This window comes from Oncorhynchus nerka, linkage group LG28 (assembly GCF_034236695.1).
Source record: "Oncorhynchus nerka isolate Pitt River linkage group LG28, Oner_Uvic_2.0, whole genome shotgun sequence".
In the NCBI taxonomy this organism is placed as follows: domain Eukaryota; kingdom Metazoa; phylum Chordata; class Actinopteri; order Salmoniformes; family Salmonidae; genus Oncorhynchus; species Oncorhynchus nerka.
The window spans coordinates 72,314,165-72,375,112 of NC_088423.1; the positions used below are offsets into that span (position 1 = coordinate 72,314,165).

Genomic DNA, 60,948 nt, shown 5'->3' on the forward strand with positions numbered 1-60,948 from the left:
CGTGGGGCGACGCACAATTGGCCTAGCGTCGTCTGGGTTAAGGAGGGCTTGGTCGGTAGGGATGTCCTTGTCTCATCGCGCACCAGCGACTCCTGTGGCGGGCCGGGCACAGTGCGCGCTAACCAAGGTTGCCAGGTGCACGGTGTACCCTCCGACACATTGGTGCGGCTGGCTTCCGGGTTGGATACGCGCTGTGTTAAGAAGCAGTACGGCTGGTTGGGTTGTGTATCGGAGGACGCATGACTTTCAACCTTCGTCTCTCCTGAGCCCGTAGCGATGAGACAAGATAGTAGCTACTACAACAATTGGATACCACGAAATTGGGGAGAAAAAGGGGTAAAAATTCAACAACAAAAAAACACAAAAAAAAGGAACTAAATCTTTCATGATACCATTAGGTAAGTATTACATAAAACACCAGTAATATTTTCTTAGAAGATTGTACCTATAAAATATCCTGACTATTAGTTAAAGTTATGAGTTGAAGCTAGCTTGATCAGAACTTAAACCCTTGAATCACACAGACATGATTCATAATGCACGTGTAGATAGGGCATTAAAGGCCCAGTGCAGCCAAAATGTGATTTTCCTGTGTTTTATATATATATGTTCACACTGTCATGTTGGAATAATACTGCAAATTATTAATAATACTTTTAGTGTAAGAGCTGTTTGAAAAGGTCGCCTGAAATTTCAGCTTGTTTTGGGAGGGAGTTTTGGCCTGCTTGGTGACATCACCCAGGTGTTAAATTAGATAATAGACCAATAAGAAAGAGAGTTCCAAACCTTTTTGCCAATAACAGCACATTTTCATTTTTCCCCATTCCAGTCAGACCACTCCCAGACAGTACTAGCAAAATACATGCTTGAGAAAATGTATCTCTGCTAAGAAACAATTTGTTTCTTTTTGACCATTTTAATTGAAAGCAATCCCAATTAGGTACTTAATTTTTATCAGAAATGATTTGATATTGAGATCAAAATGGATGCATTGGACCTTTAAGGAGAATTGTCATGCACAGACTCAGACAAGCAATGGGCTGTACTTGTCTATGGGGGACAATACTGGCACTTCAGACATGTTTAAGTCTACCTCAGTGAGAAAATACTGTAATCAACAATATACTGTGCATACATGAGGGACTTAGTCTGTACTGTATGTACTGTACCTTATACAGTGCCTTGCGAAAGTATTCGGCCCCCTTGAACTTTGCGACCTTTTGCCACATTTCAGGCTTCAAACATAAAGATATAAAACTGTATTTTTTTGTGAAGAATCAACAACAAGTGGGACACAATCATGAAGTGGAACGACATTTATTGGATATTTCAAACTTTTTTAACAAATCAAAACTGAAAAAATTGGGCATGCAAAATTATTCAGCCCCCTTAAGTTAATACTTTGTAGCGCCACCTTTTGCTGCGATTACAGCTGTAAGTCGCTTGGGGTACGTCTCTATCAGTTTTGCACATCGAGAGACTGAAATTTTTTCCCATTCCTCCTTGCAAAACAGCTCGAGCTCAGTGAGGTTGGATGGAGAGCATTTGTGAACAGCAGTTTTCAGTTCTTTCCACAGATTCTCGATTGGATTCAGGTCTGGACTTTGACTTGGCCATTCTAACACCTGGATATGTTTATTTTTGAACCATTCCATTGTAGATTTTGCTTTATGTTTTGGATCATTGTCTTGTTGGAAGACAAATCTCCGTCCCAGTCTCAGGTCTTTGCAGACTCCATCAGGTTTTCTTCCAGAATGGTCCTGTATTTGGCTCCATCCATCTTCCCATCAATTTTAACCATCTTCCCTGTCCCTGCTGAAGAAAATCAGGCCCAAACCATGATGCTGCCACCACCATGTTTGACAGTGGGGATGGTGTGTTCAGGGTGATGAGCTGTGTTGCTTTTACGCCAAACATAACGTTTTGCATTGTTGCCAAAAAGTTCAATTTTGGTTTCATCTGACCAGAGCACCTTCTTCCACATGATTGGTGTGTCTCCCAGGTGGCTTGTGGCAAACTTTAAACCACACTTTTTATGGATATCTTTAAGAAATGGCTTTCTTCTTGCCACTCTTCCATAAAGGCCAGATTTGTGCAATATACGACTGATTGTTGTCCTATGGACAGAGTGTCCCACCTCAGCTGTAGATCTCTGCAGTTCATCCAGAGTGATCATGGGCCTCTTGGCTGCATCTCTGATCAGTCTTCTCCTTGTATGAGCTGAAAGTTTAGAGGGACGGCCAGGTCTTGGTAGATTTGCAGTGGTCTGATACTCCTTCCATTTCAATATTATCGCTTGCACAGTGCTCCTTGGGATGTTTAAAGCTTGGGAAATCTTTTTGTATCCAAATCCGGCTTTAAACTTCTTCACAACAGTATCTCGGACCTGCCTGGTGTGTTCCTTGTTCTTCATTATGCTCTCTGCGCTTTTAACGGACCTCTGAGACTATCACAGTGCAGGTGCATTTATACGGAGACTTGATTACACACAGGTGGATTGTATTTATCATCATTAGTCATTTAGGTCAACATTGGATCATTCAGAGATCCTCACTGAACTTCTGGGGAGAGTTTGCTGCACTGAAAGTAAGGGGCTGAATAATTTTGCACGCCCAATTTTTCAGTTTTTGATTTGTTAAAAAAGTTTGAAATATCCAATAAATGTCGTTCCACTTCATGATTGTGTCCCACTTCTTGTTGATTCTTCACAAAAAAATACAGTTTTATATCTTTATGTTTGAAGCCTGAAATGTGGCAAAAGGTCGCAAAGTTCAAGGGGGGCGAATACTTTCGCAAGGCACTGTACATTAGTCTGAATGTGTGTTCCTAAATATAAGGGTGAATTACAATGGTTAATTCAAATGTTACCTTGTATGGCAAATAAAATAAAAGCAGTAATGGTTGACTGACATGGGAGCAACCTTTAGAGACCAGAGAGATGTCCAAAACAGAACATCAAAGCTGTGAGCCTGATGAGACTCCAACCTCTCAGAAGATGGATCCACAGCCCCCTTCAACTGACATTTAATATGTCATGAGAAGACAGTGAAACATATACCCTGTGTGGTTGAGGTCTAACGTAGATCTAAACATATTACTTTCCCCACAGGTAGTTTAAATACAACCCATATCTGGAGTGGAAAACATTGGGTTGCATTTTACGATCCGGTTTGAAAAAAAGGAAGGTAATGGTCCCCACTGCCATTCCAGAGGGTTAGCCCATCATAAAGGCTGCATCAACATCTTAACACAACCTGTTACATAAGAAGCCATGTAAACTTTATCACTCAAAGCCTATCCTCTAAGTAATGGAAACAATACATTTATGCAATGACTTGTATTGAGTACTCTCAGAATTCATGGTGGTGATATAAGGGGAGGATAGCTGTTTCAGAGTAAGGGGTGTTTTTTCTCTGACAGTGAGAGGGGTAAAGGGGCTTGGTGGTTAGTTTTTCCCAGAGGGTTTTATCTGGTGGAGACGTACTGTATAGTGCCTTGAAAAAGTATTCATCTCCCTTGGCGTGTTTCCTACTTTGTTGCATTACAACCTGTAATTTAAATGGATTTTGATTTTGATTTCATGTAATGGGCATACACAAAATAGTCAAAATTGGTGAAGTGAAATGGAAAAAAAAACTTGTTTCAAAAACTTCTGAAAAGAAAACAAACTGAAAAGTGGTGCGTGCATATGTATTCATTCACCAGAGGTGGGACCAAGTCATTGTTTACAAGTCACAAGTCTCAAGTCTTAGCACTCAAGTCCAAAGTCAAGACAGGCAAGTCCGAGTCAAGTCTCAAGTCAAAACTGTCAAGTAATCAAGTCAAGTCTCAAGTCCTAAACAAGTCATAACGTGCTCTTCACCAAATGTAATACCACCAAATGTAATACCAACAAGAGTAATAGTCAGTATATTACATTTACGCAAATCATGAATGCTTTTAAAAATATCTATATATTTATTACTTTCCAAATAAATGTTATATTTCCATGGAAATACATGAGTAGCCATGAGAATGAACATCCCACGGGGCACCATTAAATCCATCATTAAAACATGGAAAGAATATGGCACCACAACAAACCTGCCAAGAGAGGGCCGCCCACCAAAACTCATGGACCAGGCAAGGAGGGCATTAATCAGAGAGGCAACAAAGAGACCAAAGATAACCCTATAGGAGCTACAAAGCTCCACAGCGGAGATTGGAGTATCTGTCCATAGGACCACTTTAAGCCATACACTCCACAAAGCTGGGCTTTACGGAAGAGTGGCCAAAAAAAAGCTATTGTTTAAAGAAAAAAATAAGCAAACACGTTTGGTGTTCGCCAAAAGGCATGTGGGAAACTCCCCAAACATATGGAAGAAGGTACTCTGGTCAGATGAGACTAAAATTGAGCTTTTTGGCCATCAAGCAAAATGCTATGTCTGGCGCAAACCCAACACCTCTCATCACCCCGAGAACACTATCCCCACAGTGAAGCATGGTGGTGGCAGCACCATGCTGTGGGGATGATTTTCATCGGCAGGGACTGGGAAACTGGTCAGAATTGAAGGAATGATGGATGGTGCTAAATACAGGGAAATTCTTGAGGCAACCCTCTTCCAGAGATGTGAGACTAGGACGGAGGTTCACCTTCCAGCAGGAAATGACCCTAAGCATACTGCTAAAGCAACACTCGAGTGGTTTAAGAGGAACATTTAGATGGTATGGAATGGCCTAGTCAAAGCCCAGACCTCAATCCAATTGAGAATCTGTGGTATGAATTAAAGATTGCTGTACACCAGCGGAACCCAACAACTTGAAGGAGCTGGAGCAGTTTTGCCTTGAAGAATGGGCAAAAATCCCAGTGGCTAGATGTGCCAAGCCTATGGAGACATACCCCAAGAGACTTGCAGCTGTAATTGCTACAAAAGGTGGCTCTACAAATTGCCGACTTAGGGGGGTGAATAGTTATGCATGCTCAAGTTTTCAGTTTTTTTGTCTTATTTCTTGTTTGTTTCACAATAAAAAAAAATATTTTGCATCTTCAAAGTGGTAGGCATGTTGTGTAAATCAAATGATACAAACCCACAAAAAAATCTATTTTAATTCCAGGTTGTAATGCAAAAAAATAGGAAAAATGCCAAGGGTGTGAATACTTTCGCAAGTCACTGTTGCTCCCCATTTGAACCACGGTTCAAGGGGGCCCAGCTCAGCTAGCCTGCTAGAGATAGTAGACTTACATGAGGAAAATAGGAAAAACACCACTATATTAAACCGCTGACAACACAAGGACACCTAGAATTTTGGGGGGATTTCTCTGCATCATGAGCGCAGCCACACTTTATGGAAATAGCCCTCGAAACACGAATGCATTTATAAACCAAGGCTGGAGACTAAAAGGTAAGGTTAAAATGTAAATGTTTATTTTATCATCGATTTTGTGAGGGCTGAGGGTACAGTACTTTCTAAGGCCTGGTACCAGTCTGTGGGGGGTATTGTTTCCCAGTCCAGAACCAGTCCCACGTGGAGATACCTGGAACCAGGACTCAAGTGATGAGAGACCATCTGGTAGGCCAGGCTGGGGTCAGGACGGTCCCACCTCTCAGCACCTCTCACAGGCTACATTCTCCTCACCCAAACAGCTGGTCACATTCTCAGCCTCTGGCGCCATCCCAGCTCAGCTCCACTAAAGCACAGAGCTGTTTAAACATACCATAACACTGCCTCAAAGGCTTGTTTACCCCTGCTTAACTTTCCACTATTCCTTCTGCTTCTCTCAGAGCCTCCCAGTAACAACCAATTATATTGCTACAGCACAGACCAGCTTCATTTTTATTTATTTATTTCACCTTTATTTAACCAGGTAGGCTAGTTGAGAACAAGTTCTCATTTGCAACTGCGACCTGGCCAAGATAAAGCATAGCAATTCGACACATACAACAACACAGAGTTACACATGGAATAAACAAAACATACAGTCAATAATACAGTAGAACAAAAGAACACAAAAGGTCTATATACAGTGAGTGCAAATGAGGTAAGATAAGGGAGTTAAGGCAATAAATAGGCCATGGTGGCGAAGTAATTACAATATAGCTGTCACATTCTGACCTTAGTTCTGTTATTATGCCCTGCATGTCCCCAGGCACCCTCATTTGTTGACTTCTGTAATCGAAAAAGCCTTGGTTTCATGCATGTCAACATCAGAAGCCTCCTCCCTAAGTTTGTTTTACTCACTGCTTTAGCACACTCTGCCAACCCTGATGTCCTTGCTGTGTCTGAATCCTGGCTTAGGAAGGCCACCAAAAATTCTGAGATTTCCATACCCAACTATAACATTTTCCGTCAAGATATAACTGCCAAAGGGGGAGGAGTTGCAGTCTACTGCAAAGATAGCCTGCAAAGTAATGTCATACTTTCCAGGTCAATACCCAAACAGTTCGAACTTCTCATTTTAAAAATTAATCTCTCCAGAAATAAGTCTCTCACTGTTGCCGCCTGCTACCGACCCCCCTCAGCTCCCAGCTGTGCCCTGGACACCATTTGTGAACTGATCGCCCCCCATCTAGCTTCAGAGTTCGTTCTGTTAGATGACCTAAACTGGGATATGCTTAACACCCCGGCAGTCTTACAATCTAAGATAGATGCCCTCAATCTCACACAAATCATCAAGGAACCTACCAGGTACAACCCTAAATCTGTAAACAAGGGCACCCTCATAGACATTATCCTGACCAACTGGCCATCCAAATACACCTCCGCTGTCTTCAATCAGGATCTCAGCGATCACTGCCTCATTGCCTGTATGGGTCCGCAGTCAAATGACCACCCCTAATCACTGTCAAACGCTCCCTAAAACACTTCTGCGAGCAGGCCTTTCTAATCGACCTGGCCCGGGTATCCTGGAATGATATTGACCTCATCCCGTCAGTTGAGGATGCCTGGTCATTCTTTAAAAGTAACTTCCTCACCATCTTAGATAAGCATGCTCCATTTAAAAAATGCAGATCTAAGAACAGATATAGCCCCTGGTTCACTCCAGACCTGACTGCCCTCGACCAGCACAAAAACATTCTGTGACGGACTGCAATAGCATCGAATAGTCCCCGCGATATGCAACTGTTCAGGGAAGTCAGGAACCAATACACGCAGTCAGTCAGGAAAGTAAAGGCTAGCTTTTTCAAGCAGAAATTTGCATCCTGTAGCTCTAACTCCAAAAAGTTCTGGGACGCTGTAAAGTCCATGGAGAACAAGAGCACCTCCTCCCAGCTGCCCACTGCACTGAGGCTAGGTAACACGGTCACCACCGATAAATCGATGATAATCGAAAACTCCAACAAGCATTTCTCAACGGCTGGCCATGCCTTCCTCCTGGCTACTCCAACCTCGGCCAGCAGCTACTCGCCCAAGCCTCCCCAGCTTCTTCTTTACCCAAATCCAGATAGCAGATGTTCTGAAAGAGCTGCAAAACCTGGACCCGTACAAATCAGCTGGGCTTGACAATCTGGACCCTCTATTTCTGAAACTATCCGCCGCCATTGTCACAACCTTTATTACCAGCCTGTTCAACCTCTCTTTCATATCGTCTGAGATCCCCAAGGACTGGAAAGCTGCCGCGGTCATCCCCCTCTTCAAAGGGGAGACACTCTGGACCCAAACTGTTACAGACCTACATCCATCCTGCCCTGCCTATCTAAGGTCTTTGAAAGCCAAGTCAACAAACAGATCACTGACCATCTCGAATCCCACTGTACCTTCTCCACTGTGCAATCTGGTTTCCGAGCCGGTCACGGGTGCACCTCAGCCACGCTTAAGGTACTAAACGATATCATAACCGCCATCGACAAAAGACAGTACTGTGCAGCCGTCTTCATCGACCTGGCCAAGGCTTTCGACTCTGTCAATCACCATATTCTTATCGGTAGCCTCGGTTTTTCTAATGACTGCCTTGCCTGGTTCACCAACTACTTTGCAGACAGAGTTCAGTGTGTCAAATCGGAGGGCATGTTGTCCGGTCCTCTGGCAGTCTCTATGGGGGTGCCACAGGGTTCAATTCGCGGGCCGACTCTTTTCTCTGTATATATCAATGATGTTGCTCTTGCTGCGGGCGATTCCCTGATCCACCTCTACGCAGACGACACCATTCTGTATACCTGTGCTATCTAACCTCCAAACGAGCTTCAACACCATACAACACTCCTTCCGTGGCCTCCAACTGCTCTTAAACGCTAGTAAAACCAAATACATGCTTTTCAACGTTCGCTGCCTGCACTCGCACGCCCGACTAGCATCACCACCCTGGATGGTTCCGACCTAGAATATATCTATAAGTACCTATGTTATGGACACTAAACATACAAATATGTATTTTGCAGTTATAGGAAAGGCGAAATCTTATAGTTTGTCATTTTATAATTTGATTATACTATGTTTAGAACGAGACATAGTGGTTAGAGCGTTGGACTTATAACCGAAAGGTTGCAAGATCTGTTCCCCCGAGTTGACAACGTAAAACACTGTCGTTCTACCCCTGAACAAGGCAGTGCACCCACTGTTCCTAGGCCGTCATTGAAAATAAGAATTTGTTCTTAACTGACTTGCCTAGTTAAATTTAAAAACTATATAAGTCTTATTCATACAGTTTTGTTTAATAGGAAATACATAATGTCAAATATTTCATATTTGCATGCTTGTGTCCTCAAAAGTGACTACACCTCAGCAATTTATAACAATTTTAGCAGCAAGGTGAGATGTTAACCTTTCTTGGAGTATGCAGCATCACTAGTCATTGTTTATGACCCTCTAATTATAAATAATTGCTTTTGGGGATTAAGTAGATTACATTTGCGATTACATTTAGTTACTATTAACTGATTTTAACATCCACAGGATCCCATGTTTGATTTGATTATGTAAACCTGTAGAGAAGTGGTTTCCATGAATGAGTCCCGGTTCTCACTATTCAATAAGAGGGCTTCTAGTGACTGTGTGATGTCATTTTTTTGTTCACCTGAGTCAACCAGGTGGCACAGCAGGTTTCTGGTCAGTCACTCTTGGGCACAGATCAAATCAAATCACATTTTATTGTCACATACACATGTTTAGCAGATGTTATTGCTGGTGTAGTGAAATGCTTGTGTTTCTAGCTCCAACGGTGCAGTAATATCTAACAAGTAATATCAATTCAACAATTTCACAATACACACAAATCTGAAATGGATGACTTTTAAATTAATCTATCCCCATGTTCATCTATTCTTCAACATGGAATCACTGCTGGGTGACAAGTGTGTTTTCAAAATCAACATGGATTTATGATTTCTACTAGACATTTCAGTGTTCCAAAGCTGGCACCAGTGAGTCCCTGCTCATTGGTTAAACTATGTATCCACAGGCGACCATGTTTGATCACTGGGCTGTGAATCTTCAGCACACTCTTCCCAGCATGGAAGTGCGTCACTGAAAAAATAAACTTGGGGGCTGTTTCAGTGTGATAAAACATAACAATTTATCGCTTAGTCCTCATCCTTATATACAGTGAGCTACAAAAGTATTGGGACAGTGACATATTTTTGAGGGGTGGCTCTGTACTCCATCACTTTAGATTTGAAATTATAGAATGACTATGTTAAAGTGCAAACTGTCCGCTTTAATTTGAGGGTATATTCATCCATATTGAGTGAACAGTTTAGAAATTACAGCACTTTTTGTACATAGTCCTCCCATTTTAGGGGAGCAACAGTATAGGGACAAATTCACTTATACGTTTATTAAAGTAGTGAAAAGTTTAGCATTTGGTCCCATACTCATAGCACGCAAGGACTACATCAAGCTTGTGACTACACATTCATTGGATGCATTTGCTGTTTGTTTTAGTTGAGTTTCAGATTATTTTGTACCCAATGGAAATGAATGATAAATAATGTAGTGTCATTTTGGAGGTACTTTTTTTATTGTAAATAAGAATATAATATGTCTATAAACACTTCTACATTAATGTGGATGCTACCATGATTACGGATTATGAATTATTATGAATAACACATAAAGACACATAAATATCGTACCCCAAGACATGCTAACCTCTCACCATTTTGAGGGGGGTATTTGTGTGTCTGTAACTGTAACTTTCTCACTCATCATTATTCACAGTTCATTCCGTATTATCCATAATCATGGTAGTATCCACATGAATGTAGAAGTGTTTAGAAACATATTCTATTCTTTATTTACAATAAAAAACAGTCCCGATACTTTTGGAGCTCACTGTACGTCTCTAGCTTGTTTTGTGGTTCCAGTCAGAACAGTCTGTCTAACTAAGTAGTATGCAGCATCGCCACAGATTCCCCATCAGCCCTGTGAAAGACACTCTTTGTTTCTCTGCTCTGAGTGGCTTCGCTTTGTGCCAGTATTCTACTCCACTCCCCAGGGGGACTTAAGTCAACTAATCAATGAGAGCTGTTTTTATACTGAAACAATAGAAGAGACTGAATCAAACACAAATAACTGAGGGATGAGTCAATCAAACAACAAAGTGTAATTGTGTTAGTTTGCAGTCGTTTGGAAGCATTTCAAATGTTACATTATGATTTGTATTGTGTAAGACAACTTGCTAGAAGTCCTTCACAGTTCAAACCTTCACAGGAACATTTGCTACAGTGTATTCACCACCTTAAGGGTAATACCAGAGTGTGTGTATGTTGGTAGGCTTGTGTTTATCGTGTCTTCGCCTGTTCAGTAGGTCATGGCAGGTTGAATAAACTGGAGAGAAATGAAGATGGATTATACACAGTACAGTATGAAATGTAGAATATGTTCACTGATGTCTCTGGCTCATGTAACTGTATTGTCAGATGTGACCCACATTGCAGTGTTGGAGATGGCTGCCACACCATGTTGTGTGCCAGTGATTACTTTCACAGATTGCAGGTGATTTACTGCCTCCACTCTACACCCCAGAGCCCTCAGGGGCTACCCCAGGTTTCCTCCGCTCATGTTATTCAGGGGCCCCTGACACCTCAACCCCCACAGCAGTGAGGAGTGAGAAGGTTGGGTGAATGTGACCCTGTGGGGCTAACCCCTAATCTCGAACCCTAGCTTCATGTCCACACCCCGGCTCAACCACGGCTCAACCCCAACCCTAACCCTAGATTCATGTCCACACCCCGGCTCAACCCCAACCCTAACCCTAGCTTCATGTCCACACCCCGGCTCAACCCCAACCCTAACCCTAGCTTCATGTCCACACCCCGGCTCAACCCCAACCCTAACCCTAGCTTCATGTCCACACCCCGGCTCAACCCCAACCCTAACCCTAACTTCATGTCCACACCCCGGCTCAACCCCAACCCTAACCCTAGCTTCATGTCCACACCCCGACTCAACCCCAACCCTAACTTCATGTCCACACCCCAGCTCAACCCCAACCCTAACCCTAGCTTCATGTCTCCGAGTTGGGCATCTCCGGCGCGGCCCACGCTTGGATTGCGTCCTACCTGACACGTCGCTCCTACCAGGTGGCGTGGCGAGAATCTGTCTCCTCACCACGTGCTCTCACCACTGGTGTCCCCCAGGGCTCTGTTCTAGGCCCTCTCCTATTCTCGCTATACACCAAGTCACTTGGCTCTGTCATAACCTCACATGGTCTCTCCTATCATTGCTATGCAGACGACACACAATTAATCTTCTCCTTTCCCCCTTCTGATGACCAGGTGGCGAATCGCATCTCTGCATGTCTGGCAGACATATCTGTAACAATACAGAGGCGGATGCAAGATGCAAGCAACGATGGTTTAATGAATATAGGTTACAGCAGCAACAGGACAGACAGACTGTACTCAGACGGAATCCGACCCAGGGACTAGGGCACATCCTCCTATGTGAGCGTGCTGAGAAACCCAGGGGAGAGTGTCCGGATGGGTAGGAAGGAGCACAGCAGATAATCCACACAAGGGCGGCGAGAGATGAGTACGGACACACGACACAACCTCAGGGAAGTAACAACGATCTGACAACAAGAAACACTGGTTACATAACATATAAAGGGAAGATAAGTGATTCCAGCTGGCGCAGACAATCAGGCCGAGATTGGGAACCACGCCCACACAAACACGAGAGAGAGAGAGAGAGAGAGAGAGAGAGAGAGAGAGAGAGAGAGAGAGAGAGAGAGAAAAGGAGGCAGTGGATTCATGAACCGTGACAATACCCCCCCCTAGGAACGCCTCTTGGCGTTCCCAGGCGAATTTACCTGTCGATTGAAATCATCGATAAGGGAGTGATCCAGAATGTCCCTAGCAGGTACCCAACTTCTCTCCTCCGGGCCGTAACCCTCCCAGTCCACCAGGTACTGGAATCCGCGTCCCTCCTTCTAGAGTCCAAAATACGATTGACAGAAAAGGTGGGTTCCCCATCAACAAGTCGTGGCGGCGGGGGAACCGGGACCGGTGGGTTAATGCGTGCCTGAAACACAGGTTTTATTTTAGACACATGAAAGGTAGGATGAATTCTCCTATACGCCGGAGGAAGCTGGAGCCGGACCGCCACCGGACTAATGATCCTGGTGACTTTGAACGGGCCGATAAATTTGGGGGCAAGCTTGTTCGAAACGGATCGGAGTGGAATGTTCTTAGTAGAAAGCCACACTCTTTGGCCAACGACGTATACCGGAGGCTTCGACCGGTGGCGATCGGCCTTAGTCTTGGTGCGCGCCCCACCCAGAGAAGAGTCTCACGGGCTCTGCTCCATGCGTGACGGCACCTCTGGATGAAAGCGTGAGCGGAGGGAACAGACACCTCGGACTCCGTACTGGGAAAGATAGGTGGCTGGTAACCTAAACTACACTCAAACGGAGAGAGACCCGTGGCTGCCACTGGCAACGAATTGTGAGCGTACTCAACCATAGAGAGTTGTTGACTCCAGGAAGAGGGATTCTTAGAAACCAAACATCGCAACACTCTCTCCAAATCTTGGTTGGCCCTCTCCGCTTGACCGTTGCTCTGGGGATGAAACCCTGAAGACAGGCTGACACTCGCTCCCAGTAACCTACAAAACTCTTGCCAAAACTTGGACACAAATTGGGGCCCCCTGTCAGAAACTACGTCCATCGGCAGACCATGTAAGCGAAAGACGTGATCCACGACAGTTACCGCTGTCTCCTTGGCAGATGGTAATTTAGGCAAGGGAATAAAATGAGCCGCCTTCGAGAACCGGTCCACCGGTCAAAACAACTGTCTTGCCCTGGGAGGGCGGGAGGGCGGTAACAAAATCTAGCGCGATGTGGGACCAGGGTCTCGAAGGGACCGACAGCGGTTGGAGTAACCCATCTGGGGGTCGATTAGAAGTCTTCCCAGTGGCACAAACCGAGCAAGCCAAGACAAAACTGTGAATGTCACGAGCCATCAGTGGCCACCAAAAGCGTTGCTTAACCAAAAAGCTAGTGCGACTGACTCCTGGATGACACGCCACGTTGGAGCAATGCCCCCACCGAATAACATCGGACCGACACCCCTCCGGCACAAACAACCGATTAGGCGGGCAACCGGGCGGAGGCGTTACCCCTTCTAAGGCCGTTTTGACCTCGATTCAACCTCCCATGTGAGTGTGGAGACCACTAGGGTCCCGGGTAGGATGCACTCGGGAGTGGATGGGCGTTCGAATGGTCAAAAATGCGAGAAAGGGAATCGGGTTTGACATTCTTGGAACCCGGGCGATCGAGAGAGAGAAGTCAAAACGTCCGAAAGAGTGCCCACCGCGCCTGCCTGGAGTTGAGTCGCTTGGCGGTTCTGATATATTCCAAATTTTTGTGATCGGTCCAAACTATAAAAGGTACCCCCGAACCCTCTAACCAATGGCGCCACTCCTCCAGTGCTAACTTCACTGCCAACAACTCTCTGTTGCCAATGTCGTAGTTATGCGTTCCGCAGGTGATAACCGATGGGAAAGGAACGCGCAAGGGTGCATCTTGTCGTCAGAAGAGGAACGTTGGGAAAGTACCGCACCTACCCCCACCTCTGAAGCGTCCACCTCCACCACGAACTGACGCGAGGGATCGGGAGCTATGAGGATGGGAGCCGAAACAAAGCGGCTCTTGAGTTTGACGAATGCAGCCTCGGGGGAGGTTGGCGGTAAGAGGAGCGACTCGGCTACCACCTGAACGTCACTCTGGGGAGGTTAAGGCAGTGTAAGAGGAGCGAGAACGAGAGAAAATGAGAGAGAGAACTGCCGAGAGAGAGAGAGAAAAAAAAATCAAACGAGAGAGAGAGAGAAGAGTAAGGACAATGCCTGGAGAGAGAGAAAAGGAGGCAGTGGATTCATGAACCGTGACAATATCAGTGTGGATGACGGATCACCACCTCAAGCTGAACCTCGGCAAGACGGAGCTGCTCTTCCTCCCGGGGAAGGACTGCCCGTTCCATGATCTCGCCATCACGGTTGACAACTCCATTGTGTCCTCCTCCCAGAGCGCTAAGAACCTTGGCGTGATCCTGGACAACACCCTGTCGTTCTCAAATAACATCAAGGCGGTGGCCCGTTCCTGTAGGTTCATGCTCTACAACATCCGCAGAGTTCCACGACCCTGCCTCACACAGGAAGCGGCGCAGGTCCTAATCCAGGCACTTGTCATCTCCCGTCTGATTACTGCAACTCGCTGTTGGCTGGGCTCCCTGCCTGTGCCATTAAACCCCTACAACTCATCCAGAACGCCGCAGCCCGTCTGGTGTTCAACCTTCCCAAGTTCTCTCACGTCACCCCGCTCCTCCGCTCTCTCCACTGGCTTCCAGTTGAAGCGGGACTCCGCTACAAGACCATGGTGCTTGCCTACGGAGCTGTGAGGGGAACGGCACCTCAGTACCTCCAGGCTCTGATCAGGCCCCATACACCCAAACAAGGGCACTGCGTTCATCCACCTCTGGCCTGCTCGCCTCCCTACCACTGAGGAAGTACAGTTCCCGCTCAGCCCAGTCAAAACTGTTCGCTGCTCTGGCCCCCCAATGGTGGAACAATCTCCCTCACGACGCCAGGACAGCGGGAGTCAATCACCACCTTCCGGAGACACCTGAAACCCCACCTCTTTAAGGAATACCTAGGATAGGATAAAGTAATCCTTCTCACCCCCCCCCTTAAAATATTTAGATGCACTATTGTAAAGTGGCTGTTCCACTGGATGTCATAAGGTGAATGCACCAATTTGTAAGTCGCTCTGGATAAGAGCGTCTGCTAAATGACTTAAATGTAATGTAAATGTCCACACCCCGGCTCAACCCCAACCCTAACTTCATGTCCACACCCCAGCTCAACCCCAACCCTAGCTTCATGTCCACACCCCGGCTCAACTCCAACCCTAACCCTAGCTTCATGTCCACACCCCGGCTCAACCCCAACCCTAACTTCATGTCCACACCCCAGCTCAACCCCAACCCCAACCCTAGCTTCATGTCCACACCCCAGCTCAACTCCAACCCTAACTCTAGCTTCATGTCCACATCCCGGCTCAACCATAACCATTGCCACAACCCTAACCCTAACCATAGCTTCATGTTCTCACCCAAGCTCAGCCCTAACCCCAGCCACAACCCTAACCCTAGCTTCATGTCCTCAGCCCGGCTCAACCCTAACCCTAACCATAGCTTAATGTCCTCACCCAAGCTCAGCCCTAACCATAGCCCTAACCCTAGCCATAACCCTAAACCTAGCTTCATGTCCTCAGCCCGCCCTAACCCTAGCTAACCCTAACCCTAACCCTAACCTATAGCTTAATGTCCTCACCCAAGCTCAGCCCTAACCATAGCCCTAACCCTAGCCATAACCCTAAACCTAGCTTCATGTCCTCAGCCCGGCTCAACCCTAACCCTAACCATAGTTTCGTGTCCTCACCCAAGCTCAGCACTAACCCTAACCATAACTCTAACCCTAGCTTCATGTCCTCAACCCTCAGTGACTTCTGATATGCTGCCAGGGGATACTGTGTAGATAAGGCAGGGATGCACCATCCTCCTCCAACAATCTGATCACACCTCAAGCACTTGTCAAATGGGTCCTTTCCCTGATCCCTTTCCTGATCTTTATAATATTAGCCAATCCATAAACACCTATGCTAAAGGAAGCGCATTGATTTTTAATATTGATGTATTAGAAATTCAGAAACATCACCCCATAGTGTTGCTAAGCAGCAGGCCAATGAGGCCATGCAAGCATCCTCCCTAACATCACAGCAGTATCAGCCACCTTTGCACATACCTCCATTTGGATCAAAATCCAGTCCTTTATCCTGCATCCTCCCACACCACTAACCCAGTAGACCCCATGTGTCCCTTCAGAGCACATGCTGCATCACTATCAATCCCCCCGGATGGAAAAACACACTCAATTTACCTAGTCTGTCATATTAGTTTAAATCTGGAGTCCTCTTTTTGTTTTGGTGCAGTCTTCTTAACATCCTGGTTCCACCCCCAGTGAGTGCAGGGCATGTGTGCTATGTCAACCTAGTTTGAACAACAACTCCCTAACAGATTCAAATACAGCGATAACTCAACATCCATGGCTCCACAGCCGGAGAACCCAGGTGGATCTCCTCACATGGCCTGGGGAAATACTGTATGATGTATTAGGATATTTTCCTCTACTGCGTTTACATCGATGCTGTCCACAACCTGTACATCTCATTAATGCTGTGTTAATCTTGAGGAGCCTTGAGGTCTGCAGGAATGTTTCCAACATACAGTGTATACCAGCCAAGGGTCAGCAGCCGATAAATGACCGATTAATTTATTACCTTGGACGCAGACACTAATAGCTGTAGGTCACAGTGTCCAAGTGGTTTCCCCAACTCTGGTACTGTGGACTATGAACATGACCATGTTGATCATCTCTCTGTTTGAGTAGAGGGACAGTGTTTTTCATCATGAACTGTAGACTGTTGGACAAGCAGCATGGAGAGTGGTGGACACAGGACACACAACACACAGTCCAGTGGAATGTTACGTTACAGAGGTGTTCAAGGCCCCCAGAAAGGGGATCCATGTTAGTACTGTAGGTCAGCAGTCCTGGCCTGTGAAGCCTCGTTAAATCAAGCCAACAAACCGGAGGTTGATAACAGCCATGCAGCATATCCTGGAAGCCCCGCGGTGCTTCCTCCCGGACACACAGCTATGGCCACTTCCCCCAAAGGACTTCACTACAGTAATTACTGTACTGCCTTCCTCAGAAATGACTTCCAGCCCCCACACAGATGTTGATTAAACGATGTGTGAGGGTGAGATGCAGGAATTGTCCAGCACATCAGAAGGATGGAAAGGAAATGGAGCTGCCAGGCCTTGACTTAGAGACCACAGTTTTAGGAGGATCTGCTGTGTAAATTAAAGGGTTAAGGAGTTGTTTCATGTAATTTGTTCAACATGTCCTCTTTCATTTCGCTCAAATTTCAGGTGGAAACAAGGCAAGCACAAAGTCACTCTGAATTACAGTCTTTGACCGTAGTCTGACCGTAGTTTGACCGTAGTCTGAGACATTGTGGTTGATAATGGCACGCAATAACAGCAGAGAGATCTTCAACCAAAAGTCACTGGAGGTTAAATTCAGCTGCTCACTAGCATACGGTAAATGATTGTAAGGAGTGCAAAGTCCTAGCTACAAGGGACTTCAGCCAGATACCTTGCTTTTAAGATCCCCTCCAACACACACACACACACACACTGAGGTCAGTGCGTAGAACATATCCCCATCAGAGGAGACAGGGCTCTTCTCCAGCAGCTGGTCGATACAGTGTGTTGCTCCTGCTGCTGCTGGTGCAGTGAGGCAGGATAAGGGCTGAGGCTGCATGTTCTCCACTGAAGGCCCTGCTGTTTGTTGTGCATTAGTGGCTGGGTTACAAGACAAGTGAGGCCTATTTGTTTTTCCATCCCCAGTTGCTTCCCACAGCGTGAGTGGACCTGATGTACTGGATTCCCCAGCACTGCCCTGTCCATGTTCCAGTGCAGCCCTGGGACAAATAGTCTTCAGCTCAACAACAAGGACACACACCTGGACTACTACAGTAACCCAACCAAACAGTCTGCAGCACACGGCAAGGTAATCTTAAGCAGAAGCAGGGTGATGGAGAGGAGCAGCTGACTTCCTGAATGGGTGAGCCTGGTGGAGTTGTTATGCCAAGATACAGTCTTCTGGAGATAACAGACACAAATACAGACACACAAACAGCCATTCAGAGCCTCAGCTTCAAAATAGCAGCTTCAACATAGCAGGGAGGAAATGAAAAACGTGTATTGTATGACATTCAAACGGATGTGGTGCGTGCCAAGAGCGTCGAAAGAGCAAACTGGAACAAAACTGCATAAAACTTGGTCCTCTCTCTCTGCACTTTGAGGGTCGTTAAAGGTTGAGTGGAGAGCGACACTCCATCTTCATCATCACTGAGAGTTAAACAGTCATCAGGCTGGCCTATAACAGCTGTTAATCAGCAGACCTAGCTTCTAGCTCCAGCCAGGAATCACCCTTGCCTCTCTCTCTCTCTCTCTCTCTCTCTCTCTCTCTCTCTCTCTCTCTCTCTCTCCCCCACCCCAAGTGATCTCTTGCTGTCTCTGGCTCTCTGTGTGCTCTTCCCCCCCACCCCAAGTGATTAAACACAGCATCTTGCCAGTGTTAGACTGGAGTGTTGTTCAGATGGCTCTGTGCTAACTCAAATCTCAGCATCGGGTCAATGTGTGCTGTGCTAACTCAGTAACACCACATGTCCTTACTAGATCTGTATGTCTTTCTAAATGACAGAATCAGAACGTGCCACTGCTGAAAGAGTGTATCTCAAACTTAGATATTCTTCCAATGGTCCATGAGCCCTCTCTGTATTTCTCAATGGACTACAGTATCAGCATACCATTTGTCTGTACTGTTCTCAATGTGGAAATCTCTGCTGCAAAGTACAAAGAACAAGAAACCTGATGGTGTCCTTACATCTATTGAGTAGCATACTTGTGTCATTACTGTGCTAACTCAAATCTACTGGACTACAGTATCAGCATACCATCTCTGTACTGTGCTAACTCAGATCTACAGGGCTACAGTATCAGCATACCATCTCTGTACTGTCTCTGCTAACTCAGATCTACAGGACTATAGTATCAGCATACCATCTCTGTACTGTGCTAACTCAGATCTACAGGGTATCTACAGTATCAGCATACCATCTCTGTACTGTGCTAACTCAGATCTACAGGACTACAGTATCGGCATACCATCTCTGTACTGTGCTAACTCAGATCTACAGGGCTACAGTATCAGCATACCATCTCTGTACTGTGCTAACTCAGATCAGATCTACAGGAACTATAGGATCAGTATACCATCTCTGTACTGTGCTAACTCAGATCTACAGGACTAGTAGCATACCATCTCTGTATCAGATCATACAGTATCATCTCTGTACTGTGCTAACTCAGATCTACAGGGCTACAGTATCAGCATACCATCTCTGTACTGTGCTAACTCAGTGCTAACTCAGATCTACAGGACTACAGTATCAGCATACCATCTCTGTACTGTGCTAACTCAGATCTACAGGACTATAGTATCAGTATCATACCATCTCTGTACTGTGCTAACTCAAATCTACAGGACTACAGTATCAGCATACCATCTCTGTACTGTGCTAACTCAGATCTACAGGACTATAGTATCAGCATACCATCTCTGTACTGTGCTAACTCAGATCTACAGGACTACAGTATCAGCATACCATCTCTGTACTGTGCTAACTCAGATCTACAGGACTACAGTATCAGCATACCATCTCTGTACTGTGCTAACTCAGATCTACAGGACTACAGTATCAGCATACCATCTCTGTACTGTGCTAACTACAGATCTACAGGGCTACAGTATCAGCATACCATCTCTGTACTGTGCTAACTCAGATCTACAGGGCTCTCTGTACTGTGCTAACAGTATCAGCATACCATCTCTGTACTGTGCTAACTCAAATCTACAGAGTACAGTATCAGCTTACCATCTCTGTACTGTGCTAACTCAGATCTACAGGACTATAGTATCAGCATACCATCTCTGTACTGTGCTAACTCAGATCTACAGGACTATAGTATCAGCATACCATCTCTGTACTGTGCTAACTCAGATCTACAGGACTACAGTATCAGCATACCATCTCTGTACTGTGCTAACTCAGATCTACAGATCTACAGACTATAGTATCGGCATACCATCTCTGTACTGTGCTAACTCAGATCTACAGGACTACAGTATCAGCATACCATCTCTGTACTGTGCTAACTCAGATCTACAGGACTATAGTATCAGCATACCATCTCTGTACTGTGCTAACTCAGATCTACAGGACTACAGTATCAGCATACCATCTCTGTACTGTGCTAACTCAGATCTACAGGACTATAGTATCAGCATACCATCTCTGTACTGTGCGAACTCAGATCTACAGGACTACAGTATCAGCATACCATCTCTGTACTGTGCTAACTCAGATCTACAGGACTACAGTATCAGCATGCCATCTCTGTACTGTGCTAACTCAGATCTACAGGGCTACAGTATCGGCATACCATCTCTGTACTGTGTTAACTCAGATCTACAGGGCTACAGTATCAGCATACCATCTCTGTACTGTGCTAACTCAAATCTACAGAGTACAGTCTCAGCTTACCATCTCTGTACTGTGCTAAATCAGATCTACAGGACTATAGTATCAGCATACCATCTCTGTACTGTGCTAACTCAGATCTACAGGACTACAGTATCAGCATACCATCTCTGTACTGTGCTAACTCAGATCTACAGGGCTACAGTATCAGCATACCATCTCTGTACTGTGCTAACTAGATCCATCTATCAGCATGTACTGTGCTAACTCAGATCTACAGGGCTACAGTATCAGCATACCATCTCTGTACTGTGCTAACTCAGATCTACAGGAGTACAGTATCAGCATACCATCTCTGTACTGTGCTAACTCAGATCTACAGGACTATAGTATCAGCATACCATCTCTGTACTGTGCTAACTCAGATCTACAGGACTATAGTATCAGCATACCATCTCTGTACTGTGCTAACTCAGATCTACAGGACTACAGTATCAGCATACCATATCTGTACTGTGCTAACTCAGATCTACAGGACTATAGTATCAGCATACCATCTCTGTACTGTGCTAACTCAGATCTACAGGACTATAGTATCAGCATACCATCTCTGTACTGTGCTAACTCAGATCTACAGGACTACAGTATCAGCATACCATCTCTGTACTGTGCTAACTCAGATCTACAGGACTACAGTATCAGCATGCCATCTCTGTACTGTGCTAACTCAGATCTACAGGGCTACAGTATCGGCATACCATCTCTGTACTGTGTTAACTCAGATCTACAGGGCTACAGTATCAGCATACCATCTCTGTACTGTGCTAACTCAAATCTACAGAGTACAGTATCAGCTTACCATCTCTGTACTGTGCTAAATCAGATCTACAGGACTATAGTATCAGCATACCATCTCTGTACTGTGCTAACTCAGATCTACAGGACTACAGTATCGGCATACTGTGCTAACTCAGATCTACAGGACTACTATCGTACCATCTCTGTACTGTGCTAACTCAGATCTACAGGACTATAGTATCAGCATACCATCTCTGTACTGTGCTAACTCAGATCTACAGGACTACAGTATCAGCATACCATATCTCTGTACTGTGCTAACTCAGATCTACAGGACTATAGTATCAGCATACCATCTCTGTACTGTGCTAACTCAGATCTACAGGACTACAGTATCAGCATACCATCTCTGTACTGTGCTAACTCAGATCTACAGGACTATAGTATCGGCATACCATCTCTGTACTGTGCTAACTCAAATCTACAGGACTACAGTATCAGCATACCATCTCTGTACTGTGCTAACTCAGATCTACAGGACTATAGTATCAGCATACCATCTCTGTACTGTGCGAACTCAGATCTACAGGACTACAGTATCAGCATACCATCTCTGTACTGTGCTAACTCAGATCTACAGGACTACAGTATCAGCATGCCATCTGTACTGTACTGTGCTAACTCAGATCTACAGGGCTACAGTACCATCTCTGTACTGTGCTAACTCAAATCTACAGGCATACCATCTCTGTACTGTGTTAATTCAGTACTGTGCTAACAGGGCTACAGTATCAGCATACCATCTCTGTACTGTGCTAACTCAAATCTACAGAGTACAGTATCAGCTTACCTGTATCTAACTGTACAGGACTATAGTATCAGCTAATCTCTGTACTCAGATCTACAGGACTATAGTATCAGCATACCATCTCTGTACTGTGCTAACTCAGATCTACAGGACTACAGTATCAGCATACCATCTCTGTACTGTGCTAACTCAACTCAGGACTATCAGCATACCAGGACTACAGTATCAGCATACCATCTCTGTACTGTGCTAACTCAGATCTACAGGACTATAGTATCAGCATACCATCTCTGTACTGTGCTAACTCAGATCTACAGGACTACAGTATCAGCATACCATCTCTGTACTGTGCTAACTCAGATCTACAGGACTACAGTATCAGCATGCCATCTCTGTACTGTGCTAACTCAGATCTACAGGGCTGTGCTAACAGATCTACAGGACTATAGTCAGCATACCATCTCTGTACTGTGCTAACTCAGATCTACAGGGCTACAGTATCAGCATACCATCTCTGTACTGTGCTAACTCAGATCTACAGGACTATAGTATCGGCATACCATCTCTGTACTGTGCTAAGTATCAAATCTCTGTACAACTCAGGACTACAGTATCGGCATACCATCTCTGTACTGTGCTAACTCAGATCTACAGGACTATAGTATCAGCATACCATCTCTGTACTGTGCGAACTCAGATCTACAGGACTACAGTATCAGCATACCATCTCTGTACTGTGCTAACTCAGATCTACAGGACTACAGTATCAGCATGCCATCTCTGTACTGTGCTAACTCAGATCTACAGGGCTACAGTATCGGCATACCATCTCTGTACTGTGTTAACTCAGATCTACAGGGCTACAGTATCAGCATACCATCTCTGTACTGTGCTAACTCAAATCTACAGAGTACAGTATCAGCTTACCATCTCTGTACTGTGCTAAATCAGATCTACAGGACTATAGTATCAGCATACCATCTCTGTACTGTGCTAACTCAGATCTACAGGACTACAGTATCGGCATAGCATCTCTGTACTGTGCTAACTCAGATCTACAGGACTATAGTATCGGCATACCATCTCTGTACTGTGCTAACTCAGATCTACAGGACTACAGTATCAGCATACCATCTCTGTATCTGTACTGTGCTAACTCAGATCTACAGGACTATAGTATCAGCATACCATCTCTGTACTGTGCTAACTCAGATCTACAGGACTACAGTATCAGCATACCATCTCTGTACTGTGCTAACTCAGATCTACAGGACTATAGTATCGGCATACCATCTCTGTACTGTGCTAACTCAAATCTACAGGACTACAGTATCAGCATACCATCTCTGTACTGTGCTAACTCAGATCTACAGGACTATAGTATCAGCATACCATCTCTGTACTGTGCGAACTCAAATCTACAGAGTACAGTATCAGCTTACCATCTCTGTACTGTGCTAAATCAGATCTACAGGACTATAGTATCAGCATACCATCTCTGTACTGTGCTAACTCAGATCTACAGGACTATAGTATCAGCATACCATCTCTGTACTGTGCTAACTCAGATGTACAGTACTATAGTATCAGCATACCATCTCTGTACTGTGCTAACTCAGATGTACAGTACTATAGTATCAGCATACCATCTCTGTGTTCCCTAAGGTTAAGTGATTGTTTGAACTGAGTGGGAATCTGTTCCACCCCATTCCTGCATGTCTGTACCCACCAGAGGCAGACCAAGGCCAGTTCAGATCGTGTCTGTGGTCAGTGAAGTTGTTCCAAAGATAATGGGCCTAACCTGGGTGGCCTAGGTCTCTATTCCATTCCATTCATTCCTGCTGTGGACCTCAGCATTAATGATGGGTTGTTCACCAACGAATCGGCTCTAAGAGCCGGCTCTTGTATGTGAACGTTGGGAGCCGGCTCACATATCAGAAGAGCCAAATCTATTTATACAAATATTTTAAAATTAAGATATGAATAATCTAAATATTTAAATTAATAGAATTAACTCATTCAAAGAAAAATAAAAATGTAATAAAATAATATAGGCCTAAATGCTCAGGCGCATAAATTCGTTCTGACCTTCTGCTCAGACTAACAGCCTCACCTGTTCCTGTCAATCAGACACGCAGTGTCAACCAATGAACTAAAGATGCGTGAGGGAGGGCCGAGCCAACTCACTCACAGTCACACACTTAGCAGCCGATGAGAGAGAGGAAGGACAGCTGTGAAAACAACAGCTGGAAAATTAGTCGGAAGCACAGTAGCATTTGGATGCATTTTAATAATGTAGACAATGTTAGAGCACAGTGTCGAATTCGCCAAAACAAAATCTCATATAAAGCCGGTTCTATGCACAACCTACACCGGCATATATGAACTGTGCACCCAAATGTGAAGCTAGCTGTAGCGGAGCTTTGAGAAACTAGCGGGCCTGCTCCATACGAGGAGATGTATCCACTCAGTCAAGTAGGCCTACTCCGCGACCCACATCAATGCACTTCTATGGACCAGTTTATGCCAAAGTCTATGTCTGTAGCAAAACAAGGCCAAATTGATATTGCATTGGCTAAAATGATTGCCACCAATTTCCATCCATTTTCAATCGTGGAGGACAGAGGTTTTAGAAATTATAGCAATAGTCTAAATCCAATGCACACAATTCCAAGCAGGAAAACCTTTCAAAATCACTTGTTCCACAACTGTATGAGAGCACACAGGCTTCAGTGCTGGAAAGAGTCCAAAAAGCTACTGCAGTTTGCCTTACCACTGACTACTGGACATCAAGGGTAACCACATCTTACATGTCGGTTACATGTCACTTCATTGAAGATTTTTCGATGTCTAGCTGTCTTCTGGACTGCTTTGAGTTCAGCAATAGACACCTCAGAGAACATGGCAGAGGAACTGTTGAGAGTGGCCAGAGAATAGCAGGTATATGGAAAAGTGGTCTGTTGTGTTAGCGACAATGCATCTAATATAACCAAAGCAATGAACATTTTTAAATGGACCCATCATCTATGTCTTGCCCACACAATCAACCGGATTGTAAGAGATGCTCTGAAGGTGATTAAGCCCACAGTGGACAAAGTGAAAGCAGCTGTGGAATACTTCCACAGGAGCACAGTAGGTGCTGAAAAACTAAAGTCTACACAACGCCAGATGGGGATGCCTGAGCTGAGGCCTAAACAAGACTGCACTACAAGGTGGAATTCAACATTTTATATGTTGAAGCGGTTTCTTGAGTCAAAGGATGCCATCATCTCTACTCTGGCCCTTGTCAATGCACCTGTTGATGCTCTGACCCAAGAGGAATGGGAGGTGGTGGAGGAGGCGTGCAGAGTCCTGGAACCCTTTGAGCAGGTCACTGTGGAGATCAGTGGAGAGGTACAGTAAGCAGTTATTACTACATCATTATTTAATCCAGTATTATATATGTATTTGAGCAGTAGATGAGAATGTAGTATCAGTAGACAAAACATGAACCTGAACTAATAAGTTACTGTTCTCTCTTTTCAGCTATGTGACAGCCTCAAAAATGGTAAATTCCTGTGTAAGGGTCTGCAGCGAATCACAGCCAGCCGTCAGAGAGGAGCAGAATGTAACCACAGGACATGTGACGGAGTTGATGGACACCCTATGTTCATCAATGGACAGAAAGTTCCACAGAATGGAATATAATCACGTGCTATCAGAAACCACTGCACTTGACCCCAGGTTTAAGAAGTTAGCCTTCAGTGATGCCAGAGCGATTGATGCCATAGCGATTGGCTCTTCAAAGAATAACCTCAATAGCAGGGAGGGACAGCCCCAGCAGTCAGCTGGCTCAGGCACCAGGGCAACAGGAAGAAGAGGGAGGGACAGCCCCAGCAGTCAGCTGGCTCAGGCACCAGGGCAACAGGAAGAAGAGGGAGGGACAGCCCCAGCAGTCAGCTGGCTCAGGCACCAGGGCAACAGGAAGAAGAGGGAGGGACAGCCCCAGCAGTCAGCTGGCTCAGGCACCAGGGCAACAGGAAGAAGAGGGAGGGACAGCCCCAGCAGTCAGCTGGCTCAGGCACCAGGGCAACAGGAAGAAGAGGGAGGGACAGCCCCAGCAGTCAGCTGGCTCAGGCACCAGGGCATCAGGAAGAAGAGGGAGGGACAAGGCCTCTGTCTACCCACAGCTTACTAAAGTCATGACAGGGAGACTCTGCATAGTGGCAACATCCGTTCCCTCTGAGAGGGTCTTCTCGAAAACGGGACAAATAATTACTGAGAGAAGAAACCACACCAACCCCTCGAAAGTGAGGCAGCTTGCATTTCTGAATGCAAATCTCTCATAAAGGCAAAAGATGGTCAGCATTGCTGTGTGCTGCTGGTTATAACATGGCAGTAAAGAAGAGAGAGAAAACAGGGACCAGTTTAATGTTTTCACTGGGATGCTGCAGTTTTGCACAGTGTTATTTATCTTTCGTTGATATGGTGCAATATTATATTATGCTGTTCAGATTGTATTCATTTTGAATGGTTAGATTTATATGCACTTAGTTTATATACATTGAAAAGTTATACTTTAAATGCAAATGTTTAGTAGCATTTTTTTAATAACAAACACATGCATTTTTAAATAAATTGTGGTTATGGTAGAGTATGATTTCATTTAATAATTTAATTAGAATTGTTTTAACGCCAATCATAGTCAAACTATCGCAAACTGTGTGACTTGAAAAAATACAAACCTTCTTTTTTTTTTAAAGCACAGTTGGGGATCCAAAAGAGCTGGCTCTTTTTGGTGAAATGAGCCAAGCCAGCTCACTGAAAAGAGCAGGAATGCCCATCACTACTCAGCATGCCTGTCATGTCACCTGACTGCTCCAGTCATGTGATCTGGCTCAAGATGTGTTGTTGTATTTGGATTGTTGAGAAATAAGTATTTATGCTAAATTGCTATAGGAACATGTTTCTACTACCTAGGAAAATGTACGTAATATATCCTACTATATCCAGTGTACAAAATAAACTTATATTCTGAAATATGGTGGCTTGCATTACAATGTTCATGTAACATACTGTAGTTAAATATATTCTTCAAATCTAAATTTATTGCGTAATTGTCTTAAATGTAAGTGCAGCACAATGCCTAAATTCTACGAGGACAAAGAGGAGGATGGCAGGGCCTGCTCGGGAATCAGGGAGGACTTCAAGGCATGTCTCTTTCAACATGACTGTGTTGTAAAGGAGGGGAAGATGCCCAGTCAGTGTCTGAAGGAGGGCCACTGTAAGACACTGCAGACCTCTTTCTTCGAGTGCAAGAGGTCCATGTTAGATAACCGGTCCAGATTCAGGGGAAGGAAAGGCTACTGATGGACCAAAGTTGAAAATCTCTGCAATACCCACAGCACTGAAATTATTAATTGTGAATAGTAGCAAAACTAACTTAAAAGGGGTCCAAATGGGGGTTGTATTTTATTATGCTGACTTCACTTGAGCACTTGATTTGAAGTGGTTCTGTAGAGAAAATATATGCTCTTCAAATAGGTATGTTGGACTTATTACCTCCTGAAGTGATGAGTGAGTCTGTGAATAGGCCTCTACCACAATTCAAAGCATAGACACTTGTAAGTGTGTGGAAGAATGCTGGGCTGCTCTTCTGTTTCCATGTTTTGAAATGAGCAAACTTCAAGGAACTCTAAAGCAGGACTGTCAGCTCTCCCCTTGGCTGTTCTGATGATTGACAGACTGCTAAATTGGGCCTCTGTTTTGAACAACTGTGTGTAATAAATGTGTCATTGAACAACAACAAAAATAAAACAAAAAAAGAACCAAAAAAAAAAAAACTTATATTCTAAATATTTCAAACTTTAATTATTTTCAAATTGTGCCAAAAAAATACCCATCCAATGCCTATAAACACCATACAAACTAGACAAACAAACAAAATAACACATCACATATATTTAGAAAGATACATTTACAGCATAGAGAACAGTTGAGAAAAGACAAAATAAAAGTATTTACACTCCATTTCCAAAGCTGTACAAACCATTATCATTTCCCTTAAGATTTCCCAATGTACTACAAACCTAGCGCAGCGACAAGACTGAGGTAGCCTAAAAGAAAAAGTAGAAAGATGAAAACTAAAACAAAGAGAGAATGGCTGCACTGTTGTCCAGTTTAGCCTAGGGATAGATAGAGGATACCTAATGTCATTCTTTAGGAGACCCAAAACCTCCAGCATCAATTTACATAGATTTTACCCTCCTCTCACGACAAAGTCTCAGCATTTAAGAGGATATTCCCCAATTGAAGCCTGCCTCTGCCTCTGTCTCTGTGTGCCTTCCTTCTGGATAAGTAACTATTTATTACATTCCTGGGTATGAGTGGTTTAAACAGATCCATGTTCTGCATCCTCTGTGTATTTTACAAATCATTACCTAGTCATGAATCCTAACTGAAGCTAAGCCTGCTGATAGGAACACTTGGCACACCTTTCTTACACTGGACTGTATAAGACCCTCTTTCTACAAAACCTACAACATTCAACTGTCTTAAGTGGGGACAAATTCAACCTATTGTACAGTATTTATATTATTCAATCAAAACACATGGCATCAAGAGAGGAAAGGGGTGGAAGAAAGCAGTGAGCTATTATAAATACAGAATCATTTTTCAAACAAGAACATCGTTCATCTGTGAATGTTCTCAGATGAAGCCAGATATGCCACCATTTTGAAAGCCCTGCCCACACAAGCTCCCATTGCCTTCCTGAGCTCACAGTGGACAGAATATTGCTACAATGTTTTTGTACCTTTACCAGATCGCCTGAACATTATTGACACTGGAACAAGTACAAGCTGTCTTCAGGAAAGGTTTATTTTCCTTGGAGGTATGCCTTCCCCTCCTCCTCATTCCCCTTCCCTTCCTACGCAACCCCTAAGTCTGTCTGTCTCTGTCTGCCCGTCTGTCCACTGTGAGCTCGTCCAGCATGCCAAACACAGATCCTCTCCTAACTCAAGCACCATGGCCTTTCCGCCAAAGGTAAAGACAACGATGAAAGCATTAATGTGTTAGGAAAGCAGAGACAAGCTACAAAATACACTATGAACACATATACAACTGTTAATATACAGCCATTTAAGAAGAAAAAAATGAATTAATGAAATCTGTACAGAATGATTAAATACAGTGATCAATATACATTCCTGTGTATGGAGACCAATGATTCACTTTTGTATTAAGAACATAAAATATAAACAAATATGACATATTTGATTTGAAACCTAACTACATGTCAAGACGCCGAGATCCAGCACCAGCTGTTCAATTGGTCTTTGATGTTACACATCATTTTGCATTTAACGCTTGTGTATCTTACAAAAATAATCTGGAGTTTAAAGGTGAGAAAGGTAGGAGAAGACAGAAGGGTTCTTTGTGATGTTAGCCACCGACTTTGAGCAGTCAGATACTGTTTATTAGCTAAGAGGGAGAAGTGTCGGTTGGTCCAATGGAAAGTTCTGCTTCCTCCCAGAGTGGGGGACAGAGACAGATGGGAGGAGTTGCCATGGCATCAAACCTATGGGCACTTCCTGCCCCCAGATTGCAGTAAGAGCAGATTGGGGACCCTGTTAGTCCCTGAACCAATGAGTGGGAGGCCCTGAGATGGAGGAGACTCACTCCCTCACAGCAAAAACACGGAACGAGCCACCCTCTGGATTGCTCTTACTGCAAAAGAGAAGTGAGAGAGATGGTTACATTGAGCATTCATTCATGAACTCAAAACAGTTAACCAGTGTCCTTTCAACTCATTACTAAGATAAAGTGACATAAATCTAAGAAAAACTAAAATAATATAAACCATATTGTTGTCAAGTCAGTCAGTTGTTTTGTGGACCAAATGTATTTTTGGCTCCAATTCAAGTCAGCCTGTTGCTCATGACATCCTACAGTAAGAGTAGCGTAATCACAGTGGTCGTACCTGGAAACATGACTCAAACACTGGCTCATTGTTAACCATGCTGTTATAGTGACTGACTGATCTTTCCAGCAACCACTATTGTGCTGGGCCTGATGGCTTTGTTATTAACTCAGTAGTGGAGAGGCCTTGAAGGCCTGCCAATCTCAGTAATGCCAGGATGATGCCCGTCCCATTGGCATCAGATTGGCTGCAATTACCTGCAGAGGGAAGCACTGAGTCAGCCGCCGACAGCTTTTCCATCCCTGGGTAAATGGATAGGCTGTGATTTTTTCCTCCTTATTAAAGAACCGTCCACCCAACCAGCTACATGTACGCCCCACTTCCTAACAGCTGGTTCATCACTTGGACAGAAGTCAACCTCTGGATCAGTCTCTATCACACCAGGGGTTGACTGTGTATGGCCATGGTTGTAATACCATACTGTTCCCTGTCACTGACAGCCCATGTCCTCACTCACACTAAGGTCAAGGTGAGGCTCCCAGGTAGGGGACCCTTGATTTCAGCATTAGATTCCACTGTACTCTAGCTCAGCTGATTTTGGCCATGCAGCACTTTGCACACTCCATTGAATATCCGGGTAAAGTAAGCAAAGAGTTCATGTGTGGGCCGTCCGCACACCAAACCACACCATTACTCTTGCACCCCTGTGTGCCAAACATGGACTTGGCGCCAATGGCTTCCGTGCTTGAGCCCTAGACCTCTGTCTGACAGGGGAGGGGTGTGTGAGGGAAGGGTAGGGAGAAGGCAGGGCAGGGAGAGGGCAGGGAAGGGTATTTTATAGGGGAAGAGGAGGGTAAGAGCAGGCACCCACCTCTCTGACTGGATGCCGTTCTTCAGGACACCAACATAACTCTTCTTTTTATCCAGGGCCAGGACGTCCACGTAGCCCCCGCCGGCTTGTGTCACCCCGGCATGGATGGCTGCTCGGCAGATACTGGAGCGCTGAGGGAGGGGAGATCAGAAGAGAGGGTTCAGTATACCTCTCATGATATCAGATACAGCAATCATGGCTTATTATTCCATTTCACTATATCAGTAATGCTTCTTGTATTAGGTACAGTACAGGCACATACAGTGCACAGAGCCACACCAAAATACAGTCAATGTATTCGTTTCCAGAGCATTCCATTTGTACAAATCCTGTACATGTACATTAGCAAGGCTGAAGCCAGGCACATCATTATCAGGATGTAAACTGCTGCCCCACTCTGGATTACAGATGACAGACAGCAGCAGAGAGCTGTACACTCCACACATGGTTCTGAGGCAGGGCATGGTGCCTCCTGTCCCCCAGTCCGAAGCACTCGCTCCAGCGTGTCACTCAGCGTAACTCAGGCCACTTTCTAGGGACTTCTGTCATGTCAATATAGGCCTGTTCCTCTTCTCCTGCTGTGTTTTGCTGTGTGTTGGCACTGTGAGTGTTTAAGTGTTAGAATCAGGCTCTGCCCTTACAAAATACAGTCATTAGGCCATGTTTGAGATCTCTGGGAAACTGCTGTCTAGTTGGACTACATCTAAGTGAAATAATGTTGGGGAAAAACAAGAGTCAACAAGTTCATTCGAGGCAACAACACTTAAAACATCAACTTCATGTAACTGGGTCAATTTAGGTCCAAAATGGTTCCCAGGGGAGCGTCATTATTTGTTTCACTCCTTTCATCCACTGCAGTCTCACATTAGCTTACACATGCAACTTGCAACTTAGGTCAGAGGTGATTTTAGAATGACATGGCGTGTCTCCAATGGCATATTATTCTCTATATAGTGCACTCCTTGTCACTAGAGTTGTATGTGTCTCTGGTCAAATGTAGCGCTCTGTATGGAGTATAGTGTATCACTTGAGATTTACCCTCGGGTCATTAGGAAGTGAAAGAGGTGTTCTGACAGGAACTGAGGTGATGTGACAATAATGGATGTGACAGTGTGTCCCCTGCTCCTCCCTCTCTGAAACTGGTCCTAAAGCCCTCTCCTGACAGTCCCATGCCTCAGACCTCAGGCATGCAATCTCTGGGCCAGTTATGAGTCAGTTAATCCGCCAGTCAGGGCTGAGCAGCTGTGTGTGGTCGAACTCAGCACTGGGAGAGACATTACTGGCGACCATTACCAGGCCTGCATCACCAGTGCTCCCATTCCAACTATGTTCACACCGCTATTCAGAAGTTGCTCGTGGTCGCCGCAGGCCACAGTCTCTTAAGTGCTCAACGGGGCTAGACCGCACTCATCTGCCGTCCAACATAAATCTGCTCAGTGTTCCAGTCAGATACAGTTCTCTGGGGAGCAGACACACTGAGGTGTATCTGTCTGGCAGGCCCAGTGGGGACAAACGTTTTGTCCTCGGTCAGTATGACCTCTCAGCCTTTCAGCATGGTCAGGATGATAGGACAGGCATGGTGAGGATAGGACATGCATGGTGATGCCATTCTGGTATACCCAGTGACTAGGTCCAGCACTTACATCTGTGTAGAAACTGTTCCCAACCACCGGAGCCCAGTAGGATGGCTCGTTCTTGCAGTTGGCAGGACAGAATACTCTGAGGGAGACACACATTGAGATTGCATTACAATTGAATGGGTGACCCACGGTTTATGTTGCAACAATGAGAAATGCAGGATTTATGCAAGAATTTGCCATTTAGCTAAATGTAATGTATGTAATGTATGTGTGCTTTTACACCTGCATTGTTTGCTGTTTGGGGTTTTATGCTGGGTTTCTGTACAGCACTTTGAGATATCAGCTGATGTACGAAGGGCTATATAAATAAATTTGATTTGATTTGATTTGGTCATGTTATGAATAACCCCGACACATTTCCCATAGAACTTCTGGAGAACAGAGGAAAGCTTGACGCTTCCTTCTAGCAGAGTCTGCATGTTTAGGAGATTCCAGTGGTTTTGTATTGGAGGTTTAAAGCATTTGTCCCAGAGCAGGAATCTGACTCTAATTAGATTTTGCTTACAAAGCAAAACCCTTAATTCACAAGTCATCACTTCTTGTTTTGCGTGTGAAACATGGTGGGGGGGAGAGGAGCTGGGCACCTTGGGCAGTTGGAGTAGGGCTTCTTGAAGGGGCAGATCTCAGCCACTGTTGCATAGCAGTCCACTGATTGTCCTGTGGTACAGAGAGGAGACATACGCCATCAACAGCTGCAAAAGTCATCAGGTGAAGAAACTAAAAAACAAGGGTGTGCATGCTCCACTTATTCTGGAAAAAGTGTGACTTACTTTCCACTTTGGACACCACAAATGCATTGCTGGCTTTGTATTTACTGTCAAGAGATCAAAGCCAGGCATGAGAAGACCATTACATTTCAGGAAATCAATTCATTTCACAAAACATGAATGAGCACAGCAGGCAGAATGACGGCAGAAAATAAAGACTACCAGAAATATCTACCTGAATGACTCAATGCCGTTCTTTGTTGCCTTGACAAAGAATGGCAACTTGTCTTTCCTTGTAGTGTCCACCAGACCACCATTGTTATTGATGATGCCATAGTGCATAGCAGCACGACAGATACTTGATTGCTAGAAAAATAGAAAAATAATCCTTAGAAACACATTCAGGCATACAAAATGTATAGTGTGAAATGTTGGACTTCAGTGTGAGACTCACCACATCATAGAAGAGCGTCCCCCACACTTTCCCTTTCTTGTTCTGGCAGTTAGCAGGGCAGTTGAACCTGTTGCAGGTTGCTCCCTTGCACTTGTCACGCATTTTGGTCTCACACTTGATGTTTTGAGCTGTGGGAGACAAATAAATGACTGGTCAATTAGGGATTTCAGTGGCATTCCTTCCCAAACAGTACATTCAAACAGTCAACTCTGAAAGCCCCCAACCACGATTCCCACTAGTTAAACTCACCCAGGAAAGTGCTGGTGGGAGCCTTGGGAGTGGAGGGCTTCTTGGGAGCAGCAGGCTTGGGTTTGGGTCTGGGGACAGGCTTGGCAGTGGTGCGGGGTGACATGGGAATCTGAGCTTTCTCCACCTCGTTCATATCCTCAGTCTCAGAACGCTGAGAGTCTCCCTTGAAGCAGAGGTTGTCCCTGCAGCTTCCTCCGTAGCTAGGAGGGCACTGGGAGCATGGGCGCCCATGTTGGTAAGGGGCCTCTCCGATCCAGTTTCCCCTGGGGAGGAGGAAGGAGCACAGTGGTCAGTTTGACTGACTGGAAACTAATCAGCACTCAGCCATCACGGCACATGGCCTTGTAATTATTCACGTGTTCTTTGCACATTATCACACACTCTTAAATCCCTGAGTCCAGCTGGATAATGAAAACCCTCCTGCTCTCCCTCTGGAAATGAAACGAGGTCTGTCTGGAACATTCTGCTTAGGACCTGTTTCTCTTTCCCCTTCCTTTATTATTTTTGTATTTGAACTTCTGCTGGAATTTCAGAATTGGCCTCAATGTGTCATGAAATACTTCTTAGACAGACACTTTAACTGTAACATTAGACAGAACAATTCATACCCTGACATGTGCCCTCAAAAGTGTTTGGTATTAGGTAAACACCCCATGTGGTGGTAAGAAGTATGTAAAACAGAACACTGGAGACATGATATGTGAATGAGTGGGGAAATGAGAGTAACGTTAGTGAGTTGGTCTTACTTGGGGGAGTAGTTACAGACGAGGTAAACAGCGTTCTCCCAGATCTCCCCCCACACGTTCATCCTGGGACACACGTGCACTGCACACCCCACACGACTAGTGGTGGCCCAGACCAGCTGCAGAGAAGACAACACTTCCATTAACATTGTTATTATAAAAGGACATTCGCATTGCTGACTCATTGTTCTTTCTATGACCACAAATCCATCTCCACCGATACAGTTCCTCAGCTCCACATAAAAGTGCAGACAACTGTACTAGCTGAAACTATTTGATTTGGAGCCCTGCAGCTCTGCAGCCTTTGAAAGGGCCTGTCATGGGTGGCTATGGAGATCTGAGAAAAGCATCACAGACAAATGGGTAGGAAGCACCATGTCACTGTAGACTTCTCTCTTTCTTTTTTCTCACTCCTCTCGCCCCTCATAGATCCCTCATTACTGCCACAGGAAGTGGCTCCCATGCTGGGGTTTAGAGGCAGATTGATGGGGCCCCTGAGATAGATGTCGAGTGTGACCACAGTTTGTTTCCTGCGACGTTCTGTGATCATTCTCATGATCCAGTTTAATAATGTAAATAAATGATACTGGCAGTAGCTCGGACCGAACAAAGACAACTCTGGACAGACCCACTTCCTCTGTCAAGATGGAGAGTTAGTTCAATCAAATCAAATCAAAGTTTATTGATCACGTGCACGCATACGTTAGTGAAATGCTTGCTTGCTAACTCTCCTCAACAATGCAGTACAATAAAAGTATCAATCAAGAATCAAATGCCAAATACAAAAGTGAAAAATAGTAATACAGTTTTTTTTTTACTACTTAAATGTAAGCTACAGGCAGCACCTATGGATTTGACACCAGGGCAGTCCTACTACTGAGAGCTTGATACGTGACTCCAATACCAATCTTTCCCCCTGTACCCCTAATTCCTCCCTCTATTTCTCTCTCTCTGACTCTCACTCCCCCCCCCCCCCCCCCCATCTTTCAGGAATGTGTTTCCCTTTCCTGGGCCAGTGAGAGGCCACAGGCAGTATTGACTTAGAGACAATGACTCAGCATAGACACCGCACTGCTACACCACTACAGCATACACAGAGATGTGATGATGAGGGCTGGAGCCTGTGGTAAAGCTCTGTGTCATCCCAGAGAGAGACTATGAGGATACTGACCCGGAGGGGCTAGCATAACCTAGCTTTGCAGTGTTATGGTAGGGATTGGACCCCAACTATGCTACGCTACACTAGTATTCCTAGAAAATGAAAGGCAGAAAGGGTGTTCAGACCTGGCATTGTTCCCCCCATTCCTGCATTACATCTTCAAAGGAATCCAGGTCAAACACAGAGATGATTGGTGTGTCTGGGAAGTGTTTCCAGATGCTAGCGACCTGGTTTCCCATGTGAAGTATGCAGATGCAGGAGGATGAGTCGGGCTGTTTTCACAAACCCATCCCAGCTACAAAGTAAAGTCTATGAGGAGAGGAGGCCAATTCTCCCTCTTCATCCCCTTCTTGTCCCTCTCTTCCCCTCTTTGTTTATCTCTCTTTCTTCCCCTTTGTTTCACCCTTTCTGCTGTGATGGTTTAATGCTCTTGAGGCGGCAAATAACTTCCCCTGTCACTACACTACTGTGCCCCCATGTGGTCCTATGGTAACCACACTGTTTAAGGCACTCCCCCTGTTCTTAGTTAATGGACACCCATTGAAGAGGCTGCAGGCAACACATTGTTTTTACACAGGACCTGAATACCTGCAGCAGCATCACCTTTAAAAGTCACATGCTGTCCATTATATACTGATGGTAGAGAGGAAACATATGACCTTGAACACTGCACAGGCTCATACACAGATCATCTATATTAGTTCAAAGGAAACCTGTAAAAATACCATTTCATATGGAATTAGATCCAAATGTGGTTTTCTGTTCATTGTAGAACTGTTGAGGGAAGTACTCGCTCCAAACTCAGAACCCCCACCCCCTTTCTCCCCCAGCCAAGACTCACCTGGGTGTAGTGGGTGCACATGGGCCCTGAGCAGCGGTCGGGACACCAGGGATTGCACTCATGTTGGTAGGGGTAGGTATAGTCCTTCACCTCATCATACCAGGCCTGGACGTGGTAGGCCGGGGAGCGGTATCTGCAGACATGGAGGGAGCAGCATCAGCCTCAGCAGCACAGAGAGCTCATACAGGATGATCTCCAGCTGCCAGGGCCATTTGAGGAATATCTGAGGGGGCTGCCAGGTGCTTTGGCTGGGCTTGAGACGCACTGCAACAGCCTCCCCTCAGGCTCCCCTCTGGCCTCCACTGATTAGTCCGGTTCTGACCTAGCAGACACACAGACACACTCACAGTCTGTTTCCCTCCAACACTGGGGAACTCAAGCCATGCTGAGAAATAATTACAAAAACTAAGCATGGCTCCACAGCCTGTCGAATCAATTATGGCCCTTTATTGTAAACATCTCTTTTTACGGTACTGAAAAGTGCTGAGACTACAAACTGGCAGCGGAGAGGGAGATAAACAGCCCTGGCCGGTGTTGGCATCAGAAGAGAGAGAAAAGGAGAGGGGTTCTGTGAGAGTGGGGGGAGAGAGGGAGAGAGGGGGTCTGTGAGAGAGGGGGAGAGAGGGAGAGAGGGGGAGAGAGGGAGAGAGGGGTCTGTGAGAGAGGGGGGGGGAGAGGGAGAGAGGGGGTCTGTGAGAGCGCGAACGAGCAGATTCCTGGAATGGCACCTGCTCACGGAGCCCTCCAATGTCATACACAAAGAGCCCTCCACTGTCATACACAAAGAGCCCTCCACTGTCATACACAAAGAGCCCTCCACTGTCATACACAAAGAGCCCCACTCATACACAAAGAGCCCTGTCATACACAAAGAGCCCTCCACTGTCATACACAAAGAGCCCTCCACTGTCATACACAAAGAGCCCTCCACTGTCATACACAAAGAGCCCTCCACTGTCATACACAAAGAGCCCTCCACTGTCATACACAAAGAGCCCCACTGTCAGGCTGCAATGCTCTGAACACCCTAACAAACACACAGCACAAATACATACACTGAGTATACCCAGCATTATGAACACCTTCCTAATATTGAATTGCACTCCCCCCTTTTGCCCTCAGAACAGCCTCAATTTGTCAGGGCATGGATTCTACAAAGTGTCAAAAGCTTTTCACAAGGATGTTGGTCCATGTTTTAAATGTTTTAATTTGAGTCATTTAGCAGACGCTCTTCTCCAGAGCAACATACAGTTAATGCATCCATCTTAAGATAGTTAGGTGGGACAACCACATATCACAGGGACAAAAAGTATATTTTTCTTCAATAACGTAGTTATCAGTAGAGTCAGAGCTAGAAGGGGGGTGGAGTGTGTGTGGGGGTGTCACATTATTTTTTTGTGGGGGGTCGAGGTGAGGAGGAGGATTATTTAAGATACTGTTTGAAGAGCTTAAAATATTATTTTGTGTCAGCCCAATTGAGACCTCTGGTGTGTTGGTGCAATTCAGAATACGAATCCAAATGGAAAGACATGGAGACTACATTGACAGAGATACACATAGTCAGTTTGGGGAAATAAGGACATGGTAATAGAAATATACAATAGACACAATCAGTGGATTAATTTCTCTCTGAAGACATGGTTTAGGGCAGTTAAGCAAAGTTATTTAGACAGAGGTCAAACTGCTGAGTTGGCCCGTATACGACCCCAGCTTCATCCCTGCAACTCGGGACAGCAGATTTAAACAATGGACGCAGAAAGGCATCACATCATTCAGTACAATTACAAGGAATGGGGACCTAGAGAACTTTCAGGATCAACAAGATTTTTACAGATACTTACAAGTACGACACTATATCTTAAGGGAGATAAAAGTGATTGACCCTCGAGCAGCTATTTCCAATCTTTACTTGGGTATTCAATCCTCAAAGAAACAATCAACAAACTATATTAAACAGAAACGGGAGGAACTTAACATTGAAATAACTGATGAAACATGGTTGAACATATTAGAGACTCAAAGCTCCACCAACTCAAGGTCATGGAGAGAATTCTGTTGGAAGAATGTTATACGTTTCTTCATAACACTTAAACTGAAATCAAACAGACTGGCTCACTACACCCTTGTTGGAGAGAATGCGGGCTATTGAAGGTGGATCACTCTCATATCTTTTGGTTCTGCTCCGCAATCAAAACTTACCGGGGAGAAATAAGATCTAACATTGGAAAATTATGGGATTTGACATAGAACATACATTGATTTCTTTGTACTTGGGTGAAATACCTGACAACTTACACAATAGAGAAAAGTACCTCTTGAAGGTCCTACTGGCAGCCAGTAAAAAGGATATCACTAGGAAATGGCTACGAAAAGACCCTCCCATAGTGACACAATGGATAGACATTGTAAGAGAAATACACCACATGGAGCGTATGACCTTTGCTTTAAGAACTCAACAGAAGAGAGGTCAGGAATACTGGGGAAAATGGGTTTCGTACTTGAAAATGGTCTAATTCAAAGATGATGTCAATGTAACTACTCTGAGGAATGTATGATGTGCTGTAACTGACATATCTTTTTTTGTGGTTCTTTTACTTTATTTGTACTTTCTTTGTGTTCCTCGATAATAATAAAAATATATATATACAGTGGGAGAACAAGTATTTGATACACTGCCGATTTTGCAGGTTTTGCTACTTACAAAGCATGTAGAGATCTGTCATTTTTATCATAGGTACACTTCAACTGTGAGAGACAGAATCTAAAACAAAAATCCAGAAAATCACATTGTAGGATTTTTAAAATATTTGTTATTTAATTTTTTACCCCTTTTTCTCCCCAATTTCGTGGTATCCAATTGTTTTTTTTAGTAGCTACTATCTTGTCTCATCGCTACCGTACCGTACGGGCTCGGGAGAGACGAAGGTTGAAAGTCATGCGCACTGCTTCTTAACACTTCTTAACAGGCAGTTATCCCACTGTTCCTAGGCCGTCATTGAAAATAAGAATGTGTTCTTTAACTGACTTGCCTAGTTAAATAAAGGTAAAAAAATACAATTTTTTTTTTTTTTAACAGAGCGCGCATCCAACCCGGAAGCCATCCGCACCGATGTGTCGGAGGAAACACTGTGCACCTGGCAACCTTGGTTAGTGCGCACTGCACCCGGCCCGACACAGGAGTCGCTGGTGCGCGATGAGACAAGGATATCCCTCCCTGCCAAGCCCTCCCAAACCCGGACGACGCTAGGCCAATTGTGCGTCGCCCCACGGACCTCCCGGTCGCGGCCGGTTATGACAGAGCCTGGGCGCGAACCCAGAGTCTCTGGTGGCACAGCTGGCGCTGCAGTACAGCGCCCTTAACCACTGCGCCACCCGGGAGGCCCATTGTATGATTTTTAAGTAATTAATTTGCATTTTATTGCATGACATAATTATTTGATCACCTACCAACCAGTAAGAATTTTGGCTCTCACACACCTGTTAGTGTTTCTTTAAGAAGCCCTCGTGTTCTCCACTCATTACCTGTATTAACTGCATCTGTTTGAACTCGTTACCTGTATAAAAGACACCTGTCCACACACTCAATCAAACAGACTCCAACCTCTCCACAATGGCCAAGACCAGAGAGCTGTGTAAGGACATCAGGCTGGGATGGGCTACAGGATAATAGGCAAGCAGCTTGGTGAGAAGGCAACAACTGTTGGCGCAATTATTAGAAAATGGAAGAAGTTTAAGATGATGGTCAATCACCCTCGGTCTGGGGCTCCATGTAAGATCTCACCTCGTGGGGCATCAATGATCATGAGGAAGGTGAGGGATCAGCCCAGAACTACACGGCAGGACCTGGTCAATGACCTGAAGAGAGCTGGGACCACAGTCTCAAAGAAAACCATTAGTAACACACTACGCCGTCATGGATTAAAATCCTGCAGCGCACGCAAGGTCCCCCTGCTCAAGCCAGCGCATATCCAGGCCCGTCTGAAGTTTGCCAATGACCATCTGGATGATCCAGAGGAGGAATGGGAGAAGGTCATGTGGTCTGAGGAGACAAAAATTTAGCTTTTTGGTTTAAACTCCACTCACTGTGTTTGGAGGAAGAAGAAGGATGAGTACAAACCCAAGAACACCATCCCAACCGTGAAGCATGGAGGTGGAAACATCCTTCTTTGGGGATGCTTTTCTGCAAAGGGGACAAGACGACTGTACCGTATTGAGGGGACGATGGATGGGGCCATGTATCGCGAGATCTTGGCCAACAACCTCCTTCCCTCAGTAAGAACATTGAAGATGGGTCGTGGCTGGGTCTTTCCAGCATGACAACGACCCGAAACACACAGCCAGGGCAACTAAGGAGTGGCTCCGTAAGAAGCATCTCAAGGTCCTGGAGTGGCCTAGCCAGTCTCCAGACCTGAACCCAATAGAAAATCTTTGGAGGGAGCTGAAAGTCCGTATTGCCCAGCGACAGCCCCGAAAGCTGAAGGATCTGGAGAAGGTCTGTATGGAGGAGTGGGCCAAAATCCCTGCTGCAGTGTGTGCAAACCTGGTCAAGAACTACAGGAAACGTATGATCTCTGTAATTGCAAACAAAGGTTTCTGTACCAAATATGAAGTTCTGCTTTTCTGATGTATCTAATACTTATGTCATGCAATAAAATGCAAATTAATTACTTAAAAGTCATACAATGTGATTTTCTACATTTACATTTACATTTACATTTAAGTCATTTAGCAGACGCTCTTATCCAGAGCGACTTACAAATTGGTGCTTTCACCTTATGACATCCAGTGGAACAGCCACTTTACAATAGTGCATCTAGGTCTTTTAAGGGGGGAGAAGGATTACTTTATCCTATCCTAGGTATTCCTTAAAGAGGTGGGGTTTCAGGTGTCTCCGGAAGGTGGTGATTGACTCCGCTGTCCTGGCGTCGTGAGGGAGTTTGTTCCACCATTGGGGGGCCAGAGCAGCGAACAGTTTTGACTGGGCTGAGCGGGAACTCAGTGGTAGGGAGGCGAGCAGGCCAGAGGTGGATGAACGCAGTGCCCTTGTTTGGGTGTAGGGCCTGATCAGAGCCTGGAGGTACTGAGGTGCCGTTCCCCTCACAGCTCCGTAGGCAAGCACCATGGTCTTGTAGCGGATGCGAGCTTCAACTGGAAGCCAGTGGAGAGAGCGGAGGAGCGGGGTGACGTGAGAGAACTTGGGAAGGTTGAACACCAGACGGGCTGCGGCGTTCTGGATGAGTTGTAGGGGTTTAATGGCACAGGCAGGGAGCCCAGCCAACAGCGAGTTGCAGTAATCCAGACGGGAGATGACAAGTGCCTGGATTAGGACCTGCGCCGCTTCCTGTGTGAGGCAGGGTCGTACTCTGCGGATGTTGTAGAGCATGAACCTACAGGAACGGGCCACCGCCTTGATGTTATTTGAGAACGACAGGGTGTTGTCCAGGATCACGCCAAGGTTCTTAGCGCTCTGGGACGAGGACACAATGGAGTTGTCAACCGTGATGGCGAGATCATGGAACGGGCAGTCCTTCCCCGGGAGGAAGAGCAGCTCCGTCTTGCCGAGGTTCAGCTTGAGGTGATGATCCGTCATCCACACTGATATGTCTGCCAGACATGCAGAGATGCGATTCGCCACCTGGTCGTCAGAAGGGGGAAAGGAGTAGATTAATTGTGTGTCGTCTGCATAGCAATGATAGGAGAGACCATGTGAGGTTATGACAGAGCCAAGTGACTTGGTGTATAGCGAGAATAGGAGAGGGCCTAGAACAGAGCCCTGGGGACACCAGTGGTGAGAGCACGTGGTGAGGAGAGATTTGGATTCTCGCCACGCCACCTGGTAGGAGCGACCTGTCAGGTAGGACGCAATCCAAGCGTGGGCCGCGCCGGAGATGCCCAACTCGGAGAGGGTGGAGAGGAGGATCTGATGGTTCACAGTATCGAAGGCAGCCGATAGGTCTAGAAGGATGAGAGCAGAGGAGAGAGAGTTAGCTTTAGCAGTGCGGAGCGCCTCCGTGATACAGAGAAGAGCAGTCTCAGTTGAATGACTAGTCTTGAAACCTGACTGATTTGGATCAAGAAGGTCATTCTGAGAGAGATAGCGGGAGAGCTGGCCAAGGACGGCACGTTCAAGAGTTTTGGAGAGAAAAGAAAGAAGGGATACTGGTCTGTAGTTGTTGACATCGGAGGGATCGAGTGTAGGTTTTTTCAGAAGGGGTGCAACTCTCGCTCTCTTGAAGACAGGAGGGACGTAGCCAGCTGTCAGGGATGAGTTGATGAGCGAGGTGAGGTAAGGGAGAAGGTCACCGGAGATGGTCTGGAGAAGAGAGGAGGGGATAGGGTCAAGCGGGCAGGTTGTTGGGCGGCCGGCCGTCACAAGACGCGAGATGTCATCTGGAGAGAGAGGGGAGAAAAAGGTCAGAGCACAGGGTAGGGCAGTGTGAGCAGAACCAGCGGTGTCGTTTGACTTAGCAAACGAGGATCGGATGTCGTCGACCTTCTTTTCAAAATGGTTGACGAAGTCATCTGCAGAGAGGGAGGAGGGGGGAGGAGGATTCAAGAGGGAGGAGAAGGTGGCAAAGAGCTTCCTAGGGTTAGAGGCAGATGCTTGGAATTTAGAGTGGTAGAAAGTGGCTTTAGCAGCAGAGACAGAGGAGGAAAATGTAGAGAGGAGGGAGTGAAAGGATGCCAGGTCCGCAGGGAGGCGAGTTTTCCTCCATTTCCGCTCGGCTGCCCGGAGCCCTGTTCTGTGAGCTCGCAATGAGTCGTCGAGCCACGGAGCGGGAGGGGAGGACCGAGACGGCCTGGAGGATAGGGGACATAGAGAGTCAAAGGATGCAGAAAGGGAGGAGAGGAGGGTTGAGGAGGCAGAATCAGGAGATAGGTTGGAGAAGGTTTGAGCAGAGGGAAGAGATGATAGGATGGAAGAGGAGAGAGAAGCGGGGGAGAGAGAGCGAAGGTTGGGACGGCGCGATACCATCCGAGTAGGGGCAGTGTGGGAAGTGTTGGATGAGAGCGAGAGGGAAAAGGATACAAAGTAGTGGTCGGAGACTTGGAGGGGAGTTGCAATGAGGTTAGTGGAGGAACAGCATCTAGTAAAGATGAGGTCGAGCGTATTGCCTGCCTTGTGAGTAGGGGGGGAAGGTGAGAGGGTGAGGTCAAAAGAGGAGAGGAGTGGAAAGAAGGAGGCAGAGAGGAATGAGTCAAAGGTAGACGTGGGGAGGTTAAAGTCGCCCAGAACTGTGAGAGGTGAGCCGTCCTCAGGAAAGGAGCTCATCAAGGCATCAAGCTCATTGATGAACTCTCCGAGGGAACCTGGAGGGCGATAAATGATAAGGATGTTAAGCTTGAAAGGGCTAGTAACTGTGACAGCATGGAATTCAAAGGAGGCGATAGACAGATGGGTAAGGGGAGAAAGAGAGAATGACCACTTGGGAGAGATGAGGATCCCGGTGCCACCACCCCGCTGACCAGAAGCTCTCGGGTGTGCGAGAGCACGTGGGCGGACGAAGAGAGAGCAGTAGGAGTAGCGGTGTTGTCTGTGGTGATCCATGTTTCCGTCAGAGCCAAGAAGTCGAGGGACTGGAGGGAGGCATAGGCTGAGATGAACTCTGCCTTGTTGGCCGCAGATCGGCAGTTCCAGAGGCTACCGGAGACCTGGAACTCCACGTGGGTCGTGCGCGCTGGGACCACCAGATTAGGTGGCCGCGGCCATGCGGTGTGGAGCGTTTGTATGGTCTGTGCAGAGAGGAGAGAACAGGGATAGACAGACACATAGTTGACAGGCTAGAGAAGAGGCTACGCTAATGCAGAGGAGATTGGAATGACAAGTGGACTACACGTCTCGAATGTTCAGAAAGTTAAGCTTACGTAGCAAGAATCTAATTGACTAAAATGATTAAAATGATACAGTACTGCTGGGGTAGGCTAGCTGCGTTGTTGACACTACCCTAATCAAGTCGTACCGTTGAGTGTGAAGTTTCTACAATGCTGCTTTTCGGGAGCTAGCTGGCTAGCTAGCAGTGTTGGTTACGTTACGTTGCGTTAGGAGAACGACAATAGCTGGCTAGCTAACCTAGAAAATCGCTCTAGACTACACAATTATCTTTCAAACAAAGACGGCTATGTAGCTAGCTATGTAGCTAGCTACGATCAAACAAATCACACCGTTGGGACTGTAATGAAATGAAATGAAAATGTGATACTACCTGTGGAGCGAAGCGGAATGCGACCGGAATGCGAAAGTTCTATTCAGCTTTCTGGAGTTTTGTTTTAGATTCCGTCTCTCACGGTTGAAGTGTACCTATGATAAAGTGTACCTATGATAAAAAGCGGGAGCTGCCTCCCGGGTGGCGCAGTGGTTAAGGGCGCTGTACTGCAGCTCCAGCTGTGCTCCAGCTGAGTCCCTGGGTTCGTAACCGGCCGCGACCGGGAGGTCCGTGGGGCGACGCACAATTGGCCTAGCGTCGTCCGGGTTAGGGAGGGCTTGGTCGGTAGGGATGTCCTTGTCTCATCGTGCACCAGCGACTCCTGGTGCACCAGCGACTCGCAGTGCGCGCTAACCAAGGTTGCCAGGTGCACGGTGTTTCCTCCGACACATTGGTGCGGCTGGCTTCCGGATTGGATCCGCGCGGGTGTTAAGAAGCAGTGCGGCTTGGTTGGGTTGTGTATCGGAGGACGCATGACTTTTAACCTTCGTCTCTCCCGAGCCCGTACTGGAGTTGTAGCGATGAGACAAGATAGTAGCTACTACAACAATTGGATACCACGAAATTGGGGAGAAAAAGGGGTAAAATAAAAAAAAATAAATAAAAAGAGGGAGCTGTATTCCCGTATGCATCCAAAAGTTGGCTGGATGTTCTTTTGGTGGTGGACCATTCTTGATACACACGAGAAACTGTTGAGCATGAAAAAAACAAACCTCTGATTGGCACACATACACAATCTATGTCTTAATTGTCTCAAGGCTTAAAAATCCTTCTTTAACTTGTCTTCTCTCATCTACACTGATTGAAGTGTTTAACAAGTGACATGAATAAGGGATCATAGTTTTCACCTGGATTCACCTGGTCAGTCTGTCATGGAAAGAGCAGGTGTTCATCATAATGTTTTGTTCACTCAGTGTACATCCACACACAACAGCCACACTACAGACTCACATAGACTCGGTAGCAGACAGCACAAAGCACAAAGTGTGTGTGTGTGTGTGTGTGTGTGTGTGTGTGTGTGTGTGTGTGTGTGTGTGTGTGTGTGTGTGTGTGTGTGTGTGTGTGTGTGTGTGTGTGTGTGTGTGTGTGTGTGAAGTGTACATGTGTGTATGCATGCGTGTGTGTGTGTCATATTGTCTTACCTGCCCCAATGAACGGCGAGGTTCTGACCGATGGACATGAGCAGGTCATTAGGTCCATGTTCCCACTGGCATGCCTCTGCCCAGTGAGTGGCTGACCTCTCCAGCTCATCATCCCAGACCTGGAAACACACAAATAACACTGTTAGAACAAAGTTGTAACACTAAAACTCACACATTTCAGTAACATTAATGACAGCAAAGGGGTCCACACTGTGACACACTCCAACATATGATCAGTGAACAGTGAGACAGACCCATCAAAACTACCTGCATCCAAGACCATCACCACAGCTAGACTTACCCCAGCTGCTTTAATATCAGGCCACCAGGTAGATCCCCTTCATATAATAACTGCTCCTCCTGTCTCCTCATAGCTACCTACCTAAGCACTAGCTACCTTTGTAGGCCTCTGCTAGCCCTCTTTCTTCCCAAGGAGCTGAAATTGATCTGGATACAAGTAAAACATTAGCTTTAGCCCAGGAAATGTGAGTGGAGCAGCGCCTGGCCCCACTCCACTACAAATCCCCAGCAATCACAGCTGAATTAGGCATATTTCCTGAGCGGGTTTCTCTCTCTACCCATGGAAAAGAACGTGGAAAGATGGGATGCAACTCATCTCTGCCACCACTCTCACCACTAGGATATGGGGGAGGAGGGGGAGGAGAGGACTGGTACAGTGTGGCACCTCACAGTGTCTCTCCTCAGTACATTGCCAGGCCATTGGTGGTCACCACCACACATACAAATACACACACATGCCCGTGACTATGCCAGCTCAGCTATACCCCCAGTCCTGTCCTCAGAACCAGGCCTGGCAGAGAACAGAAAAGCAGGGCAGAGGGAGGCCTACCCTGTCTTCATTCACCCCTCTCTGCAGTGTCTACCAGCAGGTAGTGTAGAGTCAGTGTAATTATCCTCCCAGTAAGCCAGCTCCTCTCCAGGCTGCCAGCAGTTGACTACCATGAGCTCATCTTTTCCAGGAGAGAAGATTGTTGTCGTGTTGGGTTCTAGCTTGAAAACATACTTATTCATGTCACCATACTATAACTTATTGATTACTTTACATGTATAATGAATGAATATGTTGGGGTCAATGTAGGGTGGATATAACCTAGGTGTAGGGGAAGTTACTAAGTGAGACAAGGGGGAGTGCAGAAAGTTTACATTCTGTCAAAACATGGTATTGTTAAATATCATGGAGCCTAAGGAGGGAGGCAAAGGGCAAACAGTCTGGTTTCAGTCACTGTTAAGGTAGGACAGTTGAGGATTAGGGAGGAGCGAGGAATTCGGCCCGAGGTCAGGTCAGATGAAGTGAGAAGGAACAGTCCTATTACACACACATATACTTCCACACCCAGGAAGGTTCTAGCACCAGGCAGGGCCATGGCTACACCAGTGAGAGGAACCAATTAAGTTCCTGACTAGCAACAGAGATGCTGCTAAATTGTAATTACTTCACTTCTATGGCCTATTTATTGCCTTACCTCCTCACGCCATTTGCACACACTGTATATAGACTTTTTTTCCCTCTCTATTGTTTTATTGACTGTACGCTTGTTTATTCCATGTGTAACTCTGTGTTTTTGTTTGTGTCACACTGCTTTATCTTGGCCAGGTCGCAGTTGTAAATGAGAACTTGTTCTCAACTGGCCTACCTGGTTAAATAAAGGTGAAAAAAAGAAGAAATGACTGTATTGGCTGTCTAGATGTGCAAGGAGTAGACTGCGCCTAGTAGGAAGGTATAAATATTTATTCTTGTGTAATCCTATCTTTGTCTTTGCAGCTGTATGACCCAGTGGGTGAATAAACTTCCATGAGTTTTTATTCTGTTTGTTCAAAACCTAACAGTAGTAAAATGTGGAGCCTATAAACACTCACCTACATTATATCTCATAAACACAAGACCTTGGTATTTCCTGAGCAGCAGACTGATGCTGACGTTTACCTCCATCTCTCTGTACTATCTAATAATTAAATATATTTGTCCTATTGCACACGTGTGAACTGGAAATGTGTTTTTTGCCTCTACCCCAACTGGGGGGGGGTCACGGCCAGCAGGGTCTGCCATTATCAACTCTGACGCAATTAGGGATTTTTCACCTTGTCGGCTCAGGGATTGGAATTAGCAACCTCTCGCTTTCTGGCCCAATGCTTGAACCGCTAGGCTACCTGCCACGCACCTGCTATTCATCAGCTCTCTGTGCCTCCAGCTAGGGAAACAACTTCCAACCCGTCACTTTCACCATGTATTCTACATGTAATAGAGGTTGTTGCGCTACAGTAGTGTGTGAATAGTGAGCCTCTTTACAGTGTGTTGACAGTGTATCTGTCAGGGTGATGATAGTTAAAGCTACAGTACATACACTACTGTTCAAAAGTTTGGGGTCACTTAGAAATGTATTTTTTCTTAAATAAAAAACACATTTTTTGTCAATTAAAATAACATCGAATTGATATACAGTGTAGACATAGTTAATGTTGTAAATTACTATTGTAGGTGGAAACGACTGATTTTTAATGGAATATCTACATAGGCGTAAGAGGCCCATTATCAGCAACCATCACTCCTGTGTTCCAATGGCACGTTGTGTTAGCTAATCCAAGTTTATCAAGGATAATTGATCATTAGAAAACCCTTTTGCAATTATATTAGCACAGCTGAAAACTGGCCTGCTTTAGACTAGTTGAGTATCTGGAGCATCAGCATTTGTGTATTCGATTACACTCTCAAAATGTCCAGAAACAAATAACTTTCTTCTGAAACTCATCAGTCTATTCTTCTTGTGAGAAATGAAGGCTATTCCATGCGAGAAATTGCCAAGAAACTGAAGATCTCGGACAACGCTGTGTAATACTCCCTTCACAGAACAGCGCAAACTGACCCTAATCAGAATAGAAAGAGGAGTGGGAGGCCTTGATGCACAACTGAGCAAGAGGACAAGTACAAGTCTAGTTTGAGAAACAGACGTCTCACAAGTCATCAACTGGCAGCTTCATTAAATTGATCCCGCAAAACCCCAGTCTCAACGTCAACAGTGAAGAGGTGACTCCGGGATGCTGGCCTTCTAGGCAGAGTTCCTCTGTCCAGTGTCTGTATTCTTTTACCCATCTTAATCTTTTCTTTTTATTGGCCAGTCTGAGATATGGCTTTTTCTTTGCAACTCACCATTTTTAGCCTGTAATCGAACCCACAAATGCTGATGATCCAGATACGCAACAATCTAAAGAAGGACAGTTTTATTGCTTCTTTAATCAGAACAACAGTTTTCAGCTGTGCTAACATAATTGCAAAAGGGTTTTCTAATGATCAGTTAGCATTTTAAAATGATAAACTTGGATTAGCTAACACAACGTGCCATTGGAACACAGGAGTGATGGTTGCTGATAATGGGCCTCTGTATGTAGATATTCCATTAAAAATCAGCCGTTTCTAGCTACAATAGTCATTTATATGTATTTCTGATCAATTTGATGTTATTTTAATGGACACAAAATTGCATTTATTTCAAATACAAGGACATTTCTTAAGTGACGGCCAAACTTTTGAACGGTAGTGTACATTTCAGGATTGCATGTCTCACCATGTACTCCATGTTGGATGCGGTGGGGTAGACTTGTCCCCTCAGTTTGTTGTGCAGTTGTAGAATCTCCCCGCGGTCTGTCCACTGGATGGCCCGTCGGGTCCTACTACCCGCTGTGTTATCGGTGCTGTTCTGGTCATCCTGGTACCGGCTCAGTAGTTCCCGCAGCTCATTGGAGTCGGGCAGGAAGAGGGCAGCTCCTTCCCTGGCAGAGAGGACCAGGAGGTTTAGGGTGAGGGTGAGGGCAGAGAGCCAGCAGGGCATGGCAGCAGTCATCTCCGGTCTCTGGGACGGGTCTCTGGGCGTCTGTGTCTAGGGCTCTGGGCAGGCTGGGCAGACCACAGTGGGCAGCCTTGTGTGAGCTCTGGTCCTGAGCACAGTAGACACGATGCTGTGGGGAGAAAACACACTGTGAGCCGGCCAGCCAACAAAACAGGCTACAGAGCAAAGCACATGGCCAGACACCTTTATTTAACCAGGTAAGCTAGTTGAGAACAAGTTCTCATTTACAACTGCGACCTGGCCAAGATAAAGCAAAGCAGTGCGACACAAACAAACACAGAGTTACATATGGAATAAACAAGTGTACAGTCAATAACACAATAGAAAAAAAGAAAGGCTGTATACAGTGTGTGCAAATGGCGTGAGGAGGTAGGCAATAAATAGGCCATAGTAGAGAAGTAATTACAATTTAGCAGATTAACACTGGAGTGATAAATGAGCAGATGATGTGCAAGTAGATATACTGGTGTGCAAAAGAGCAGAAAGTAAATAAAAACAATATGGGAATGAGGTAGGTAGATTGGTTGGGCTATTTACAGATGGACTATGTACAGCTGCAGCGATCGGTTAGCTGCTCAGATAACTGATGTTTAAAGTTAGTGAAGGAAATATAAGTCTCCAGCTTCAGCGATTTTTGCAATTCGTTCCAGTCACTGGCAGCAGAGAACTGTAAGGAAAGGCGGCCAAAGGAGGTGTTGGCTTTGAGGATGGCCAGTGAGATATACCTGCTGGAGCGCGTGCTACGGGTGGGTGTTGTTATCGTGACCAGTGAGCTGAGATAAGGTGGAGCTTTACCTAGCATAGACTTATAGATGACCTGGAGCCAGTGGGTCTGGCGACGAATATGTAGCGAGGGCCAGCCGACTAGAGCATACAGGTCACGGTGGTGGGTGGTATAAGGGGCTTTGGTAACAAAACGGATGGCACTGTGATAGACTGCATCCAGTTTGCTGAGTAGAGTATTGGAAGCTATTTTGTAGATGACATCGCCGAAGTCGAGGATCGGTAGGATAGTCAGTTTTACGAGGGTAAGTTTGGAGGCGTGAGTGAAGAAGGCTTTGTTGCGAAATAGAAAGCCGATTCTAGATTTGATTTTGGATTTGAGATGTTTAATATAAGTCTGGAAGAAGAGTTTACAGTCTAGCCAGACACCTAGGTATTTGTAGTTGTCCACATATTCTAGGTCAGAACCGTCCAGGGTAGTGATGCTAGTCGGACGGGCGGGTGCGGGTAGCGAACGGTTGAAAAGCATGCACTTGGTTTTACTAGCGTTTAAGAGCAGTTGGAAGCCATGGAAGGAGTGTTGTATGGCATTGAAGCTCGTTTGGAGGTTAGTTAACTTCTTGGTGACAGGGGGGCAGTATTGAGTAGCTTGGATGAATAAGGTGCCCAGAGTAAACTACCTGCTGCTCTGTCCCAGATGCTAATATATGCATAGTATTAGTAGTATTGGATAGAAAACACTCTAAAGTTTCTAAAACTGTTTGAATGGTGTCGGTGAGTATAAGAGAACTCATATGGCAGGAGAAAACCTGAGAAAAATCCAACCAGGAAGTGGGAAATCTGAGGTTTGTAGTTTTTCAACTCTTTGCCATTCCAATATACAGTGTAAATGGGGTCATATTGCACTTCCTACGGCTTCCACTAGATGCCAACAGTCTTTATGTCACGTCCTGACCTTAGTTCCTTTTTTATGTCTCTATTTTAGTTTGGTCAGGGCGTGAGTTGGGGTGGGCATTCTGTTTTGTGTTCTATGTTTTCTATCTCTATGTGTTTGGCCTGGTATGGTTCCCAATCAGAGGCAGCTGGCAATCGTTGTCTCTGATTGAGAACCATACTTAGGTAGCCTCTTTTCCCATTTTGAGTTGTGGGTGATTGTTTTCTGTTTTGTGTGAGTACCTGACAGAACTGTTGCGTTTTGTTCTACTTGTGTTTTTGTTTCAGTGTTCCGGTTATAATAAACAACATGGACACTTACCACGCTGTGCATTGGTCCGATATTTCCTACTCCTCCTGGTCCTTTTTTGGTGGTGGGTGATTCTCCTCTTCTGAGGAGGAGAATCGTTACAGAATCACCCACCACCAAAAAAGGACCAAGCAGAGTGGTATCCTGGAGCAGAGGGTTCTGGACTCCTGGACTTGGGAGGAGATACTGGAAGGCAAGGGACCCTGGGCACAGGCTGGGGATTATCGCCGCCCCAAGGAAGAGCGGGAGGCAGCGAAAGTTGAGCGGCGGCGATTTGAGGTAAGGCAGCGCAGGCGGCACGTCAGGAAGCCCCCCCCAAAAGAATTGGGGGGCACACAGGGAGTGTGGCAGAATCAGGTTGGAGACCAGAGCCAACTCCCCGTGCTTACCATGGCGGGCGACGTTCTGGTCAGGCACCGTGTAATGTGGTCAAGCGCATGGTGTCTCCAGTACGCATTCTTAGCCCGGTGCGCTACATCCCAGCCCCCCGCAAGTGCCATGCAAGAGTGGGCATCCAGCCAGGGCGTATTGTGCCGGCCCAGCGTGTTTGGTCTCCGGTACTCCGTTTCGACCCAGGGTATCCTGCTACAGGGCAGCGTGCTGTGTCTCCGGGGGGCTGGGTGGGTGCAGTGCGAATGTGGGTATTGAGCCTAAGGGAGAGGTGCGAATGGTATGCACCAGATCTCCAGTGCTCACCCACAGCCCGGTTCAACCTGTGCCTGCACTCTGGAGGGTGCGGGCTAAAGTGGTCATCCAGCCTGGAGGAGTGGTGCCAAGGCTGCGCACCAGAGCTCCAGTGCTCCCCCACAGCCCGGTCCATCCGGTGCCTTGTTTATCAAACGCGCTAACAAAAGAAGCTATTTGGACATAAATGATGGACATTATCGAACAAATCAAACATTTATGGTGGAACTGAGATTCCTGGGAGTGCATTCTGATGAAGATCATCAAAATCATCATATTTATAATGCTATTTCTGACTAATGGTGACTACACAATATGGCGGATATCTTTTTGGCTGCTTTGTTGTCTGAACGCTGTTCTCAGGTTATTGCATGGTTTGCTTTTTCTGTAAAGTTTTTAAAAAATCTGACACAGTGGTTCCATCCACTTGTATTTTCATCAACATTTATAATGAATATTTCTGTAAATAGATGTGGCTCTCTGCACAATCACCACATGTTTTAGAACTACTGAATGTAATGCGCCAATGTAAAATTAGATTTAAAAAAATATAAATATGCACTTTATCAAACAAAACATACATGTATTGTGTAACATGAAGTCCTAGGAGTGTCATCTGATGAAGATCATCAAAGGTTAGTGATGAATTTGATCTCTATTTGTGATTTTTGTGACTCCTCTCTTTGGATGGAAAAATGGCTGTGTTTTTCTGTGAGTTGGTGGTGACCTAACAAATCGTTTGTGGTGCTTTTGCTGTAAAGCATTTTTGAAATCAGACACTGTGGCTGGATTAATGAGAATTTTATCTTTAAAATTGTGTAAAATACTTGTATGCTTGAGTAATTTTAATTGTGAGATTTTTGTTGTTTTGAATTTGTCTCCCTGCACTTTCACTGGCTGTTGGCGAGGTGGGACGCTACCGTCCCACATATCCCAGAGAGGTTAATTAACACATTGTACAAAGAAGGGCCAGATGTATACAGAATGGTGTCGTCTGCGTAGAGGTGGATCAGGGAATCACCTGCAGCAAGAGCGACATCATTGATATATACAAAGAAAAGAGTCGGCCCGAAAACTGAACCCTGTGGTACCCCCATAGAGACTGCAAGAGGTCCAGACAACAGGCCCTTCAATTTGACACACTGAACTCTGTCTGCAAAGCAGTTGGTGAACCAGGCGAGGCAGTCATTTGAGAAATCAAAGCTATTGAGTCTGCCGATAAGAATACGGTGATTGACAGAGTCGAAAGCCTTGGCCAGGTCGATGAAGATGGCTGCACGGTACTGTTTTTATCGATGGCGGTTATGATATCGTTTAGTACCTTGAGCGTGGCTGAGGTGCACCCGTGACCAGCTCGGAAACTGGATTGCACAGCGGAGAAGGTACGGTGGTATTCGAAATGGTCAGTGATCTGTTTATTAACTTGGCTTTCAAAGACTTTAGAGAGGCAGGGCAGGATGGATATAGGTCTATATGAGTTTGGGTCTAGAGTGTCACCCCCTTTGAAGAGGGGGATGACCGCAGCAGCTTTCCAGTCTTTAGGGATCTCGGACGATACGAAAGAGAGGTTGAACAGACTGGTAATAGGGGTTGCAACAATGGAGGAGGATAGTTTTAGAAAGAGTGGGTCCAGATTGTTTAGCCCAGCTGATTTGTACGGGTCCAGGTTTTGCAGCTCTTTCAGAATATCTGCTATCTGGATTTGGGTGAAGGAGAAGCTGGGGAGGCTCGGGCAAGAAGCTGCGTGGAGGGCAGAGCTGTTTTCCCGGGGTTGGGGTAGCCAGGAGGAAAGCATGGCCAGCCGTAGAGAAATGCTCATTGAAATTTTCGATCATCTTGGATTTATCGGTGGTGACCGTGTTACCTAGCCTCAGAGCAGTGAGCAGCTGGGAGGAGGTGCTCTTGTCCTCCATGGACCTTACAGTGTCCCAAAACTTTTTGGAGTTAGAGCTACAGGATGCAAATTTCTGTTTGAAAAAGCTGGCCTTTGCTTTCCTGACTGACTGTGTGTATTGGTTCCTGGCTTCCCTGAACAGTTGCATATCGCTGGGACTATTTGATGCAATTGCAGTCCGCCACAGGATGTTTTGTGCTGGTCAAGGGCAGTCAGGTCTGGAGTGAACCAAGGGCTATATCTGTTCTTAGTTCTACAGTTTTTGAAAGGGGCATGCATATTTAAGATGGTGAGGAAATTACTTTTAAAGAACGACCAGGCATCCTTGACGGACGGGATGAGGTCAATATCCTTCCAGGATACCCGGGCCAGGTCGATTAGAAAGGCCTGCTCGCAGAAGTGCTTTAGGGAGTGTTTGACAGTGATGAGTGGTGGTCCGCGGACCCATAGCGGATGCAGGCAATAAGGCAGTGATCGCTGAGATCCTGATTGAAAACAGCAGAGGTGTATTTGGAGGGCAAGTTGGTCAGGATAATATCTATGAGGGTGCCCATGTTTACGGATTTAGGATTGTACCCGGTGGGTTCCTTGATGATTTGTGTGAGATTGAGGGCATCTAGCTTAGATTGTAGGACTGCGGGGTGTTAAGCATGTCCCAGTTTAGGTCACCTAACAGAACAAACTCTGAAGATAGATGAGGGGCAATCAATTCATTCCCTGGTGTCCAGGGCACATCTGGGAGCTGAGGGGGGTCTATAACAGGTGGCAACAGTGAGAGACTTATTTCTGGAGAGATTAATTTTTAAAATTAGAAGTTCGAACTGTTTTGGCATCGACCTGGAAAGTATGACAGAACTTTGCAGGCTAACTCCTCCCCCTTTGGCAGTTCTATCTTGGCGGAAAATGTTATAGTTGGGTATGGAAATCTTCTGATGTTAACATGCATGAAACCAAGGCTTTTTCGTTTACAGAAGTCAACAAATGAGAGTGCCTGGGGACACGCAGGGCCTGGGTTAACCTTCACATCACCCGAGGAACAGAGGAGGAGTAGGATGAGGGTACGGCTAAATGCTATCAAAACTGGTCGCCTAGTGCGTTGGGGACAGAGAATAAAAGGAGCAGATTTCTGGGCGTGGTAGAATAAATTCAGGGAAAAATGTGCAGAGAGGGGTATGGTGGGGTGCGGGTACAATGGAGGTAAGCCCAGGCACTGAGTGACGATAAGAGAGGATGCATCTCTGGACGTGCTGGTTATACTGGGTGTGGTCACCGCATGTGTGGGGGGTGGGACAAAGGAGGAATCTGAGGCAAGTAGAGTGGGACTAGGGGCTCCGCAGTAAACTAGAACAATGATAACTATCCTAAACAGTACACAAGGCATATTGACATTTGAGAAAGACATAAAGTGAGGCATAAATCAATCACAGGTGTTGATTGGGAGAGCTAGCTAAGACAACAACGGGTAAGACATAACAGCTAATCAGCTAAGACAACAACAACAGGTAAAATGGCGATGAATGGGCAGAGAGGGTCGGTTAACTACACACAGGGCCTGAGTTCGGGGCTAGGGCCGACAGATAAACAAAAAAATAAAAATAAACCAAATGGAGTACCGTGATAAATGCACAGTCCAGTAGGCATCAGCTATGTAGCCAAATTAGTGGTATTACTCCATATCAAAGGATACACTCTCTCTACAAGGCTTTCAGTAGTCAGACAATATCTCATAAATTTAATCTCCACATTGTACCTGATCATCTTCAGTTTAGCCAAATCCTTTCAAAGCTCTTTTCAGCTCTTTCATAATACAGCAATTAGCTGGGGATATCCTTTCAGATCCATAATAATGACTTCATTGTAATCTTCCATCGATTGCTCAACACAGTGACCAAGGAAATTCACATTACTCAGCCCCTTTGGAACTATGATCTACAGTGGGACAAAAAGTATTTAGTCAGCCACCAATTGTGCAAGTTCTCCCGCTTAAAAAGATGAGAGAGGCCTTCAACTATGACAAACAAAATGAGAAAAGAAAATCCAGAAAATCACATTGTAGGATTTTTTATGAAGTTATTTGCAAATTATGGTGGAAAATAAGTATTTGGTCAATAACAAAAGTTTATCTCAATACTTTGTTATATACCCTTTGTTGGCAATGACAGAGGTCAAACGTTTTATGTAAGTCTTCACAAGGTTTTCACACACTGTTGCTTGTATTTTGGCCCATTCCTCCATGCAGATCTCCTCTAGAGCAGTGATGTTTTGGGGATGTTGCTGGGCAACACGGACTTTCAACTCCCTCCAAAGATGTTCTATGGGGTTGAGATCTGGAGACTGGCTAGGCTACTCCAGGACCTTGAAATGCTTCTTACGAAGCCACTCCTTCGTTGCCCGGGCAGTGTGTTTGGGATCATTGTCATGCTGAAAGACCCAGCCACGTTTCATCTTCAATGCCCTTGCTGATGGAAGGAGGTTTTCACTCAAAATCTCACGATACATGGCCCCATTCATTCTTTCCTTTACACGGATCAGTCGTCCTGGTCCCTTTGCAGAAAAACAGCCCCAAAGCATGATGTTTCCACCCCCATGCTTCACAGTAGGTATGGTGTTCTTTGGAGGCAACTCAGCATTCTTTGTCCTCCAAACACGACGAGTTGAGTTTTTACCAAAAAGTTATATTTTGGTTTCATCTGACCATATGACATTCTCCCAATTTTCTTCTGGATCATCCGAATGCTCTCTAGCAAACTTCAGACGGGCCTGGACATGTACTGGCTTAAGCAGGGGGACACGTCTGGCACTGCAGGATTTGAGTCCCTGGCAGCGTAGTGTGTTACTGATGGTAGGCTTTGTTACTTTGGTCCCAGCTCTCTGCAGGTCATTCACTAGGTCCCCCCGTGTGGTTCTGGGATTTTTGCTCACCGTTCTTGTGATCATTTTGACCCCACGGGGTGAGATCTTGCATGGAGCCCCAGATCGAGGGAGATTATCAGTGGTCTTGTATGTCTTCCATTTCCTAATAATTGCTCCCACAGTTGATTTCTTCAAACCAAGCTGCTTACCTATTGCAGATTCAGTCTTCCCAGCCTGGTGCAGGTCTACAATTTTGTTTCTGGTGTCCTTTGAGAGCTCTTTGGTCTTGGCCATAGTGGAGTTTGGAGTGTGACTGTTTGAGGTTGTGGACAGGTGTCTTTTATACTGATAACAAGTTCAAACAGGTGCCATTAATACAGGTAACGAGTGGAGGACAGAGGAGCCTCTTAAAGAAGAAGTTACGGGTCTGTGAGAGCCAGAAATCTTGCTTGTTTGTAGGTGACCAAATACTTATTTTCCACCATATTTTGCAAATCAATTCATTAAAAATCCTACAATGTGATTTTATGGATTTTTTCTCCTCATTTTGTCTGTCATAGTTTAAGTGTACCTATGATGAAAATTACAGGCCTCTCTCATCTTTTTAAGTGGGAGAACTTGCACAATTGGTGGCTGACTAAATACTTTTTTGCCCCACTGTATCAGTAAACATAACTGCAGATATTTCTTTAAAGACATTAATTATCCGTAATGGCCCTGGATGCCATAGTGATATATAATCTGGGTGGAAAGAGAGCAATCAGTCAGGTTCAAGAAGTCCATAATCTCTGTGACCTCTCTCTGATACTCATCTGGCTGACCTGCAAAATCAGGTCAGCCAGATTTAAAAAATCTAAAACAGTAGAGGGAGAGAGGGAGTAGGGAAGAACTACAGCAGAAAGGGTTATTAGTTAATGAGAGAGAATGATGGATAGAGAGATGAAAATAGAGGGAGAGAAAGCCAAATAAAGAGAGCAGGGGGAAGAGACAGATGTAGAGTTCTTTACTAAAACAGAAGATGTTAGTATGAAAATGAGGAAGTGTGTGGTTCTCATCCTCCTTTGCCACAGCACACAAGGCTCACATGGCACAAGGCAGGCTCCCAGCCTCAGCCTCAGCCACCACCCCATTGACCAGGAGAAGACAAACAGCAGGGCTACTAAATCAGCTGGCAGGAGAAGGCATGGCAGAGAGGGAGAGAAGTAAAGAGAGAGAGCAGTCATACCACTGCTCCATGCATCCTTCAATTCCTCCTCTCTCTCTCAGCCTGGAACTGCGGCTTGAGGTCTGACGGCCGGTCTGTGTCAACACACTGTCACAGAGCCAAGCAGCCCCAGCCAGTGATGGGAGCCAGCCGGCTGGCCTGAAGCAGCCCAACCATCCCACCACACCCCTCCTCTGGCCCTCTCTTTGTGTCCCTGCCTACCTTCTCACACCAGTCTTTATTTCTGGGCCTTTCTCATGATTCTCATGAATGTTATACCCGAGTGACAGACAGAGCAGCCAGCCAGCCAGCCACACACACACACACACACACACACACACACACACACACACACACACACACACATACACACACACACACATACACACACACACACACACACACACACACACGAGCCTGGTGGGCTCTCACCTGGTGGCTCTGCAGTAGCTCTTCTGTCTTATACTGCCCCCCGATGTCAAACCCAGGAGTGTCACACATCAACACAACTCCTAGGTAAACCTGACTCAAAATAGCTATATTATTGATATAAGCTACATACTGTATGCACAGTTTTCATTAAATTATTCTCTAGGAATTGACACCTGAGATTGACATTATTTCACAGAAGTAGAAATGTGGACAGTGATGATGGCTGGAGCACTGCACTTGCATGTGTTATAACAATGTTCAAGACAATATTGAAATAAGTAGTGTTTCATGACAAGCTAATTAATTTACAACAGCATTAAATACATTCCGTATTCTTATCAACTCTGAACATTATAACATGTTTGAACTCAGTAGCAGCCAAAAGCATAGAATCACATGGTGAATACATGTTGCAGAATAAATCTGATTAAATGTAGAAAAACATGCTAACCTCAATCACTGACAATTATCCGGCAATTATCCAAAATCTTCAGCACCGGTTGAGTATTTCCCGTTTGCTAAATTGCTGCTGAAGTGGAGCTGTACTCGTTGGCTGCGGTCCTAGAGGGCAGAGTAACTTTGTGACTGTTGACTAACTTTACAGCGGCATGTCAGTGCTTTATATAGAGACCCCGCTGAACGAGCGAGGAGGGAACATTTGAACTCTTCTTTCTTTAGTCACTCCCACAGCTCCCTCCTCAAGATGGCTATGTTCTTGGCAAGCATCCTGCGCTCTGACGATTGATGTCGAAAGGAAAACGCAAAGTATGTAATTCACTACGAAACAGTGCAATCGAAAAGCGTAATAGTGTTTTGTATTTTTAGAGTTTAGAGTTCTGTAACTTTTCTGTTTCTTTTCCAATTCAAAAGTGTTGCCAGAGTTTCTTCAAGACAGTTCATCGATAATTACCATTAGCCTATCATACAGATTATTGCATGATTGTATATCATTATAGTCGGATACATGTAAATATAATTCATAATTCCACCTACGATATTATTATAATTTGCTCTATTTTGAAAGTGATAGTAATTTGTGTATAACTTTATTAGTATTAATAATTATCTCTATAGTTGTATTATAATATATCCTTCATATGATATGATAGCTGGTATGATATATCAGTTTATGGTTTTATTTTAGTTTATTAATTCGACCATTTAAAAAAACAAGCACACATAAAACTTGAAAAAGCCATACATGTGCATGAGTAAAATCAGAGGATAACACACAATAAAGTCTGGGACTTATTTCCATTGAACAACTAGTCACTTGTTGGCATTTTATTTTGATGCCTTGCTTTGATGCCACTCAAGGTATGCCATGACAGAATGTCCTCTTTCCATAGCAGAGTGGAGGGGCAGTTCGGTTCTAAAACAGAACAGTTGTAGATCAAAACAGGAATGAAGAATAAGGGGTGCTCTTACTACACTCGTCCCTCTTCACTGTCTTCAGATGTGCAAACACTTCATTCACATCTGTACCAAGTACCTAGTTTGTCAGAGCAGTCTCTTTCTTTATCTCCCTCTCTCTGGTACAGCTCAGCATGGTCTCCGTGACGATGACTTAACCCATGGGGAACTCACATTTCTACCCCCAGGTATGGAGAACAAGACTCCCATCAGAGTGGGAATCCAAGGTGGAACTTTAAACACACATACTGTGATTCACACACTGCAACACTGACACACCGACCTCTACATCACACTCCACATGTGAAGTATAACATACATGCCTACATCTTCTGTACTGACCCAGACCTGTGGATGTAGAGGCATGGTACTACTCCATCATGATTTGATTGTTGTCTAAACACACAGTCTCATGGGACCACAGAGGGAGATGAAAAATAGAGATAATGTCAGCTGGCCGTCATTTGACTCAGCAGCAGCACATAAAAGACGCAATAACAAACATGTTACGTAGGAGAAACAAAAGTTTATGACACTTG

General features: G+C 45.4%; 2 protein-coding genes across 2 annotated transcripts; one reads left to right on the forward strand and one right to left on the reverse strand.

Moving 5' to 3' along the window:
• Nucleotides 1–27,225: 27,225 nt before the first annotated feature.
• On the forward strand, nt 27,226–27,781 carry LOC115112253 (cytochrome c oxidase assembly factor 5-like). Its single transcript, XM_065013080.1, has one exon. The coding sequence runs from the start codon at nt 27,312–27,314 to the stop codon at nt 27,537–27,539; it is 228 nt and encodes a 75-aa protein (XP_064869152.1). The 5' UTR covers nt 27,226–27,311; the 3' UTR covers nt 27,540–27,781.
• A 334-nt stretch (nt 27,782–28,115) lies between these two features.
• On the reverse strand, nt 28,116–59,610 carry LOC115112820 (cysteine-rich secretory protein LCCL domain-containing 2-like). Its single transcript, XM_065013079.1, has 13 exons — nt 59,448–59,610; nt 49,682–50,072; nt 46,101–46,219; nt 36,755–36,887; nt 34,758–34,873; nt 34,012–34,274; nt 33,763–33,890; nt 33,544–33,674; nt 33,372–33,415; nt 33,186–33,258; nt 32,605–32,680; nt 30,962–31,092; nt 28,116–29,897 (listed from the first exon to the last, which is right to left on the reverse strand). Exons 2-13 carry the CDS (start codon nt 49,955–49,957, stop codon nt 29,846–29,848), a joined length of 1,542 nt encoding a protein of 513 aa, XP_064869151.1. The 5' UTR covers nt 49,958–50,072; nt 59,448–59,610; the 3' UTR covers nt 28,116–29,845.
• Nucleotides 59,611–60,948: the final 1,338 nt, after the last annotated feature.

Coding starts and splice junctions, on each gene's coding strand:
- LOC115112253 (XM_065013080.1), top strand. CDS start 27,312: ATGCCTAAATTCTACGAGGACAAAGAGGAGGATGGCAGGGCCTGCTCG.
- LOC115112820 (XM_065013079.1), bottom strand. CDS start 49,957: ATGACTGCTGCCATGCCCTGCTGGCTCTCTGCCCTCACCCTCACCCTA. Junction 31,093..32,604: donor GGAACAGTTTCTACACAGAT/GTAAGTGCTGGA, acceptor CCCCTCCCTCAG/CGCTCCAGTATCTGCCGAGC. Junction 29,898..30,961: donor AACGGCATCCAGTCAGAGAG/GTGGGTGCCTGC, acceptor TCTCTTTTGCAG/TAAGAGCAATCCAGAGGGTG.